Below are 72,089 nucleotides of genomic sequence, written 5' to 3'. Positions count from 1 at the left end.
AGAGTTTTTCAAACTTTTTTTTTAACTTACCTCTTTATACTGTGAACACAATTTCAGTTCTTTATACACAGGTCGCTTCTTTTGAGTCCCATGGTTCTACCTGATCTGAAATCTCCTCTTTCTGAAACAGTTACATTGCTATAATGTTAGTATGCTTTGTTCATGCCAAATACCTTTACTGTTATTTTAAAATTTAGAAGACTTTAGAGACATGATTTCCCTAGCATCTGTCTTTTATAAAACTGTCATAGAAAGTTTAGACAAATGTCTTATGCTCTCTATAAATTACTTTAGCAAGATGGCTCATCCAAATCCATTCCATAGACCTTAGTGGTGCATCCATGAGAGTGAGATCAATAAAGGTTTATTACTGTTGATCATGATGATTTAGACTTTCTCTACCTGAAAAGCATTAAAAAAATAAGAGCCAATACAACATGTTTTACTTTTATTCTCTCATACAGCTTTAATCATGGATACAGGTGCTTAGGAAGGAAATGAAATTTGTTGTGGAAGGAAATATTTAGCATGGATCAGTTTTTTAATTTAGTTGGCACTGTTACTGAAAAGTGATGCATTGTTCATAGCCATCCAAGTACTACTTAGTTTTCTGGAAATTCATAAAAATAATGATAAACTCATTAACCTGGAATTTTAAAATGATGAATTAGATTTTCTTTAAGTTATTAAGATATTAGAATAGATAAATATTTATTGACATGAAAATACACTTGTGATGCACATTTAAAGGAATAAAGCAAGCTATTTTTGGTTTCAAGCAATATTTTGAGCCTATGTTTACTTTTCTTCCCTCCTGACATTACATTGAATTTACCAAAGAAACATGAAAACAGTGAATGATGCTTTTAGAGGTAAGTTTAAGTAATTTCTGAAGAATTAATGGTGTTGACATCAACTGTTTAAAATTTCAATAAAAGGAAAGTGTTATCACTATCATACAGTAGACAAAATTCTGTAATGAAACCAACAGAGCAGCAGGAACTTGCTTCTAGTCTTTAGTTTGGGCAAAAGAAAGACTTCAGATATGAGTTCAGGATGCTGCATAAGGAGTGGGTAGTATTCTCCAGTTTGCATGTGCGCAGATTGGTGGTGTTTACTTCCTTCCCTAAGATGGTGGGCATGTGACTCAGAGATACTGTGTGGCAATCCAGACAATTTTCATGTCAGGTTTACACACACACACACACACACACACACACACACACGTGTATATACATATACAAAAGATAACTGGAAGATATTTTCTCTATATGGTAGCTACTTCATGTTTCTAAAGAATATTAGAACTCTGGTCAAATACAAATTTGTGGAGTTCAGAAGCAAAGTTTCATGTGGAATAGTCAGCAAAGAGTAAATCTCAATCCCAAGAAGATTTTGGGAAATTCAGTCAAAGGTGTTTACACGTGAACTGCTCAAAAGTAACTGCACAGCAAAATAATGAAATTATTTCCATGATAAAAAGTCAAATTTTTAGTTGACTAAGACTGCAACTTGGAATGTGTATACCCACCTAATTTCTTATAAAATTTATCTTTGATTTAAAGGATGATCACAGAGAAAAAGATAAATGAAAACTGTAAATATTTCACTATGCACAAATAAATATTATTTTATGAAAAAGCAAAAGAAATATCTTTAAAAAGATCAAACTTATCCCCAGCACCACAAAAATCTCTATTAGCCTTAAAATGAACAACATAGTTATTCTACCTGTGGAAAGGACTCAATCAGAAATCCAAAATGATTATTATTTTTAAATGTATTTTTTAGTTGTAGGTGGACACAATTTTTTTTTATTTTATTTTTATGTGGTGCTGAGGATCAAACCCAGGGCCTTGTGTGTTCTAGGCGAGCATGCTACCACTGAGCCACAACCCCAGCCCCCAGAATGATTATTTTTAAGTAAGTGAAAAAGCTAAAATCATACTGAGAGATTTTAACATATTTATTTTAGCTTTTAAAAATCAGTAGACAGACTGATCAAATTTAAAAACTCAATAGAGACAGTAAAAAACAAACTCAATTTTGCAGAAATTCATAGAATTCACTTAGACAATTAACCCAAGATGTTTTCTCAGAAGTCTGAGGAAAAATTTAATGAAGTGAAGGTGATAAGTGAAAAGATAAGAGACCTAGAGGACAGATCCAGGAAGTCCATTAATACAATAAGAATTGTAAAGAAAGAACAGAGCAAACCGAAGGAAAACAAAAAGTGAAAAAAATATTTCCTGAGCCTAAGAGATAATTGAACATCAAATGAAAGACACCTGGGAACAGAAAAACATTATAATAGCCATGACTTATTGAGTTCTTATTTAAGATAAAACAATCCTTTGCTTTAAGCAAACAATTTTGTAGTGATTTGTTGTAGCAAAATAGGGAACGAGTACAGAAATAGAGGAAAAAATTGAGAAAAATCACAATCATGGTAGAGTATTTAAAACACCAGTGTTTAAAAAAAGTCAAATAATAAGGAAATAAATAACATAATAAATAGCTTATACATATGTTCAGTTACAAAATCACAATATAGTATTCAGAAAGAAGATACTTAAAAATATCAGTTTTACAATAACCTAATCAATAAATGGGCTACAAAACTGAACAGACACTTCACAGAAGAAGAAATACAATAGATCAACAAATATATGAAAAAACATTCATCATCTCTAGCAATTAGAGAAATGCAAATCAAAACTACTCTAAGATTTCATCTCCCTCTAGTTAGAATATCAATTATCATGAATATAAGGAATAATAAGTGTTAATGAGGATGTGGGGAAAATGTACACTCATACATTGCTGCTGAGACTACAAATTGGTGCAACCACTGTGGAAAGCAGTATGGAGATTTCTCAGAAAACTTGGAATGGAACCACCATTTGACCCAGCTTTCCCAGTCCTTGGTTTACACCCAAAGGACTTAGAATCAGCATACTACAGTGACACAGTCACATCAATGTTTATAGCAGTTCAATTCACAATAGCTAAACTATGGAACCAACCTAGAAGTCCTTCAACAGATGAGTGGAAAAAGAAAATGTGGTACATATGCAAAATAGAATATTACTCAACCTTGAAGAAGAATGAAAATTATGATATTTGCAGGTAAATGTATGGAACTAGAAAATATCATGCTAAATGAAATAACCAAACCCCAAAAATCAAAGACTGAATGTTTTCTCTGATAAGTGAATGCTGATCCATAGTGGGGGGTAGGTAGTAAGAAGGAAGAAACTTTGGATTGTGCAGAGGGGAGTGAGGGGAGGTGTGGGGCAGTGGGGATAGGAAGGACAGTAGAATGAGACAGACATTATTACCCTATAAACATGTATGATTACACTACTGGTGTAATTTAGCACCATGTACAGCCAGAGGAATGAGTAGTTATGCTCCATTTGTGTACCATGTGTCAAAATGCATTCTACTGTCATTTTAACTAATTAGAACAATTTAAAAAATGAAAACAAAACAAAACAATGAAAAAATAGAATCGAGGGTCGCACTAGAATCATGGCAACCAGAGGTCAACAATCATATTTCTGAAATAGACTGCCATTGTTGGATGTTAAAAAACTTATATTAGTTTTATATATAGTAACCTCTCATTTCCATGTAGCAAATATATGAGAAATTTGAATATTCAAGTGAGGTTTTATTTTCAAGGCATTTGTTGATGCTGTGCTTTTGCTCCAATGTGCTCCATTAGAGGAACAGATATGGGCAACACCATAGGGGAGATTTTGTGAATTTACTTTAAGGAGTCTTCTGGCAAGAAAAACTCAGCAGAAATATGGGATAGGAGAATGAGAAGGGTATTAAGTTGTCAAGTATATAGAAGTATTCCCCAATTTCAAGGGAATTTCTGTTAAAAGGGAATTCCCTCAGAGGCAAACCACAGAAAGTATGATAAAAAGTTAGACTTAGGTGTTTCTCAAAGGAAACCAGTGACATACAGATACCAACCAGTAGAAGCATTTTAGACCTCTTCTATTCCAGTTCCCCCTCTTATTGCCAGAGGAGCTGGACATAGCCTGGAAATGAAATAGGAGAACTAGTATGCTGGAGGAATGTAGGCATAGAATATAAGTGGCAACAATAATCTGAGTTTTGATACCTGGGCAATTTTGTAGAGTAAAAATCACTCTGTGCTTTATACTGTATACCATTTTCCAAAGGACAAAACAATTAAATACACAAAATGAAACAAAAAAGCAAAACTAACTTGACACACACTTGGGAAAATTCTTTTACAACCAGAAATTGGGGAAGATCTTTCTTTTTTGGTCAAATTTCAGAAATCACATATAAAGGACTGATAATTCTACTGCAAGTCATTTAAAAATATGTATAGCAAAAAGGTCACAAGCAAAGTCAAAGGATAAATAAGATTGTGAAAAAAGATTTGCAACTCATATTACAAATAAAGATATGCTCCCTAATGTCTGGATACCACCCCTCCAAATGGTTAATGAACATAAACAGATGGCTCTAGAAAAGGAAATGCAAGTGGTTATCAAATATAAAGAAACAAATCCTAATTTAATGTTAAAAGGAGATACAAATTAAGGTACAGTAAGAAAATATTTTTACTTACTGGTTTGTAGAAGTTTATGAAAGTTTGAAAATATATAGTGCTGACAATGCTATAGGGAAACATGCATGACCATTTCTGATGGTAATTATAATGTATATGGCCCTCGAGTATCATTAAACAGTATCTATCATAATTATACTCTATGATCCAACAATTTTACTTTCTGGAATTTATCCTACATATGTACTATGTGACAATAACATGTGAAGTCTTTATTCATTCATTGTTCATAATAATGGTAAACAAAAAACACTAGAATATCTACTAATAGAATATTGATTAAATTTACTATAGTAAATCCCTAAGTAAAATAAAGCTAGACAAAAGAACAAAGAAGATGGTTTTATATTGATATAGAAATATCTCCAAAAAATAATAATTTGAAGATCAAACTAAAAAACAATGTATGGAGATTCTGTTTTTAGAAAAAGAAGGATAATAAATCTTTATATTTGCTATCTTTGGTAGGACACAGAACTGTTAAAAGTAATTAAACAAGGAGAAGGAAGCTTGTTGAAACACGATAAGGAAGAGGTATATTTTTCACTGTACAACATTTTCTATATTAAAAATTTAGTTTTGGCTCATGTAAAAATTGTTCATTACAAAGTCTAAAAAATAGGTTAAAATATAAATTACTATGAAGGCTAATATAATGTTTTTAAAAGTAAAAAAATATGATAATTTTAAAATAAATTGGAAAAGGAAATCAGAACTTAGAATTTTAAAAGATCAATAAATTACACAAAACTCTTTTAATGTTAATCTACAGTTAAGAACTAAAACTAAAGTACCTGATGAAATTATGAGTAAGAAAAATACATAACCAAATGTTTGGGCTGTCATAGCAAAATATCTTAGTCTGGGTAATTTATAAACAACAGAAATCTATTTCTTAGTTATGAGATGCCAGGAAGTCTGAGATCAAGGTGCCTGCTGATTCAATGTCTAGTAAAGGCCAGCTCTCTGTTTCCAAGATTGTGCCTTATTGCTGTGTCATCTCATGTAAGGGGGCAGGGCCAAACAGATGAACTTTTTCCCTCAAGCCCTTTTATAAGGACTCTAATTCCATTCATGAGGATGTAGCCCTCATGGCCTAATCACCTCATAAATCCCACCATTTGATACCATTACCTTGGGGTATAAGTTCCAACTTATGAATTTTGGAGGAACACATACATTCTAACCATAGTACCACTTATGCAGAAAAATGTAAATACTATACAAAAACAAAAAGCAATTGAATTGCAGTAAATGTGAATCCCTCTTGCTAGCAATGAAATTTTTTTTAGAAAAACATAAATTAACAAAACTGAAGAACAGTCCAGAATTCAGAAAAAAATTAAAAATTTCAAAAGAAATTCAATTAGATTTCAAATAATTACCTACATAGAAAAGCATCTAAATAGATTTCAAGGGTGAATTCTCCCCAGCATTTAAAGGTATCTAACTCAAGTGGCATCTAACAGTCTCACAGCAGAAAAAAAGGAAGGAAGGAAGGAAGGAAGGAAGGAAGGAAAGAAGGAAGGAAGGAAGGTGTTCTAATTTGTTTTCTACAACTAATACCATATCAAGAAATATGTACAATTAATATGTATTAAGAACAACAACGACAAAAATGAGGTACCTTCCCAGTGAGCATGTTGAATCAGTACAAGTGGCAAATATGTTTATCTCTATGCCTTTTACTGGCAATGATTTTATCAGTTATATTCTTACACTGAATAAACATACATTTACATGTTTTACACCATTGTGATTTCTTTCATGACTATTGTGTTTATGATAGCATCTTTACAAAATATTTCTTTTTGCAGTAGGTAACTGTCCTCAAAAATACATTAGTAGATGAATTCTAAGGAGCACAGGCTTTATTCAGGCATCTTATATTCTCAATTAAAATGACTTTTTTGCAGAACATACAGAATAACAATGAAATTATCCTCTCCTTCCTTCCATGAAAGTCTTGAGTTTCATTTGGGGTATAGATTTTTATTCTGTAATTATAAAGTGGAATAACTATGACATCTCTTTTTAATTAATCTAAATGAACAAAAGCTGCAAAACAAAGTTTCGTGATATAATCATTGAGATATATTAGTATTAAATTTATTTGTTTATTTTTTTTCTCTCCAGGTTTACCTAAAAAACATTGATTCCAAATGTATGACTATAAAATCTGAAATAAAATCATATATATCTTTCATTTCATTAAGATTCAATAATGGACATTAAAGGGAAAATAATGCATCAAAGAGTGAATTTATATATACTAGAAATACTTACAGTTTAGCTGTGTTACACAAATTAAGTTATGCACATTTCCAAAGTGTCTGCCAAATTCTAGACAGGCAATTTCTTGATGATGTTAAATAAATGTACAGCATACATGGTGGAAAGAGACAAAATTCTGTTCATAATTAGTTTGAGCTTTGCTACTTGGCACTATATAATTTGTAATATGGTGGATGATTGTAGACTCCCTTTTGCAAGTCAAGAGTTGCAGAAGATTTTCATGCATTGCATTTCAAAGAAATAATTTATGTCAACAGTCACCAATATTTTGCAGTTTTTAAAAAATTCCGAAACAGCAGAGAAAGACTAAGAGGAGACTTTGTAAGATTTAGCTAATCCTCTGAGCTATCTAAATCTCATTCTTGTTCAGTGTTCATTATTTTTTCTACTTTCATCATGTTTTCTTTTTCTTGTGAACTTATAGTTCCTGTAATTCTTACTCTCCACAGTCTGGTCCAATTTGCAAATGTAATCTCCTGCATTTAATGCAAATTTTTCTTCAGGCAAAAATGCCTTATGTTATTGCACCAAGATATACTGCACGTATTCTCTATCATTGTTTTGGTAATTCCTTATACATATTTTTTTCACATGAACTTCAAAATCTTACCAATGCTGGCAGTGATAATATTTTGCTAACTCTGTGATGTATCCTTAAGAGCTGAACTTTCTGATTTTCCACTTGTATATACAGTATATACTTTATATTTTAATATATGCATAAACTTAATCATGTATTTTATATGGTATTATTTTGCCCTCTAAACTACTTACAAATTTTACATCTGTCTCTTGAAAACAGCAGAAGCTCATTGAAAGCAGTATCCTTTGCAAATGAATGTGTATATGTCATCATATTACCTAACATATTAGTTCTCAAAGTGTGGTTTCTGTAAATAGGGCCGAAGCGTCACTCTTTGTTCACATTTTGTTATTCAAAATCCATATATTGAAGCCCTAACCTCCAATGTGACTATATTTGTAGGTAGGACCTTTACAGAGGTAATTAAGGATAAATGAGGTCATAAATATGGAGCTATAATCTAACAGACTCGGGATCCTTGTAATACAAAGAACAAACACCAGAGAGATCCCTTTTTATGCATGCACAAAGAAGAGGTCATGTGAACACATAGGAAGATGGCAAATGCCTACAACCAAGAGACCTCAGAATGAAACCTACCATGCAGGTATCTTGACTTTGGACTTCCCAGCCTCTATAATTTTGAGAAATAAATTTGTGATGTTTAAGCCACTCAATCTGTGATAATTTGCTATGGCAGCCTGAGCAGACTAATATGCCTGGGAATTGGTTAGATACCAAGTATTGGATCCCACCACAGTCCTACGAAATCAGAAGCTGTAGAGTTAAAGATCAACCATCTGTTGCATAAGAAGCCCACTAGGGGACCTGAATACAATCAAAAGTTTGAGAACCACCAGCCTGACACATTGTTGATTACACTAGTATTTAATGAAAAATTTGAGGTATGTATTTGATTCATCAATTAGAAATGTGAGTTCTCAATGTAGGTGTGAATTATGATGACTTTGATATTATAAATTCTTAAGACAGTTTAACAGGCCAGTCAATTACACTTAACAATGACACACAAGATAACTAGCTTTGAATACTCCTGAATTTTACCAATAAATCCTCATTTGGACATCTAAAACTATCTCCCTCAAACCAGGCTTCAGTTTCGTCACTGTTCATTTGTCCCTTCCATTGTTATTCTTCATTTCTTCTCTACAATTTTATAGTGTGGAAATGGCTGCAAGAGATTAGGATAATTCATTCCCCAAGTAAATAGCTTCTGGCTTTAGTCTTCACATCCAATATTTAAAAAGCTTGAAGACTTTTTAGAGAGTCCATGTAAGTATGAAGAAAAGGTTTCAATGGAAATCAAAATGAGTTAGAGAGAAAATATGCACCCTATTGATAGGGGCACTTTTGTTCTGAGGGCTTGGTAATATGAGAAATTGAAGAATGCCATTAGAGTTACTGGCTTGAAACATATCCAACATTACTTTGTTAAAGTGTTCTGTATAGCAGAAAGAATATATATTTTTTTAATAACCAGACACTTTGCCATCTTTCCCACATAAATATGACTTTAAATATTATGGGAAAGACAATATATAAACATGTATCATTATGAACAGTTTAAAAGAAAGAATTTGCCATTTGGCCTTTTTTAGCAATATCTTCTCCTAATTATAGAATACAAAAGTCGTATTTTCATAATTTGTTATTGTGTGAAAGGAACTCTAGTAAAATGCAATCCTCCTAAACACGTAAAGATTTGTAATTAAAGAACTGTCTGCTGAACAATTGAGTTTATTCACTGTGCAAGTCATTCACCTTCAAATGCCTTTTACCATGATAGTTTGGTGGGGAAAAGTAAGAATCAAGTATTTTTTTGCAATTCTTATAACAAAATACACTAAATACTTACACCAATTCAAAATCTGAAAACCAGTGAATAACTGTTCAAAAAAAATTGTGACACAATGTTCATGAAACCCAAAAGATTTCCAAACATGAATTATTTTTATACTTTAAAACATTCTTGAAACATTTCCTAGTGCAGTGTGACCTCAATATCAATTATGGGTAACTCACAAGATTTCAATAGATTGTGACTCATTGTTGGCAGCACCCATAACTTGGTTTTCTTTGTTTTCCCTTGACAGGTACCACAGAACTTGGCACAAAGCTATTTATAAATACTTACTGAATGAGTTTGATTTAATAGAGACAAAAGTCCAGTACACAATCTCCACAATTTGGTTGAGTAATGCTTGTTTCTTAGACTTGCCTAAACTAACTTTACTGAGAAGGAGCACATAAATAAATCAAAACAATGAATTTCAGATGAGTATCATTACAAAACAAACTTGACAGGATTTTTGGAATTCTCAAAAGTCACTATACTCCTCATTAATGCTATCAATGGTGAATCAAAATCTCAAAGCTACCTGCTATTGTGTATATGTGTGTGTATGTGTATACATGTATGGAGGTATTTTTTTTCCAAGTAGGTCATTATGTTTACTTTGCCTTATGAGTTGAAAGGTAGGAATCAATCTGAATAATTCTGCTGATGGTTTTCCTGCAGATTATAATGTGTTTGAAGCTAATTTTTGGATTTAATTTTGTAAAAATCTGTTTTAAGGAAGACTTTCTTTACTGATTTTGGATATGAATATTTCCCTTCTTTAGAAAGATTTTCATTTAGATCTTTTAAGTCTTAATTTGTATCCATTATAGACACATGTTAAAATATCATATTTTCTTTTATGATTTTTATTTGGAACTTTGAATTGTTTTGTAATACTTGAATTAAAATTTTTCAAGTTTTCTTATAAATAATAAATTTACCAACAATGAAAAAAATTGCTGACGTAGCATCAGAATTTTAAAACAAAATCTTCTGTGAAACAAATCAATTAAAAAGGGGGTCCCAAGGCTGGGGTATGGCCATGTGTAGGGGTTGTAAGAATACACAAACCTCTTCAGACCATCTCTATTACTCATGTGTGCTCTTCTAGAAAAGGCAAACTATTCGAAATCATAATGGATTATTCGAGTATGCAGAATATCCAAGGCATATGCAGAAGAGTTATAACACGAAGTTTGAAGACAGACAAAGTTATTATTATCAAGTAAACTACAATACACTAATCCCATTTGATACTGAACCTTTTTAGTCTTCACTATCTTTCCTTACCAGTTATCAAGACTCTCAGAGATTTATAAAGCCACCAGTCCCTTTCACAGTCAGTATTATCTTCATCCCTCCTGTCCACCTTTCTACTGTACCTCCAAGTTATCATATTTGAGAAAATATAATTTTTTCCCTGAAAAGTTTGGAGATTGATATTATAGTGGAAGAGATTGTTATAAAACAAGGTCTCCAAATATATTAAAAGAAAAAACCCTACAATTTTATGGTATATTATTTAATTGGTAAGCTTTATGCAAAAAAAAGGAGAATGAAAAAAGTATGTGTTTGTGTGGGATTAAAATTGAGATCAACCAAATTTAAGAAATCCTAGATTAAAATAAATTGAAGAGATTGTACAACAATGTATTTTTAGTGCTAAACTACATTGAGAAACCTCAGTAGAAGGGTAAAGCATTCTTTATGAGATATGGATTTGTTTCTTTCAGTGTGTTTTTGTGTGTGTATTTTTTTGTTCCTATTCCCATTATACGATATCTCTTAATGTGCAAATTGTTCAAAAGTAAAACACATCAGAAACATCTGGTATAGTGCAAAATATTGCAAAATCTACCTTCAAATCTATCGCAGCATTATTGCTTAAAGAAAAGAGCATAGACTTTGAAGTTATATTTAGGTTTGAAGCTGATATTTTTCAGATGATAATCTTATATCATTTTGGATATAAATCCAAATAGTTGCTTAATCTCCCAGCAGGATAAGAAAATCACCTTACCAACTTTGAAATGTTTTGAGGTGATGTGCTCTATATGCCAATTTGGAATTTGGTAATGATCTTTACCAAATTTTTTTCTTTGTTTATTCTATTGGTTACAGAGAGGTGTGTTAAAGTGTTTTATTGTTACTATAGATTTGTCTGTTTCTTCTTTTTTCTCTGCTAGTTTTTTAGTGCATGTATTTTTTATTTTTTTACTCTCAAATTTTACATGTCCTTATATTTAAGGTGTGCTTACTATAAGCAGTATATCATTGCATTTTGGTTTTTTTATCCAATGTGAAATTTTTTGTCTTGAAATATTAGGCCTATTTACAATTAATGTAGTACCCACATATTTGGGTTTATTTCAACATGAGCAGATATTTTTTCCAGCTCTCTAAGATTATTGTTCTGTTGTTAGTTTCTGGTTGTTCAATTCTTTTGAAGACAGATGTCAGTCTTATTATTTCCCGAAATTACATGGGTTTTTTTTTAAATCTTGATGTTTAATATTTCCATGTTCTCTTTCATTTTCAGCATCTTTTCTATAAACATTATTGTGTCCCATTCTCTTTCTCCTCTTATATTTTATCCTGTCCAATATGCCTCATTTTTTCCAGATTTACATAAGAGTTTACATGTTTTCTTTGGCATTGTTTATTCTATAGTTTAACCTATTTATTAAATTTTCTCTTTTGGTTATGCTATACTTCAATTCTAGAATCAATTCTTGGTTACTTTATGTGTACATGTATATACATATAGAAATACATACATATTTATATATGTATAACATATGTTAATATATTATTATATAATATTTTATTAATATATTATATCTTGATATATATTAGTGCTTTAGTGAGCTCATCTATAATTTTTTTCAATTTTATTAGATACAATAGTCATCGTTATTTTAAAATCTCTTTGAAACCTATTGGGTCTGTTTCATCATAATATTTTTCTTGATTTTTGGTCATTTTTGTCTTATTTTCTGAAGTGAGTTACAATTTTGGGTGAAATGTCAGACAAGAATTTAATGTTTTTCAACTTACAACCAGAATGCAGGTAACCACAATCTCATCTTATCTTGATATGATTCAAGCCTACATTTAATCTTAGAAAAATTAGACCTAGATTTGTTTACCTTATTCCTGGATTACAATCATTCAAGAGTCTCTACCTTGGCAGACACTGAACTCCAATGTTTGCCTCTCTAGCACTGTGAGTCTGATCAAATATCTACCTGGCATATAGCCTCTCAGCAGCTGTTTTTTTTCTTGGTTTCTTGGCCTCTCACTCCATTAATTTCTCAAGGGAAAGTTGAGTGCAGATGTTGGGTTCTTTGATATTCTCAAATTCTTAAGGTCTTGGCATCTGAAGTATTGGCTTCCTTTATAGCTCTGAATGCCAGTGTTTGCCTTTCCATCCTAGTAAGACTGTTGTAAGCTTTAGGTTACTGCTTTTGGTGGGCCCTCCAATGGGGACAAGCAAAACCCTCTAGAGGAAAAATGTCAACAAATGCATGTCCAGTCTCATTTCATATCCCTTCTTTTTTGGACCTTGGTTCTTGTTGATTTGTATGCCTTGGGTTGTCCTATGATGCTTTCGTAACATTATTGTCTGTATGTTGTTTAGATTGTACAGTTTGTCTTTGTATAAGGCTTATTCTGATAAAAGTTACATTTTTCACAACCATTAGAAATCCTTATAACTATAATATTTTAAAGTGATATGTACTATAGAACTGATATACTTTCCTCAAATCATTAAGTTAGCACTACGTTTCCCCAACGAAGATTGTGCTTTTTTAAAAAGAGTTTCCTACACTGATGAATTTCTCAGTTATTCACTAGGCCTTCCTTTTATATTATCAATACTAGAAAACATATTCCAACATTTCCCATTCTTCTCCCCTAATTCCTGATAACCAGATGTATGGGTTTACTCTTTGTCATCTCAAACATCTTCCACATTATAAGTATTTATTTCACATTCCAGGTATCAAAAAAACTGAGGAAAGGTGAAGGGAACTTTTGTATGCTACCCACGACTCTTACTTTTTATCAGGAAATAATTTCCTAGAACCACCACTCAGTAATTTCTGCTTTTATCCTGTTGTCTGGTTGGCTGCACATATGACAAGACCACATACAGCAAAGCAAAAAAAAAAAAAAAAAAAAAAGGAAGCAAGCAAGCCTGGGAATGCATTTCATTCTTTAAGGAACACAGGGGTAACCTGTAATTAATTACAGGCTTCCTACACTCAAAGCAAGTGCTCTACCATTGCAAGGGCTCTACACCCCACAAAATCTTTTTTTTCCAAACCCAGGGTCTGAGTAGGTCCTTAGAGTCACTCAAATTTTGCCATAAATTGTCAGTGTTACACCTCAAAATTCACAGGAAACAATTGGCTTTAGTAATAGTATTCCATTAGCCTTTTAGCAGCATTCTTCTTCCTTTTCATGAAACTTCTAGCCACTGTTAAAGGTCATGATGAATGACTGAACTGGTATTGGTGGGTGAATTTAAGAACAGGAGAGAAAATTGAACCCAGACAAGAATATGTACTTTATGTGTCATTGTAACTTCAAATAATAATGGAGATAAAGAGCATCTATGAAAAGCCCACAGCTAGCATCACACTAATCATAAGACTGAATGCCCTCAGATTGAGATCAGATACAAGAAAAGGATACCTGCTCTCACCACTTGTATTACACATTATTCTAGAAATTCTAGCTATTGCAATATGAAAAAAAGTAAAGCTACTAGGTTAAAAAGGAAAAATTAAAGCTATATTTATTCTCTAGAAAAACCAAAGAAATTAACAAAAACTTCTAGAATGAAGATGGGGCATCTACATTAAGATGGTGGAGTAGAAGAGGTTGCTTTCCAAGCTGCTCCATGGCATGAAACCAGGAAAGCAGATAAACAATTTCTCAGTGAGGTGGGTGAAAGAGGGATTTTTCTGGTATTTACTTCTGGACTCAGAACAGCTAGGGGACTCAGAAGTTTGGATATAATTGTTGCCGCCTGCAGCAACGAGACCTCAGGAAAGAATTGGAGGCGGACTGGGAATGAACAACTTCTTTATTTTTCTCTGAAGTGCTTGCTCTCAGAGGTGCTTCTTCTCAGAGGTGCTTCTTCTCAGGGGTGCTTCTTCTCAGAGGTGCTTCTTCTCAGATGTGCTTCTTCTCAGAGGTGCTTTTTTTCCCCAGAGGAAGAAAATGTCTTATATACACTAAGGCAGCCAATCAGCCTAGGATTAAGTAGCATGATTGGAGCATGGCGCCACAGTACCAATTAAGAAAGAATGAGGAACATGTGTTGACCACGAGCACGGAAGAGACATCAACCAATCAGGAAAAAGGTCATGAGAGATCACGCCATGTTAACACTAATTATGCGTCACCTCTTGGCCCAACGCCAGCCGCCATCTTAGTTTCTCAAACAGCTGTAAACATGTCTCTACATATAATAAAATAAAAGAAAAATAACCCATTGCCATGGGAGATAATGCACTATGGGAAAACTGGGGAGGGGGACTAAGAAAGCCCACATTTCAGGAGGCACCATGACATGTCTTGGTACAGAGAAATCAAAGATCAAGAACACTGTAGAACTGACCCGGAGGGTGAGCTACACTACATCCTCATGTGGGAAGATACCCAGCATCTCCCAGTTGTCAGCCAAGAGCCAAGGCAGAAGCCATAATCCCACTGTGCTTCACAGTTGCAGTTGTGGGATCAATCCTACAAGTCCATACCTGTATAATCTGAGCTGGGCCTGAAAACCAGACCAGGCAGAAGCCTGCCACATTTCTCAGAGTGTGTCTAGGAAACTAGGAGAAATGTGCATGCAAAGAGTGTTTTACCCAGGGGTATATGGGTCATTGAGACCCAAAAGATCCTGGGTCCCTCTTATCCTCTGCATATGGTGACCTGCAAGACCAGCTGGGCAGGCCAGGAATTCAACTGGTAGGTGAGAATGACTGTGTGCTCTGGGACTGAGCCCAGGAATCTGGGAAGGATGGGATCAGAGGGTGGCAGAAGGAGTGAAGGATTGGCTCCTCTGCCACATGAGTGGAACCCAGGGGAGAGTCCTGGGGTACAGACTCTCAATGTAGATCAGCAGCTGCTAGGTTCTGGAGGTGTGCTGATTTTAACTCTTCAGATCAATCACATTCAATGAAATACCTGGGGCCTAACTAGACCTAAACCCCACCCACAGGAGCTCCATTTACAGGAACTCCTTTCACAGATTTCTACAGCAACCCTATCCTGAGAGTGGAGCATACAACACTCTCCAACCTACCCTACCTCTCACTGCCAAGAACAGAAGCCAAGAATTTTTTAACTCCAACTGCAAATGCACAAACAACACAAGAAGTGGAAAGTCTTAACAGCCTGTGGCTACAACTCTTTTACCCAGTGCGTACCTCATGAAAAAATGGAAAGACAGACAGTTGAGAACAGGCAAAGAACATATATTCTCATTGACAATTTTTGACCACTGCAATGAAAAAAATTCCTTAATTAATTAATTTATTTATTTTTATGTTTCTGGAAATTTATCAATGTCTTTGGTAGTTTCTATTTTGTTGGAATACAGATTTTCAAAGTAGCTTCTCATTATGTTATGTGTCACAGTGGTGTCTGTCGTGATATTTCCTTTTTCATCACAAATTTTAGTAATAGAGTTTTCTCTCTCCTTCTCTTTGTTAGTGTGGCTAAGGGTTTGTCTATTTTGTTTACTTTCTCAAAGAACCAACTTTTTGTTTTGTCAATTTTTTGAATTGTTTCTTTTGTTTCAATTTCATTGATTTCAGCTCTGATTTTAATTACTTCTTGTTTTCTACTCTTTTTGCTGTTATTGTGTTGTTCTTTTTCTAGGGATTTGAGCTGTAATGTTAGGTCATTTAGTTGTTGACTTTTCATTCTTTTCTGGAATGCACTCCATGCAATGAATTTTCCTCTTAGTACTGCTTTCATAGTGTCCCAGAGATTTTGATATGTTGTATTGTCGTTCTCATTGACCTCTAATAATTTTTTTATCTCCTCCCTGATGTTTTCTGTTATCCATGTTTCATTCAATAGCATATTATTTGGTCTCCAGGTGTTGGAATAATTTGTTTTTTATTTTGTCATTGATTTCTACTCTCAGTCCATTATGATCTGATAGAACACAAGGCAGTATCTCTATTTTTTTGCATTTCCTAAGGGCTGGTTTGTGGCATAACATATGGTCTATTTTCGAGAAGGTTCCATGTGCTCCTGAGAAGAAAGTGAATCCTCTCGTTAATGGATGGGATATTCTATATATGTCTATTAAGTCTAGGTTATTGATTGTGTTATTGAGTTCTATGGTTTCTTTGGTTGGTTTTTGTTTGGAAGATCTATCTAGTGGTGACAGTGGTGTGTTAGAGTCACCCAGAATTATTGTGTTGTGGTCTATGTGATTCCTGAAATTGAGAAGGATTTGTTTGATGTACAGGGATGTACCATTGTTTGGGGCATAATATTTACTATTGTTATGTCTTCCTGATTTATGGTTCCCTTAAGCAGTATGAAATGTCCTTCTTTATTCCTTCTAACTTTGGCTTGAAGTCCACTTTATCTGATATAAGGATGGAATCGCCCACTTTTTTACTGGGTCCATGTGCACGGTAGGTTTTTTACCATCCTTTCAACTTTAGTCTGTGGATGTCTTTTTCTATGAGATGAGTCTCTTGCAGGCAGCATATTGTTGGGTCTTTCTTTTTAATCCATTCTGCCAGTCTATGTCTTTTGATTGATGAGTTTAGGCTATTAATGTTCAGGGTTATTATTATGTTTTCTGTTATCCATGTTATTATTATTATTATTATTATATTATTATTATTATATTATTATTATGATTTGTACTCCCAGTCATTTGGGCTTATTTTTGGTTTTTAAGTTGGTTTGGATTCTCCTTTGAGTGTTTTTTCTCTAAGGTAGTTCCTCCCTTTACTGACCTACATTGTTGTTTTTCATTTCCTCCTCATGGAATATTTTGTTGAGAACATTCTGTAGTGCAGGCTTTCTATTTGTAAATTCTTTTAATTTTTGTTCTCATGGAAGGATTTGATTTCATCTTCAAATCTGAAGGTTAGTTTTGCTGGGTATAGGATTCTTTGTTGGCAACCATGTTCTTTCAGAGCTTGAAATATGTTGGTCCAGGCACTTCTAGCTTTTAGAGTCTGGGTTGAGAAGTCGGCTGCTATCTGTATTGGTCTCCCCTTATATGTAATCTGATGCTTTTCTCTCACGGCCTTCAAAATCCTATCTTTATTTTGAATGTTAGGCATTTTCATTATAATGTGCCTTGGTGTGGATCTGTTGTGATTTTGTGCATTTGGTGTACTGTAAGACTCTTGTACTTGATTTTCCATTTCATTGGTTTGGGAAATTTTCTGATACTATTTCATTGAATAAGTCATTCATTCCTTTGGTTTGTATCTCTGTGCCTTCCTCAATCCCAATAATTCTTAAATTTGGTCTTTTCATGATGTCCCATAGTTCTTGGAGATTCTGTTCATGATTTCTTACCATCTTCTCTGTTTGGGCAACTTTATTTTCAAGATTAAATATTTTGTCTTCATTGTCTGAGGTTCTGTCTTCCAAGCGGTCAAGTCTTTTGGTGATGCTTTCCATTGAGTTTTTTATTTGGTTTATTGTTTCCTTCATTTCAAGGATTTTCATTTGTTTTTTTTGTTTTTTTTTTTTTTGAGAATCTCTATCTCTTTGTTGAAATGAGCTTTTGCTTCCTGCAGTTGCTCTTTCAACTGTTTATTGGTATTATCATTTATTGCCTGCATTTGCTCTCTTATCTCATCCTTTGCTTCATGAATCATCTTAATCATGTATAATCTAAAGTCCTTTTCTGACATTTCTTCTAACATACTGTCACTGAATTCTATTAATATAGAATCTAGATTTGTTTGGATCATTTTCTTCCCTTGTTTTTTCATGTTGTTCATGTATCTTCCCCTCTAGCAGTGCAGATCTGGGGTTTGCAGATTTCCCCCTATAGGCTTATAGTGGCCCTATAGGTTTCTAAAACCTTTTCTGACAAAGAGCTTCAAGTTTCCAGCAGGCATCTCAGGATGGGATTTGCCCCACCTAAAGATTGGAGCTACGGCTTCCAGGATTATCCAAGAAGGCTGCTCTGGCTTCCAAATGTGTTGGCAAATGAGGAGCTGCAGCTTGGGGTGTGGACGTGGTCGGCTGGAGGTCCTGGAGGTGGGGTGCAGTTGGTCAGGCAGGGTTCCTGGAGGTCAGGTGTGTTTGGTGTGGTTGTGGGATCCTGGAGGCCGGGTGCAATCAGTCGGTTGGGGGTCCTGTTGATAGGATGCAGTCAGTTGGTCTGGGGGTCCTGGTGGCAGGGAGCAGTCAGTCAATGTGAGCACCGGGAGACAAGGAGTGATCAGTCGGGCTGAGGGATCCTGGAGATGGGGCTCAGTCAGTCCGGCCAGGGGTCCTAAGGGGCCTGGCTATTGTCTTCAAATGGCGGCAGCCACGAGTAACCAAACCTGCAGGTACTGTGGCAGAGAGCTTTCAGGCAACAGCAGGCAGCTGGCACTCCACTTGCAGTCTGTGGTCAGTCTTCTGGCAGCTGTCAGACGATCGGGAGGTGAACCTCGGGTGGTGGGTAATGGGTAGGTGAAAGGCAGGCGATGGACAGGCAAGAGGCAGGCAAATGGCGGATGATGGGCGCCTGACAGTGAGTAATGTGCACTCAAAAAAGGCGTCAATATGCTGGCAGACTGCAGGTGATCACAGTAGAAAAATGGGGTAAACAGCAGGGCATCGATAAGCAGCAAAAACTGCCTCACCAAGAAACAGATATCCTCTGTTTGAAATCGGAGTTACAGAGCAACAAGGAACAGAGCCTCACTCTAGTCTGCCATCTTGGATCTCTCTCCTTTCTCATTTCTAACATTTTTCAAGGTAGTTATTTTTTATGACCCTGTCTTTTGAGGGCTAGGGTTTTTGACTAGCGTATATTGGTTTTGGTGTTGTATTGTTTTTAACTTCACTATCTTTCTTGAAACTCTTTCTCTCTTTTCTTTTGCTAATAGCCAAATTCTGTTCTCTTTTTCACTCTTCCTTTAATGTTTTACTTGTACTTTCTATCCTCCTCCTTCATAATCATCACATCCTACATCTCTCCTGCATTCTCCCTGCTCACCTTTTGAAATAGCAAAGTCCTTTTGCAAACTTATTGTTTTAACTGTTGGCAGCTGTTTATCATATTATTTGTTTGTTTAGCCCCTTAATATTGTAGATGTCATAATAGGGTCTAAGTATATAATGCTGTATATTGTTTGCATTGGATGTTGTTATTACTTGTCTCCTCCTAAACTGTGACATACTAGAAACCTTCAGGGATAGTATAAGTTCATAGGGTAGAAGCTCTGCTGCCTCAGATTCAAACTGATAAATGGGTAGACACACAAACAATATGAAAACAAAGGAAACAAACTATCCCAAACAAACTAAAATATCTCAGAAACAGAATCCATTGACACCACAGTAGAGGAAAAAGAGAAGAAATTTAAAATATTCATAGTTGAACTGATCCAACAAGTAAAAGATGATATAAGGAGTGAAATCAGACAGATAATACAGGAAGTGAAACATCACTTCAATAAAGAGAGATTCTGAAAAAGAACCAAATAGAAATCCTTAAAATGAAGAAATCAATAAACCAAATTAAAAATTCAATGCAAAGCAACATCAGTAGACTAGGCCACTTGGAAGAGAGAATTTCAGGCAATGAAGACAAATTATATAATCTTGAAAATAAAGTTGACCATGGAGAAAGGATGTTAAGAGATCATGAATAGAACTTTCAAGAAATATGGGATAACGCTAGAAAAAATAGGGATAGTGGGAACATGCCTTAACATTGTAAAGGCCATCTATGCTAAGCCCATGACCAATATCATTCTAAATGGTGAAAAACTGAAAGCATTCACCCTAAAACTTGGAACAAGGAAGGGATGCCCTCTTTCACCACTTCTATTCAACATTGTCCTCAAAACTCTAGCCAGAGCCATTAGATCAAAGAAATTAAAAGGATACGAATTGGAAAAGAAGAACTCAAACTATCCCTGTTCACTGATGACATGATTATATATTTAGAGGAACCAGGAAATTCCACCAGAAAACTTTTAGAACTCATAAGTGAATTCAGTAAAGTAACAGGTTACAAGATCATGCTCATAAATCCAATGCATTTTTATACATAAGTGATGAATCTTCAGAAAGAGAAATTAGGAAAACTACCCCATTCACAATAGCCTTGAAAAAAATAAAATACTTGGAAATCAATCTCACAAAAGAGGTGAAAGACCTCTAAAATGAGAACTACAGAACTCTAAAGAAAGAAATTATAGAAAACCTTAGAAGATGGAAAGATCTCCCATATTCTTGGATAGGCAGAATTAATATTGTCAAAATGGCCATACTACCTAAAGTGCTATACAGATTCAATGCAATTCCAATTAAAATTCCAATGATGTACCTTGTAGAAATAGAGCAAGCAATTATGAAATTCATCTGGAAGAATAAAAAACCCAGAATAGCTAAAGCAATCCACAGTAGAAAGAGTGAAGCAGGGGCTATCGCAATACCAGATCTTCAACTCTATTACAAAGCAATAGTAACAAAAACAGCATGGTATTGGTACCAAAATAGACAGGTAGATCAATGGTACAGAATAGAGGACATGGACACAAACCCAAATAAATACAATTTTCTCATACTAGACAAAGGTTCCAACAATATGCAATGGAGAAAAGATAGCCTCTTCAACAAATGGTGCTGGGAAAACTGGAAATCCATATGCAACAGAATGAAACTAAACCCCTATCTCTCACTCTGCACAAAAATCAACTCACAATGGATCAAGGACCTTGGAATAAGACCAAAGACCCTGCATCTTATAGAAGAAAAAGTAGGTCCAAATCTTCAACACGTCGGCTTAGGACCAGACTTCCTTAACAGGACCCCCATAGCACAAGAAATAAAAGCAAGAATCAACAACTGGGATAGATTCAAACTTAAAAGCTTTCTCTCAGCAAAGGAAACTATCAGTAATGTGAAGAGAGAGCCTACAGAGTGGGAGAAAATCTTTGCCACTCATACTTCAGATAGAGCACTAATTTCCAGAATATATAAAGAACTCAAAAAAATCTACACCAAGAATACAAATAATCCAATCAACAAATGGACTAAGGAAATGAACAGACACTTCACAGAAGATCTACAAATAATCAACACATATATGAAAAATTGTTCAACATCTTTAGTAATAAGAGAAATGCAAATCAAAACTACCCTAAGATTCCATCTCACCCCAATTAGAATGGCGATTATCAAGAATACAAGCAACAACAGGTGTTGGCGAGGATGTGGAGAAAAAGGTACACTCAAACATTGGTGGTGGGGCTGCAAATTAGTGCAGCCACTCTGGAAAGCAGTGTGGAGATTCCTTAGAAAACTTGGTATGGAACCACTATTTGACCCAGCTATCCCACTCCTCGGCCTACAACTGAAGGATTTAAAATCAGCATACTACATAGATACAGCCACAACAATGTTCATAGCTGCTCAATTCACACTAGCCAGATTGTGGTACCAATCTGATGCCCTTCAATTGATGAATGGATAAAGAAACTGTGGTATATGTATACAATGGAATATTACTCAGCTATAAAGAATAACAAAATTATGGCATTTGCAGGCAAATGGATGAAATTGGAGAAAATCAGGCTAAGTGAGACAAGCGAATCTCAAAAAACCAAAGGACGAATGATCTCGCTGATAAGTGGATGATGACACGTAATGGGGGGTGGGAGCAGGGCAAGAATGGAGGAAAGATGGACTGTATAGAAGGATAAGAGGGGTGGGAGGGATAGGGGGGAAGAAAAAATTAACAGAATGAATCAAAAACTATTACCCTAGGTAAATGTATGATTACACAAATGGTATGCCTCTACTTCATGTACAGAGAAACAAGATGTATCCCATTTGTTTACAATAAAAATTAATTTAAAAAAAAGTATTCTGTTAAGGTTTGAAAAGAAAATTCTACAGTCTACAAAGATGAAAATAAAACTATGTGTAAGTTTTAAAGCTGGGGATAGTGTCACTGTCTACCATGTCTGATCCTTCATTTATTGATTTATTAATCATTTATCAGACAACTATTATATTTTGAGAAACCTGAATGCCAAGCTGAATATTGCATGGCTTATGTTATGAAATTAATAAATTTTAAAGGCAAAAAAAAAGAAGTATGGGATATCATGAAAAATGCCCAATTTAAGATTTGTCAGAATAGATGAAGGCTCTGAAATACAAACTAAAGGAAGTACAATATTTCCAATAAAATATTATCTGGAAATTTCCCAAATCTTAAGAATGAAATGGAAAATAAATACAGGAGGAAAACAGGACTCCAAACATACAAAATTATAACAGACCCACACCAACACACATTATTATAAAAATGCCTAACATACGGAATAAGGATAGAATTTTTAAAAATGCTAGAAAATAATGATGGCCACATTTAGGGGGAAACCAATCTGGATTTCAACTGATTTCTTGACCCAGACCCTAAAAGCTAGGAGGTCTTGGAAAAATATACACCAAGACCTAAAAGAAATGAATGCCAACCAAGAATACTATACCTGACAAATTATGAAATTAAAACCTTCTGTGATAAACAAAAGTTAAAAGAATTCACAACTAAAAAGACTGCACTACAAAACACACTCAATAAAACATTTCATGAAGAAGAAAAGAAAAATAAATCTGAAAACCAGCAGAGGGAGGAAATACATTAGAATAGTCAATCAAAGAAGAATCTAATTCAAATTTAAAACTAGAAATAAATCGAAATGACAGGGAATGAAAATCATCTCTCAATAACAACATCAAATGTAAATGGCCTATTTCATCAATCAGAAGATATAGGCTGGTAGATTGGATTAAAAATAAGACCAAACAATATGTGGTCTCCAGGAGACTCACCTCATAGGCAAAGATATCCAAGACTGAAGGTGAAAGAATGGGAAAAACATGTCATTCACATGGATCTCATGAACAAGCAGGGGTTTCTATCCTTATATTCCTTGAAGTCCTTTACTTTACTTCAGTCCTTTAATGGACTTCAAGCCAAAGTTAATCAGAAGAGACAAAGAAGGTCATTTCATGTTGCTTAAAGGAATAATCCAACAAGAAATAACAATCATAAATATTTATGCCCCAAACAGTGGAGCACCTATATACATTAAACCCTTCTCCATTTCAAGAATCAAATAGACCATAACACAATAAAACTGGGTGACTTCTTTTAAACTTTATTTTTTTTATGTGGCACTGAAGATCAAACCCAGTGTCTTATACATGCTAGGTAAGAGCTCTACAACAGAACAACATCTCAGCCCCTACTGTTTTAGGAGAAGCAAATGAATTATGAGTCTTTGAACTGCTCAAAGACAGAGGCTGACACCTCCATTGGGAATATATTGGTGCAAAGATACCAAGAAAACCACCCATTTGTATGATGATACCCTGTTCATAGGGAAATTCCATGGTTGCAATGGAATTTATCAGTTCATGACCCAAGGTTCAGGTGCCAGCTACCCAGGAGTGTTGAATTGTGAGCACAAGCTGATGACTGTAATTGGGCTGTTCAAACTTTTAACCTCAGTTCTCTTTTAAAGTAACTTTCTCATAATGAATACCTTTGATGTAAAAACCTATGCAGTAAATGTACAGAGCCTGCTCATTGTCAGTCCTCCATCAGAGTTGGCTGAACCACTGGGTCCCACTTTTCTTTATTTTTGTGTTTGTCTTTTTCCAATCCTCTCATCAGCCTGGTTCAGGGAAACTGAGTAAACACTGTGCTGATCACACTACTGGGTGACTTTAATATGCCTCTTACATTACTGGAAAGATCTTCCAAACAAAACATAAATAAAGAAACTATAGAACTAAAAAATACAATTAATAATTTAAGGTAGTTACAGACTTAACAGACATCTATGGGATATTTCATCCATCAATGACTGAATACACTTTCTTCTCAGTAGAACATGGATCATTTTGTAAATTAGACCAAATCTTAGACCACAAAGAAACTCTTAACAAATACAGAAAAATACACAGAATACCTAGGATTCTATCAGATCATAATGCAATGAAATTAGAAATCAATGGTGTGATAAAAAATAGAAGTTACTCTAACACCTGGAGAGTAAATAACATGCTATTGAATGATGAATGGATAGCAGAGGAAATCAGGGGTGAAATATGAAAATATTTAGAGGTAAATGAGAATAGGTAATGAGAGAGGTAAATGATATAACATATCAAAATCTCTGGGATACGATAAAGGCAATGCTAAGAGGAATGTTCATAGCATTGACAAGCTCATTCATTGAAGGAATACAAATACACCAAATAAATAATCTAAAATTATATCTCAAGGTCCTAGAAAGAACAAGTCAATGCCAAAATCAACAGAAGGCAGAAATAATTAAAATCAGAGTCAAAATCAATGAAATTGAAATTAAAAAAAACAATTCGACAAATCAATGAAACAAAAGTTGGTTATTTGAAAAAATAAACAAAACTGATAAACCCTTAGCCTAGCGAAACAAAAGGAAGAAGGGGAAAAACTCAAATCATTAAAATTTATGATGAAAAAGAAAATATCACCACAGATACTACAAAAATTCAGAGGATCATCAGAAACTATTTTGAAAATTTATACTCCAATAAATAAGAAAATCTTGAAGATATTGACAAATTTCTAGAAACATATGACCTCCCCATATTGAACCAAGAGGACATAGGAAATTTAAACAGATAACTGCAAGTCATGAAATTGAAGATGCCATCAAAAGCCTACCAACAAAGAAAAGCCCAGAACTGCATGTGTTCTCGGCCAAGTTTTACCAAACCTTTAAAGAAGAACTAACACTAATCTTCCTCAAATTATTCCATTAAATAGAAAAGGAGGGAATCCTTCCAAACCCATTCTCTGAAGTTAGTAGCACTCTGATACCAAAACCAGACAAAAACACATCAAGGAAAGAAAACTTCAGACCTATATCCCTAATGAACATAGATGCAAAAATTATTAATAAAATACTGGCAAATCGTATACAAAAACACATTAAAAAGATAGTGCATCATAATCAAGAGGATTTCATCCCAGGGATGCAAGGTTGGTTCAACAGAAATCAATAAATGTAATTCACCACATAAATAGACTTAAAGACAAAAATCACATTAGTATCTCAATAGATATAGAAAAAGCATTTGACAAAATACAGCATCAATTTATGTTTAATACACTATAAAAACTAGGGATAGTAGGAACATACCTCAACATTATAAAATCTATATTCAACAAACCCAAGGTTAACATCATTTTAAACAGAGAAAATCTGAAAGCATTTCCTTTAAGACCTGGAACAAGACAGGGATGCCATCTTCTATTCAACATAGTTCTGGAAACTCTAGCCAGAGCAATTAGGCAAAAGAAAAAAATTAAAAGAATACAAATTGGAAAAGTAAAGCTCAAACTATCTATTTGCTGAAGACCCCAAAACTCCACCAGAAAACTCTAGAACTCATAAATGAATTCAGCAAAGTAGCAGGATATAAAATTATCACCCATAAATCGATTGCATTCCTATACACCAATGATGAATCAGCTGAAAGAGAAATTACAAAAATGATACCATTCACAATTGCTTAAAAAAAACAAACTTGGGTATCAGTTACAAAAGACATGAAAGATCTCAACAATGAAAACCATAGTATACTTCTTTTAGTCAGCTTTTTCACTGCCTGACTAAAAGGACCCAACCAGAACAACTGTAGAGGAGGCAAAGTTTATTTGAGGGCTCACGGTTTCAGAGGTCTTAATCCATAGAAGGACAGAGAGAGAGAGAGAGAGACTCCACTAACTAGATACAAAATATATACCCCCAAAGCCACGCCCCAATTCCCACCTCTACCAGTCACATCCTACCATTTCAGTTACCAAACCATTCCTATAGGGGGATTAAATCACTGATTGGGTTAAGACTCTCATTGGATCCAATCATTTCTCCTCTGAACCTTCTTACATTGTCTCACAAGTGAGTTTTTGGGGAACACTTTACATCCAAACCATAATGACATTAAAGAAAGAAATTGAAGAAGACCTTAGAAGATTGCCGGGGTCCAGCCCCAGCAGCAGTTGGGTGTCCAAGGTGGATGAGAGACATTGGCGTAGTAGAGAAACAGCACACAGAGACACCAAGTGTTCTGAGGCTGAGTCTGAATCTTTATTGTTCACAGAGTATTTTTATATGTTTTTTTCTTCTTTGGTATCAATTACATCATTTTATGGTTAATACAAGGAAATGTTAAGTAAAAAATCTTCAAGAGTATAATTAATGATCTTATTCAAGAAACATGTTTTTTACTGTATGATAGCTTAAATAAAAAGAAAAACAGTTCCCAGCAAGGTAGAGGGTACTATGTTCCGTTTAGTTTTAATTTCCCTGAAAGAATACGTCATTAAGTTTCCATAGAAGTTACCCCTTTCAAGAATGCTAATGTTAGTTATTAACAGTGGAATGTTTCTGTTATTACTAACGAGAATAGAGGAATCAGGTTATAGTTAATATTTATTCTATTTCATGTACTCAATGATGGACTCAAACTCTAACTAGACATAGGAAGAATACAAATTGTACCTATGATTAACCTATTTATTAAGTGGGAAAAATATCCTTAAACTTAATCATAAACACTAAGAAAGCAATGAAGATCAAATACCACATTAAAGCTCAGAGGAATATACTCTCATATATGACTTTTAGAGAATTTTCATACTAAAAGAAATCTCACAGGATCCTTACAAATTTGAGCAAATCATAATTGCTTATTTATGATTTCACCTAAGTATTAATATTAAACTTTATTGTATGCTATTTTGTGTCCCAACACCATGAAATCTCCCCAGTATTCTCTATAATCTGAATCTAAGGATATATTGATTATTAGTACTAAAAGCAACTGCACATGGAGACATGCCATGTCTATGGCCCCCAAGAGGGAGGATGATCTTTCAACAGAACCGTGTCAAGTGTTGAATCCTGTACTCCAACAGAACTGTGTCAAGTGTCAGAGTGGTAGGAAATAGATGAGGCAGAAGATAGAAAGATCTTACATGTTCTTGGATAGGCAGAATTATTTTTTTCAAAATGGTCATATTACCAAAAGCACTATACAGATTTAATGCAATTCCTATCAAAATTCCAATGACATTCTTCATAGAAATAGAAAAAGCAGTCATGAAATTCATTTGGAAAAACAAATAGCCAAAGCAATCCTTAGCGAGAAAAGTGAAGCAGGAGGCCTCACAATAACAGTCCTTAAACTATACTAGAGAGCTATAGTAACAAAACAGCATGGTATTGGCACCAAAACAAGCAGAAAGACCAATGGAACAAAATAGAAGGCACAGAGACAAACCCATATAAAGACAATTATCTCATACTGGACAAAGGTGCCAAAAACCTACACTGGAAAAAAAGATAGCCTCTTCAAAAAATGGTGCTTGGAAAACTACAAATCCATATGTAGTAGAATAAAATTTAACCCCTATCTCTCACCCTGCACAAAACTCAACACAAAGCGCATCAAATACCTAGAAATTAGACCAGAAACTCTGCACCTACTAGATGAAAATGTAGGGCCCAACACTCCAACATGTTGACTTAGGAACTGACTTCCTCAGCAAGACTCTTAAAGTGCAAGAAGTAAAATCAAAAACAATAAATAGATGGTATCAACTTAAAAACTTTCTTCACAGCAAAGGAAACAATCAAGAATGTGAAGAGAGAGCCTACATAATGGAAAAGAATTTTTGCCACAGGCACCTCAGATAAGGCATTAATTTCCAGGATACACAAAGGACTCAAAAAACTTAATGCCAAAAAAACCCCAAATAACTCAATCAATAAATTGGCAAAGGAACTAAATAGACATTTCTCAAAAGAAAAAAATATAAATGGTCAACAAATACATGAAAATAATGTCAACATTTCTAGAAATTAGAGAAATGCAAATTAAAACTACACTCAGTCTAGTCAGAATGGCAATTATCAAGAATACATGTAACAATAAATGTTGGTGAGGATTAGGGAAAAGGGTATACTCATTCATTGCTAGTGGGACTTCAAATTGTTGCAACCACTCTGGAAAGCAGTATGGAAATTTCTCAAAAAACTAGGAATGACAGCATCATTTGATCCAGATATTCCATTCTTTGGTATATATCCAAAGGATTTAAAGTCAGCATAGTACAGGGAGGCAGCCCCATCAATGTTTATAGCAGCACAATTCCAAATAGCTAAGCTACAGAACCAACCTAGATGCCCATCAACAGATGAATGGATGAAGAAATTGTGGTTTATATGCACAATGAAATATTACTCAGCCATAAAAAAAGGACTTTTGCTGGTAATGGATGTATCTGGATACTATCATGCTAAATGAAATAAGTCAATCCCAAAAAACCAAAAGTTGAATGTTGTCTCTGATATGTGAATGCTAACACACAACAAGGTGGTGTGGGCGGTGGAGAAAAAAGTTCAGTGGATTAGACAGAGAGGAATGAAGCAAAGGCAGGGGAACAGGAATAAGAAAGACAGTAGAATGAATCTAACAAGTTTCCTATGTACAGATATGAAAATACCACAGTGAATCTCCATATCAGGTACAACCACAAGACTGGGATCCTAATTAGAATAACATATACTCCATGTTTGTATAAGCATATCAAAATAGAGTCTACTGTCATGTATTACTAAAAAGAACAAATAAAATATTTAAAAACAAGATGACAAGAATATCAAGGGTCCAGGGCACAAGATCAAATAAAAATATCAATTGTATTTATATATACTAGCCACAAATGATCCAAAATTGAAATTAAGAAACACTTCTAACACAACAGCATCAAAATGAAGAAAATACTCAAGTTACAGGACTCAAACTTCCTGATTTCATTCATACTACAAAGTTACAATTATCAAGACTGCACAATGCTACTATAAAGATAAGACTATGTATAGACCACAGGAATACAACTGAAAGTCCAGAAATCAACTCTCATATTTATGGCCAATTCATTTTTTACAAAGATATGAATACTACTCAGGGAAAGTATAACTATTTCAACAAACTGTACTGGTATAATTGAGCATTCATATGAAAAAAAACGAATTTACACCCTAACCTCACATCATGCTTAAGATTGATTTCACAATAAATCATTGACTAAGTTTTAATAGCTAGAACTACTAAGTTTCTATGAGAAAACAGGAGAAAATTTCTGTGGCCTTTAATTTGGCAGCCCTCACATATAGCACACCAAAAGCATGATGTGTAAAAGACACATTTGATAAGCTGGACTTCATAAAACTCAAAACTTTTGGGCTAAAAAAGACACCACTTTTTTTTTTTTTTTTTTGGTGGTGCTGGGGATCGAACCCAGGGCCTTGTGCTTGCAAGGCAAGCACTTTACCAACTGAGCCATATGATTCTAAATGGTGAAAAACTGAAAGCGTTCCCCCTAAAAACTGGAACAAGGCAGGGATGCCCTCTTTCACCACTTCTATTCAACATCGTCCTTGAGACTCTAGCCAGAGCAATCAGACAAACCAAAGAAATTAAAGGGATACGAATAGGAAAAGAAGAACTCAAACTATCGCTGTTCGCTGATGACATGATTATATATTTAGAGGAACCTGGAAATTCCACCAGAAAACTTTTAGAACTCATAAGTGGATTCAGTAAAGTAGCAGGTTACAAGATCAATGCTCATAAATCCAATGCATTTTTATACATAAGTGATGAATCTTCAGAAAGAGAAATTAGGAAAACTACCCCATTCACAATAGCATCGAAAAAAATAAAATACTTGGGAATCAATCTCACAAAAGAGGTGAAAGACCTCTACAATGAGAACTACAGAACACTAAAGAAAGAAATTAAAGAAAACCTTAGAAGATGGAAAGATCTCCCATGTTCCTGGATAGGCAGAGTTAATATCGTCAAAATGGCTATACTACCTAAAGTGCTATACAGATTCAATGCAATTCCAATTAAAATCCCAATGATGTACCTTGCATAAATAGAGCAAGCAGTTATGAAATTCATCTGGAAGAATAAAAAACCTAGAATAGCTAAAGCAATCCTCAGTAGCAAGAGCGAAGCAGGGGGTATTGCAATACCAGATCTTCAACTCTACTACAAAGCAATAGTAACAAAAACGGCATGGTATTGGTACCAAAATAGACAGGTAGATCAATGGTACAGAATAGAGGACATGGACACAAACCCAAATAAATACAATTTTCTCATACTAGACAAAGGTTCCAACAATATGCAATGGAGAAAAGATAGCCTCTTCAACAAATGGTGCTGGGAAAACTGGAAAACCATATGCAATAGAATGAAATTAAACCCCTATCTCTCACCCTACACAAAACTCAACTCAAAATGGATCAAGGACCTCGGAATCAGACCAGAGACCTTGCATCTTATAGAAGAAAAAGTAGGTCCAAATCTTCAACTTGTTGGCTCAGGATCAGATTTCCTTAACAGGACTCCCATAGCACAAGAAATAAAAGCAAGAATCAACAACTGGGATAGATTCAAACTTAAAAGCTTTCTCTCAGCAAAGGAAATTATCAGAAATGTGAAGAGAGAGCCTACAGAGTGGGAGAATATCTTTGCCAACCATACCTCAGATAGAGCGCTAATTTCCAGAATCTATAAAGAACTCAAAAAACTCTACACAAAGAATACAAATAATCCAATAAACAAATGGGCTAAGGAAATGAACAGACACTTCACAGAAGAAGATGTACAAGTAATCACCAGATATATGAAAAAATGTTCAACATCCCTAGTAATAAGGGAAATGCAAATCAAAACTACCCTAAGATTTCATCTCACCCCAATTAGAATGGCTATTATCAAGAATACAAGCAACAATAGGTGTTGGCGAGGATGTGGTGAAAAAGGAACACTCATACATTGCTGGTGGGGTTGCAAATTAGTGCAGCCACTCTGGAAAGCAGTGTGGAGATTCCTCAGAAAGCTTGGAATGGAAACACCATTTGACCCAGCTATCCTACTCCTTGGCCTATACCCAAAGGATTTAAAATCAGCATACTACAGAGATACAGCCACATCAATGTTCATTGCTGCTCAATTCACCATAGCCAGATTGTGGAACCAACCTAGATGCCCTTCAGTTGATGAATGGATAAAGAAACTGTGGCATATTTATACAATGGAATATTACTCTGCAATGAAGAATGATAAAATTATGGCATTTGTAGGCAAATGGACAAAATTGGAGAATATCATGCTAAGTGAGATAAGCCAATCTCAAAAAACTAAAGGACGAATGATCTCACTGATAAGCGGATGAGGACATATAATGGGGGGGAGGGGTTAGCATTAGGTTTAGGGTTAGGTTTAGAGTTAGGCTAAGGAGAGCGGTAAGAATGAAGGAAAGAAGGACTGTATAAAGGGAAAAGGGTGGGAGGGGTGGGGGGGAAGGGACAAAAAATAAACATCATTACCCTATGTAAACGTAAAAAAAAAAAAAAAAAAAAAAAAAAGACACCACTGAGAAAATGAAAAGACAAGTTCCAGGTTGTGAGAATATTTGAAGGTCATATATTTAATAAAGGACTTGTAGTCAGATATCTACTTTCACAATTCAGCAATAAGAAAAACAACCCTAATTAAAAGAATGGACAAAAACTGTATAGACATTTCATCAAAAAACATGAATAGCTAACAGGAATAGGAATAGGTGCTTATTATTAGTCATTAGGGAGATAAAAATTAAATTCACAGTGAGAAATCACTGCACACCTAGTAGAATAAATATTGGAAAAGAAGAAAATCCTAAGCATTTTCAAGGATATAAGGACTCTCCTGCATTGCTTGTTTCCAGTTTCAGAAAGAAGTTTATCATTGTCTTACAAAGTTGTATATAAATATCATACATTCCAACAATTTTACTCCTAAGACTCTACCAATGAGAAATGAAAACATGCCCACACAAAGACATGTAAGCAAATGTTCATACAAGCATTATTCATAATAGAAAAACCCAGAAATTATACAATGTTCATGGACTGGTGAATGGAAAAACAAAATGATGTATACTCATATAATGGAATACTATGCATTAAAAAGGAACAAACTATTTATGTACATACAACATGAATGAACCTCAATCACATCTACTGACTGAAAGAAAGTAGATGCAAAGAAACTGTATCTGATTCCATTTATATAAAATATTTTAAAGGGCAAATTTATACAGACAGCAGATCAGTGGTTACCTAAGGCTGCAGGAGCGAGTCAGTATTAAATGTAAATGGGGGAATGATGGAAATGTTCTATTAGATTATGGAGATAGTTGCATAGTACTGCTAATTTTCATTAATACATGAATAACTGAATTTTATAGTGTATATATTATACCTCAATAACAGTTTTTGCCAGTTTTATATTAGATAACTATGGATTTTTAAGACCACTAGTTTGCATAGCTTTAAAAATAAAGGCCAAAACTCTTGAGAATGTTGTAAAGAGAGTTTGAAGTTTTAGTCAACTCATATTTGCATAGAATTTAGATTCTTGAATGACAAGTCCAATTAGGGAATAATAATCATAGCCTGTATTATATCCTCAATCATTTTGGGATACAAAATCTTTTATCCATTTAATGTACTTTCTATAAGCCCTTGTCCAGAGAGGTCTCATAACTTTTGTGAGAATTGAAACTAATGAATAGAGTTACACCTTATGCTCCCTCCCTTCAGAGATAAATCTTCTTTGAGAAACTATATGTTTCCTTACAAATGTCCTTATTAATTCCTAGATGGCTTTTACAGTTATTTCAAAATTTGGGTTGCTTCCTACATTTTAAGAATTAAGGTTATCCTGATTTCAACATAGAAACTGCAAGGAATTGCCTGATGATTTTAGCTCAGTAATATGTTAGTAAAACATTTTTAATGATGCACTTATAATATCCATAAAATATGTAAAGTTTACTATGAAGTAAAAAATACCCTTGAAATAGGCAGGTAGAAAGTATTCTACTTCAAGGACTGCTGTAATTAGACGCGCATTAAGCTTGGTTAAAGTGGTCAAGTCTTTCACCTTAAAAAAAGGGAAAAAAATACGTCACCCGTGTTTCTTTCTCCCTAAAATGTTTATTCTACAATTTTTCCAGATTTAGAAATATCTTTAAAATATCAATGATTTCACAAGCAATAATGAACAATGTATAGAAAGCTGACTGAATAGAATTCACTGTCACTTTCTTGGCTATCTGGATAGTTTCCTACAAACAAATTTCCTGTTATTTATAAATTTTGTATAAGGTTAAAATTAGATTTTAGTTGTGAACTTTAAATTGTCATTAAGGATAGACTGCCATTACATATCATTGTTAGATTCTAGAATTTTACTTTTAAAAGTGCCAAATAAATCTGTGTAGTACCTCTTTATAAAAGAGAAGGTTGGTTGTTTTAACAAATCAAGAGCAAATACCAGCCATTTAATTGTACTTACGGGATAATGAAATACTAGTCCAATTTAAATGGATAAACATCCAAAAAGTCTCTCTTTCACTCACAGAATATTTATTAAAGTTGAAAAGACAGAGGGTAAGTGCAAAAGATGTATTTATTTATTCAACAATCATTCATGTGACTATTATCCATTTGATTATAAGATTGGGTGAGAAAGAATTTTGGATGTCACTATTTTTTATATGGTAGGAGGAAATGTCTTTCTAATGTGATAACATTTGAGCATCAAAATTAAGAGGAAGAAAAAGCTATATAGTTCTCCCAACCCAGGGAATAATGTTTGCAAAGTCTTTGAGGTGGGAATGTACTGCAGATCATTGTAACAAGAGAAAGAAAAGCTGGGAGGAGAGCAGATGAGTAGATAATGTGAATCACATATTTTCCCTAATATACGGGGAAATTTCTTTTGTTGATATTCTTTGCTTTCTCCCCAAGCCCCTCCACTTTTGCAACTCACTGCATTAAATCATTGCATTTTTATCTCTAACAATTGAGTGCCTGAGTAACTCATCGTTTAAAAAGGCTTAAGTAAAAAATTAGTAGCACATGGATGATCTAGGCTAAGAGTTTGTCTTCCCTAACTAGTTTGCATTTCATTTTTAAATGTTGCATTCCAAAAGTAGACCATAAAGCATTTTAAAGCTACAACTGTATTTTTAGTTTAAATTAGTAAAAGAATATCTCATCACAGCTGGGCGTGGTGGCGCATGCCTGTAATCCCAGTGACTTGGGAGGCTGAGCAAGGAGGATTGCAAGTTCAAACCCAGACTCATCAACTTAGTGAGGCCCAAAGCAACTCAGTGAAATCCTGTCTCTAAATAAAATATAAAGAATGACTGGGGATGTGGCTCATTGGTTAAGCACACCTGAGTTCAATCTGCGGTAACAACAACAACCAAAAGAATACATCATCACATAATCTCCCTCAATATTCAAAGAAATAAAGCAAACATACAAACAAAAACTTAAGAAAACAAAAAGTTACAAGTAGTACCACATAAAAGGTAAGGGGTCTAAATATAAAATATACCAAGGAAATTACTTAGTTTGTCACAATAGTGAGAAAATTGATTAGAGAGGAACTTCTCAACAAAGTTAGAGAAACCGTGAGATTTTACAAAACAAGTTATTGAGGAAGGGTGGGTCTTATCCTGGAATATTAGAGTGTAGGTTCATCCTGCGGAGGAAAAACTTCTGGGAACACAAGGGGGTTGGGTGGTTCCTTAATCATTGGTTTCCAGGAGCACAGAGATCAGGAAATGCTCAACATTGTCAGGGGTGCAATCCAAGAGTGAAGGCCAAAGAAGGAAAAATAGAGTTCTGGGTAAGTGCTGAGGGGCCTGTTACTTCATCACCCACCTGAGTTCCAAAAAACTGTACTGTTTGGTAAATTGAAATATATTTTGGGAATTTTCAGCAAAATCCCAAATTTGGAAATAAGGAAAGAAAGTATTCTTTTTTAAAATTTGTTCTTTTTAGATATACATGACAGTAGAGTGTATTTTGACATATTATACATACTTGGAGTATAACTTATTCTAATGAGGATCCCACTCTTGTTGTTGAACATGATGTGGAGTTTCACTAGTGGTGTATTCATATGTATACATAGCAAAGTGTGAAAGTGAATAGTCTTGTTTTTTCTCTCCTGATTGTGGATCTAGGAAAAAAGACTTCCTGGGGAAAAAGTAAAACACAGAACTGACCCTTTTAATGGAAGTGATGATTCTAGGACTCACCAAATAGAGGCAAATTAGAATTCTGAGGTTTGAAAACAGCAAAAATTCTCAGCAGGAACATTTCATCCTATAACAGCCTAAGGTCATGACTCTAGTACAATCTAGAACCTTTTCAAATTCCTGTCTGGAAAAGCTCAGGGTTGTCAAAAGAACTTGTTTGTTCTAGGCAAGATGGGCCCCTGACTTCCCTTTCTTAGTGAAGCAAGAATTAAAGACAGGCAGTCACTGTAGATAGGCAATTGGGTCGGATCTCGAAAACAGAGGCTGGTTGGGCTCCAAGAAGTTGGAGACCACCCCTGGGGGATTGGAAGGTTAATGCCTTCAGAGCCCTTTGATTACCAAGATTACCTGCCTAGACTGTCCCTCCCAGAAGGTTGTTAATGAAGCACCCCCTGAACAGACAGGGAGCTGCTAATTAATGCCCCCTGGACTGCCACTCCCTTCCTGCCCCATCACTCCATGTTGGCCCTTCCAGCCCACCAGCTTCTCACCTTTTGGTCATTCCACCAGCATCTCCTGGGTCTAGTCATGCATACAGGAAGGAGAGACATAGGGGGAAGAGGGCAGGAGAACAAAGAAAACCTAAAATGTACAAAAGGGGCAAGACACTCTCACTTCTTAGAATACCAGGACACCAACTATGGGCCACTTCTCCTTCCTGGGAGGTTTGTGTTAATATTTTTTAAATAAAACTTGCTTTCTATGCTTGCCTCGACTGCTTCTCTAATGTTCAAACTGCAACATTTGAGGAAGCAGGACCCGTCACTGATAACTGGTGGTATTATTAGCTCATTTACTAAAAAAGGACTTAAAATTGTGAATCCTTCCTCTGTTCCTTTGAGATGTATGTGTGTCTTCTACAACTCAGAGATGTTTTTCTCAAGGACCTGAAAGCCTTTCTTTTGAAATGAAAGTAGGACCCTCTCTCTTCCACTCTATGAAAGGATAGAATCCAAACTACCATAATTGACACCAAACTGATACAGACCTAATCTAATTTTTAAACTTTTTGTCATTAAGGATTCTTTTTTTTTCTTCTTTTTGTTCTTTTTAGTTATACATGACAGTAGAATGTATTTTGACATATCATACATACATGGAATAGAACTTCCCATTCTTGTGGTTGGTTGTGCATGACGTGGAGTTACACTACTTGTGTATTCATTAATTATTATTTTTAATAGTGCATTATAGTTATATTAGGGTTCATTTTGATATAATTATGCAAGTGTGCAATGTAATTTTCTTTAGTTCTCTTTCTCTTCCCTTCTCCCTCCTCATTTCCTTTCCTCTACTTCACTGACCTTTCTATTTACTCATAGTGCTTTATACATATACATAAAGGTGAAATTCACTGTGGCATATTCATATATGAACACAGCATAGTTTGGTAAAAATTTCATTCCACCCATTGTTCCTCTCTTTTCCCATCCTTCCCTGTTCCCCCTCAATCCCCTTCCTCTGCTCTACTGATCTCCCTTCTATTTTCATAGGATTCCCCATTATTTTAGTCTAGCTTCTGCATATAAGTGAAAACATTTGACCCTTGGCTTTCTGAGTCTGGCTTATTTCCCTTAGTATGATGTTCTCTACTTCTATCCATTTATAGCAAATGCCATAATTTCATTCTTTATGACTGAGTAAAACTCCATTGTGTGTGTGTGTGTGTGTGTGTGTGTGTGTATACACACACATTTTCTCTATCCATTCATCTGTTCACCAGCACTTGGGCTGGTTCCACATCTTGGCTATCATGAATTGTGCTGCTATAAACACTGATGTGCCTGTATCACTATAGAATGCTTATTTTAGTTCTTTTGGATAAACACCAATGAGTTTGATAACTGGGTCATATCATGGTTCCACTCCTAGTTTTTTGAGGAATTTCCACACTGCTTTCCAAAGTGGCTTTACTAATATGCATTCCTTCCAGAAACGTATGAATGTACCTTTATCCCCACATTGTCAGCAGCATTTATTATTATCTGTATTCCTTATAATTTCCATTCTGACTGGAGTAAAATGAAATCCCAATGTAGTTTTCATTTGCATTTCCCTAATTGTTAGAGATGTTGAACTTTTTTTTTTCATTATTAGTCATCCATTTATATTTCTTCTTTTTGAGAAATGCTTGTTTAGTTCTTTTGCCTATTTATTAATTGGGGGTCTTTTTTGGTGGTAAGTTTTGGAGTTCTTTACATATTCTGGATATTAATTCCCTGTGAAGGAGAAGCAGGTGGCAAAGATTTTCTTCCATTCTGTATGCTCTTTCATCACCCTCTTGCTTCCTTTTTGTGTAAAAACATTTTTATTTAATGCTGTTCCACTTATTAATTCTTGATTTTACTTCTTGTGCTTTAGGAGTCTTGTTAAGGAAGTCAGCACCTGTGCCAATATGTTGGAGTTTTGAGTCTATGTTTTCTTCTAGCAGTTTCAGTGTTTCTGGTCTAATTATTAGGTCTTTGGTGCACTTTGAGTTGACTTGTGCAGGGCAAAGATAGGGATCTATTTTCATTCTTCTATATATGTATATCCAGTTTTTCCTGCATTGTTTGTTAAAAAGGCCATCTTTTCCTCTAATGTATGTTGTGGAAATTTTGTTGAGTATCACATGATTCTATCTATATGGATTTGCCTCTATGTCTTCTATTCTGTTCCATTTGCCTTCGTGTCTATTTTGGTGCCAATAACATGCTGTTTGGTTACTATTGCTCTGTAGTATAATTTGAGGACTGCTATTGTGATGCCTTCAGCATCACTCTTCTTCCTCAGGATTATTTTTACTATCTGGGCCTTTTATTTTTTCATATAATTTTTGGGACTGTTTTTTCTAGGTCTGTGAAGAACATCATGGATATTTTGATGGGGATTGCACTGAATCTATATAATGCATTTGGCAGTATGGGCATTTTGAAAATATTTATTCTGTCTAAGAACTTGGGATGTCTTTACATATTCTGGGGTCTTCTTCAATTTCTTTTTTCAAACAAATTAGAGATAAAAAAGAAGATATCACCACAGACACCTCTGATGATCATCATTAACTATTTTGAAAATTTATACTCCAATAAACTGGAAAATCCAGAATACTGACAAATTTCTAGGCACATATGACCTAAACAAGTTGAACCATGAGGATATAGAAAATCTGAACAGACCAATATCAAGTCATGAGAGAAGCAGCAGTTAAAAACCTTCCAACAAAGAAAAGCCCAGGACCAGATGGATTCTCAACTGAGTTCTACCAAACTATTAAAGAAGAACTAATGCCAATCATTCTCAAATTATTCCATGAAATAGAAGGGGAGAAAACACTGCCAAATTTATTCTATGAAGCCAGTATTGCTCTGATATCAAAATCTAGACAAAGACACATCAATGAAAGAAAGCTTCAGATCAATACCCCTGATTAACATAGATACAAAAATCCTTAATAAAATATTGGCAGATTGGACTTAAAAACACATTAAGATAGTGAACCATGATCAAGTAGGTTTAGTCCCAGGGAGGCAAAGTTGTTCCAACGTACACAAATCAATAAATTTAATTCGCCACATAGAGTTAAGGACGAGAATCACATGCTCATCTCAATAGATGCAGAAGAAGAATTTGATCCCAGTACCCATTGGTTTTAAAAATACTGAAGAAACTAGGGATGGAAGGAACTTACCTCAGCAACTTAAAGGCTATCTGTGACAAACCCAAGGCAAACATCTTACTGAGTGTAGAAAAATTGAAAGCATTTCCTCCAATTGCATTTAAAATGGCCTACCCTTTATAATTTTCTACTTCTTAGACTCTCTTTTAGCATCTCCAATTTGTACTCTCTCCTGATATTCCCTTGTTCTCCCTTTAAAACATCCATTCACCTTTGTGCAAATTGAAATGGAGTTCAGCTCTTTTCCCTACTGTCAGTAGTTACTGAATAAAATCTATTTTTATGACTATAATGATCTGCTTCCTTTATCTTTGGTATGCTTATTCTTCTATGGCAATGGTATACACTACTCTTCACATAGGAGGAACAAACACTTGTCATTTAGCAAACTCTCAGAAGAGTGAGCTTAGTCTAAGGAATTTTAACAAGATATCACTGCCTGAACTGTAGTTTCTCTCCCATTGTATGAACTCAAATTGTAAAAGCAGAAGGGAGTGAGGGATGGGGTGGAGTGGGAAGAGGGTATACAACCTCTTTCAAACTTAAGTGAAGCAAAATCTTAAACTTCAAGTGACATGAACATGTATTTTGTATTGTGGGAAATGAATTAAAAACTTATCTATATAATATCAGGGTGAAAAAGATATAAAGAGAGGTGCTGAGATGCCATCAAGATGAAAGGAAACAGCATGATGACTACGAAAAAGGAAAGAAAATGAAGAAAGACAGGAAGAGCCGAGGGTTTTGCAAAAGAGAAATTACCAATCTGAGAATAAAATATAGCTCAAAGAAGCAAATTTCCCACTCATCCTTTCCATTATAAAACAATATATGAATTCAATACAACTAGAGCTTAAAATGAAATGATTAATCTAATCAGATAAAAATAAATATTATAGATCATAAGAAATAATGCATTGAGGATCAAACAGCATTCAGAACAAATAAATTTACAATAGATATTCTAAAGTGGACAGAATCAAAAAGACTAAAAACTGAATTACTAACATGGAGAGATGATTGTTACAACCATACTGAATGCAGATAAAAATATTAAATAAAGGTAATAAAATAATTAGAGAAAAACTAAGATACAGGGGGTTGACAGTTATGATTTAAAATAAAGCAAAATGTGTACCTGAAGTAGAGAATCTAACAATGTCTTAAACATATAAAAATTCCCTGAAATGAAAGACCAATCTAAAGTTGGAAAAAGCACTATATTCCAGGAAGCACTGAGACATATCCTGGGTAAATTATTTAAATTGAAGGATAAAAAATTCTTTAGTCATACAGACATAAAAGTTAAATTGCTTAATGAGGAAAAATCCAGACCAATGGTCACTGAAGGAAATTCTAACTGAAAAAATATATTACCAGATAAGGCATCATTGCAGTATGAAGACTGTAACCATTTTCAGTATAGAAGAACTAAGGAAGTAGAATACCCATAAGCCCTTTTTGTTACTTTTTGTGATTGGGGATAAATGATATATATCATACTACATTTTTGAAGTCCAGAAAATTAAAAAAATTAAAATGAAGATCCCTATACAGGAATGGATAAAATAAATTAAATGATGAAATCACTTTCTAATAAAAATTAATACTGAATAATTGTGGGAGCTAAGGTTGATGAATAGAATATAAGCTGCAAATATTGGTAGTATAAAGTTAGTATAGAGATTAAGAGTTAAGTATGAAAAAGTGAGTAGTACTAAGATCCTCAACTTTCATAGTGAAGAATTGATCAATATTGTCTTAACTGATATAGGAATGAAATTTGTAATAATCCTATTTAATAATTTTTCATGATCTATTACATTTAGAGGGCTCTTTTTGATATAATATCTTCTGCAGAAAAGACCCTTTTGTTTGATGAGAAATGGGTTTTTTGTTTGTTTTCAGTTGACTTTTCCTTTAATTTCAAATAAAATAAAATTTAATTTAAAAATAAAAATAGAAAAGACATTTGATCATGTTAATATAATTAGGACAATGCCCAACTGTTGTTCTTGATCATTTTCACTGATCTAGTCTTTCCCTGATCATATTTTTTCCAATATTCATTTTGGTTTTAAACAGGGATGACTAGTAAAACTGAACAAGGAATTCCGGTACATATTTTAAGAATCAATAATAAATACTGTTAAACCAAGTATACATTAATATATAAGGATGAATATGCTTGAGGAATTTAAAAGATACTTGAAAACAAACAAAAAATATAAAAGGAACTCTACTACTAAAATACAAGTGTTTGATATGAAATATATGTTATTCATGGTACATGTCACTTTGAAATTTAATATATAAACACAAATATGTTTTACTTCATATTTACTTGCTCTTGAAAAGTCAACTCCATTATATTTTAAATGGAAAGTTTGCCCTCTTTTATTACCAAAAGTAATAGAGGTCATCTCAGAACTCAGTAATAATTCAGGTACAGTTGAATGAAGTATAAGTTAACTGAATGACTCCTAACAAGTTTATTTGACAGCCACACTCCAGCTTATTTGATTAAGAAATACATAAGAACTTTGAAGATAAATGCAAAAAAAATAATTCTTACAGACTGCTATCGTTTGACTATATCCTCCCTATTTCATGTGTTGGAAACTTAATCCCCAATACAACAGTGTTGATAAATGGAAACTTCAAAAGGTGATCAGGTCAAGAGTGTTCTGCCCTCATGAATGGATTAATGCTATTATTGCAGGAGTGGATATGTTTTTGCAGGAATGGGTTTCTTATAAAAGGATGCATTTGACTGTTTTTCCTTTCTCTCTCACCCACGTGACACCTTCTGCCATGTTATGTGTTATGACACACTGAGAAGAAACTCAGTCTTGAACTTCTCAGCTTCCAGAAGCTTGAGCCAAATAAATATCTGTTCATTATAAGTTACATAGTCTGTGGCATTCTTTTATGGTCTATCTCTTTCTGTCTTCTGTCTCTCTCTTCGCATGCTTTTGTTTGATGAGAGCACAAAAATGATATGATTTCTGTTTTCTAGCAATAGGAAAAAGAATTTTTAATAGTTTCAGTGTTATGATGTTTACTTAAATCCAGCAAATAAATTACATATTTACTACATGCTCTGGGCAGATGCATGTATTAAGTAGGAGATGAGTATGACCATCCTGATCTACAATAGCATAGTGTGATTTTTGTGCAAAGCTAAAACAAGGTTGTTTAAGCCTTTCTTCAAAATTGTTTAATAATACTTTGCTTTTATGTAGACCTTTGCTCTGTAAATAACATTTAAAAATATTATCCCATTTATTATCATAATCACCCAATTCCAGTCTATAGGTAATCACAGGCTTTTCCTTATTTTAATAATTCATAGTATGAAACATAGAAACACACATTTAAAAATAATCAGTGCATTTTTCTACTACACAAAGTTGCTTTTCTATATCATGGTCTAATTTCTAAATTTATTCTGGTGCCTGCTTTCTCCTAATTACTACCACCATCTCAAGGCCAATATAACTCCTATTTTAGAAAAGAAAGAAAGAACTCAATAGCTTACCTTAGATTACATAGCTCAGGCTATAAGGAACCCTGAATATAAGACAATCCCCCATTTCTCCAGTAAGATGGTGTTATAAATGTTTGTAAAAATATGAATGCATCAGCTTGTAGTTGAAATTATCAAGTTTCTATTTGATATGTTAAAAATATTTATATTTAAATGTTATGTAAATATTATTTACTTGAATATGTGGTTTTATTTTATTATTCACATTGCATGCAGCAAGTTTATTTCAACTCTTTGCATCTTTGACATAGTATCAGTGGCAGACTATTACAATTTGTGGCTCCCAATGAAACATGTCATCTACAGTTGTGTAGTCTCCTTCCCCCTAGTCCTGGCCTTGCAGTTTGCTTTTACCAATGGAACTTCAGAAAGTGTGACACAAGCAAAGAACTGATAATCACTTACATATTCGAGTTTATTCTATTGGACTTATCACTCTTGGAAACCATACCATGTTGAAATAAAATTTAGGCAAACCCACTAAATGATAAAGATAAGAGGCTTCTTTGGACACAAATTCTGACCAAACTTCCAGATGCTTGGTGACTCTAGGTAATGCCCTGTAGAACAGAGATAAACTATCTCCAACAAGTCTGGTACAAATTGCAGAATCCTGAACAAATAAAAATTTATAGAGTAGAATGGTGGTAATAAGGAGTGAGAATAGTTGGGAGATACTGGTTAAAGATAAAAATTAAAATTTTTCAGTTAGGAAAAATAAGTTCAAGAGATGTATGACAGACTTAAATAGTTAATAAAAATTTGTTGCATTCTTGAAAATTGCTGGAAGAGTAGATTTTAAGTGTTCTTAACACAAAAAAGATAATTATATGAGGTAATGTATGTTAATTAGCTTACTTTCTTTTTTTTAAACCTTTATTTTATTTATTTATTTATATTTGGTGCTAAGGATTGAACCCAGGGCCTCTACTACTGAGCTACAACCCCAGACCAAATTAGCTTACTTTCATTCCACAATGTAAACAGATTTGAAAGCATCATGTTGTATATGATAAACATAGAATTTTTATTTGTCAATTTAAAAAAGTTGTGTTTCAAGCTGCTAAATTTTGAAATGGTTTGTTTTTGTTTTTTTGATAACTTTAATGGGTATCTACAACTTTGGCCACTTTTTGAGTCATTTAACAGTTTTCCATTTCCTATCATCTTTGCTTATTTCCAAACTTCTGAATCTGAGTTTTATATTTTCACCAGATTTTTTTCTGTTTTGAGTAATCATTGCCACAATTTATATTATAACTGTATATTTATTATTGGCAAAACATAAGCATTTATTGTGTGGCTTTTAAAACTCAGTAATACAATGTTTATTTACAAAGCCTATACCATAATAATTCCCATATTTTTAAATTTTTAGAAACATCTCAAAGGTATTGTGACCAAAGTACTTGCTGACTAATTTGTCTTTCTGAAACATGACTTTGCTGTATAAAGGGACATTATTGAGAGAAAAGTCAATAATATGAATGACTTTCTAAAGTCCAGATTTGCTAATCAAAGTGTAGTCATATGAAACAGCAGGGTCCTGCATCAGCTCAGAGCAGATATTTGGACTTCATCTCAGAATTACTGAGTAAGAATCTGCATTGTATATTACAGTTTGAGAAGCAAGGCATCTAAAAAAGGGATAGGTAAAGTATTGACCCAAGGGTCAAAATTGACTCACCCACCATCTCTGTGTTTTTTTTTTTTAAGAGTTTATTCATGTCTTTTATTTGTTTTGAACTCTCCTTTTGGTTTGTAATTCTGGTTAAATGAACTACCATTTTTAAGCATATAATCCTTTGTAATTGATTATTTTTAGTTGTACATGACAATAGGATTCATTTTGACATAATTATAAAAGCATGAAATATAACTTGTTCGAATTCAGTCCCAAGTACGTCCCCTTCCCTTCCCCTCCTCCCTCCAGTTGTTCCCTTCCCTCTACTCTACTTATCTTTCTGCCATATTTCTTACATATTTTGTAAAATTAGTGTCTTGTAGATGTACATGATGCTGAGATTCACTGTGGTATATTCACATATGTACATAGAAATGTTAGGTTGGATTCATTGCACTGAGTTTCCCTATCCCTTCCTCCTCTCTTCCCTTCATTCCCCTTTGTCTACTCCACTGATCTTCATTATATTCTTTTTTAATCCACCCTCTAATTTTGAATTAGCTTCAGCATATCAGAGAAAAATTTGACCTTTGACTTTTTGGAATTGGCTTATTTCACTTAGCATGATAGTCGCCAGTTCCATCCATTTACTGGTAAATGCTATAAAGTCCTTTTTTTTTTTGAACCAGGATTGAACCCAGAGGCACTTAACCACTGAGTCACTTCCCCAGCCCTTTTTTATATTTTATTTAGAGACAGGGTCTTGCTGAGTTGCTAAGTGCCTTGCTAATCTACTGAGGCTGGCTTTGAACTCATGATCTTCTACCTCAACCTCCTGAATTGCTGGGGTTACAGGTGTGTGCCACTGTGCCGGCCCATAAAGTCATTCTTTTTTTTTTTTTCCTTTTATTCTTTTTTTAAATTTATTTTTATTGTAAACAAATGGGATACATGTTGTTTCTGTTTGTACATGAAGTAACAGCATACCATTTGCGTAATCAAACATTCACAAAGGGTAATGAGGTTTGATTCATTTTGTTATTTTTCCCTTCTCCGCCACCCCTCCCACCCCTCTTTTCCCTCTATACAGTCCCTCCTTCCTCCATTCTTGCCCCCCTCCAACCCCCCATTATGTGTCATCATCCACTTATCAGCGAGATCATTTGTCTTTTGGACTGTTGAGATTGGCTTATCTCACTTAGCATGATATTCTCCAATTTCATCCATTTGCCTGCAAATGCCATCATTTTATTATTCTTATTAGCTGAGTAATATTCCATTGTATATATATATATATATATATATATATATATATATATATATATATATATATCACAGTTTCTTTATCCATTCATCAATTGTTGGTTCCACAATCTGGCTAGTGTGAATTGAGTAGCTATGAACATTGATGTGGCTGTATCTCTATAGTATGCTGATTTTAAGTCCTTTGGGTATAGGCTGAGGAGTGGGATAGCTGGGTCAAATGGTGGGTCCATACCAAGTTTTCTAAGGAATCTCCACACTGCTTTCCAGAGTGGCTGCACTGATTTGCAGCCCAACCAGCAATGTATGAGTGTACCTTTTTCCCCACATCCTCTCCAACACCTATTGTTGCTTGTATTCTTGGTAATCGCCATTCTAATTGGGGTAAGATGGAATCTTAGTGTAGTTTTGATTTGCATTTCTCTTATTACTAAAGATGGTGAACATTTTTTCATATGTTTGTTGATTGCTTGTAGATCTTCTTTTGTGAAGTGTCTGTTCATATCCTTAGCCTGTTTGTTGATTGGGTTATTTGTATTCTTTGTGTAGAGTTTTTTGAGTTCTTTATATATTCTGGAAATTAGTGCTCTACCTGAAGTATGGGTGGCAAAGATATTCTCCCACGCTGTAGGCTATCTCTTCACATTGCTGATAGTTTCCTTTGCTGAGAGAAAGCTATTTAGTTTGAATATATCCCACTTATTGATTCTTGCTTTTATTTCTTGTGCAATGGGAATCCTGTTAAGGAAGTCTGATCCCAAGCCAACAAGTTGAAGATTTGGACTTACTTTTTCTTCTATAAGAAGCAGGGTGTCTGGTCTGATTTCAAGGTCCTTGATTCATTGTGAGTTGATTTTTGTGCAGGGTGAGAGATAGGGGTTTAGTTTCATTCTGTTGCATATGAATTTCCAGTTTTCCCAGCACCATTTGTTGAAAGGCTATCTTTTCTCCATTGCATATTTTTGGCACCTTTGTGTAGTATGAGAAAATTGTATTTATTTGGGTTTGTGTCTGTGTCCTCTATTCTGTACCATTGATCTACCTGTCTATTTTGGTGCCCATACCATGCCGTTTTTGTTACTATTGCTTTGTAGTATAGTTGAAGTTCTGTTATTGTGATACCCCCTGTTTCTTTCTTCTTGCTAAGGATTGCTTTAGCTATTCTGGGTTTCTTATTCTTCCAGATGAATTTCATGATTGCTTGCTCTATTTCTGTAAGGTACATCATTGGTATTTTAAGTGTATAGCACTTTTGGTAGTATGGCCATTTTGACAATATTAATTCTGCCAATCCAAGAACATGGGAGATCTTTCCATCTTCTAAGGTCTTCCTCAATTTCTTTCTTCAATGTTTTGTAGTTTTTATTGTAGAGATCTTTTACCTCTTTGGTTAGATTGATTCCCAAATATTTTATTTTATTTTTTTTAAGGCTATTGCAAATGGAGTTGTTTTCCTCATCTCCCTTTCAGCTGTTTCGTCGCTTACGTATAAAAATGCTTTAGATTTATGCGTGTTGATTTTATAGCCTGCTATTTTGCTGAATTCATTGATGAGGTCTAGAAGTTTTCTAGAGGAGATTTTTGGATCCTCTAAATATAGAATCATGTCATCAGCAAATACTGACAGCTTGAGTTCCTCTTTTCCTATTTGTATCCCTTTAATTTCTTTGGTCTGTCTAATTGCTCTGGCTAGAGTTTCGAGGACAATGTTGAATAGAGGTGGTGAAAGAGGACATCCCTGTCTTGTTCCCGTTTTTAAAGGGAATAGTTTCAGTTTTTCTCCATTAAGAATGATGTTGGCCATGGGCTTAGCATAAATAGCCTTTACAATGTTAAGGAATGTTCCTACTATCCCTATTTTTTCTAGTGTTTTGAGCATGAAGGGGTGTTGTATTTTGTCGAATGCTTTTTCTGCATCTATTGAAATAACCATATGATTCTCATCCTTAAGTCTATTGACATGATGGATTATGTTTATTGATTTATGAATGTTAAACCATCCTTGCATTCCAGGGATGAAACTCACATGATCGTGGCACACAATTTTTTTTTTTTTATTGTAAACAAATGGCATACATGTTGTTTCTCTGTTTGTACATGGAGTAAAAGCATACTATTTGTGTAATCACACATTTACATAGGATAATGGTGTTTGATTCATTCTGTTATTTTTTCCCTTCACTCCACCCCTCCCACCCCTCTTTTCCCTCTATACAGTCCTTCCTCCATTCTTGCCCCTCTCCCTAACCCTAACTCTAACCCTAACACTAACCCCTCCCACCCCCCATTATGTGTCATCATCCACTTATTAGCGAGATCATTCGTCCTTTGGTTTTTTGAGATTCGCTTGTCTCACTTAGCATGATATTCTCCAATTTCATCCGTTTGCCTGCAAATGCCATAATTTTATCATTCTTTATGGCTGAGTAATATTCCATTGTATATATATACCACAGTTTCTTTATCCATTCATCAATTGAAGGGCATCTAGGTTGGTTCCACAGTCTGGCTATTGTGAATTGAGCAGCTATGAACATTCATGTGGCTGTATCTATGTAGTATGCTGATTTTAAATCCTTTGGGTATAGGTCAAGGAGTGGGATAGCTGGGTCAAATGGTGGTTCCATTCCAAGTTTTCTAAGGAATCTCCACACTGCTTTCCAGAGTGGCTGCACTAATTTGGAGCCCAACCAGCAATGTATAAGTGTACTTTCTCCCACATCCTCGCCAACACCTGTTGTTGCTTGTATTCTTGATAATTGCCATTCTAATTGGGGTGAGATGGAATCTTAGGGAGGTTTTGATTTGCATTTCTCTTATTACTAAAGATGTTGAACATTTTTCCATATGTTTGTTGATTGCTTGTAGATCTTCTTCTGTGAAGCGTCTGTTCATTTCCTTAGCCCATTTGTCAATTGGGTTATTTGCATTCTTGGTGTAGAGTTTTTAGAGTTCTTTATAGATTCTGGAAATTAGTGCTCTATCTGAAGTATGATTGGCAAAGATTTTCTCCCACTCTGTAGGTTCTTTCTTCGCATTGCTGATAGTTTCCTTTGCTGAGAGAAAGCTTTTTAGTTTGAATCTATCCCAGTTATTGATTCTTGCTTTTATTTCTTGTGTTATGGGAGACCTGTTGAGGAAGTCTGGTCCTAAGCCGACATGTTGAAGTTCTGGACCTACTTTTTCTTCTATAAGATGCAGGGTTTCTGGTCTGATTCCGAGATCCTTAATCCATTTTGAGTTTAGTTTCGTGCATGGTGAGAGATATGGGTTTAGTTTCATTCTGTTGCATATGGATTTCCAATTCTCCAAGTACCATTTGTTGAAGAGGCGATCTTTACTCCATTGCATATTTTTGGCACCTTTGTCTAGTATGAGAAAATTGTATTTATTTGGGTTTGTGTCCATGTCCTCTATTCTGTACCATTGATCTACCTGTCTATTTTGGTACCAATAGCATGCCATTTTTATTACTCTTGCTTTGTAGTAGAGTTGAAGATCTGGTATTGCGATACCCCTGCTTCGCTCTTTCTGCTAAGGGTTGCTTTAGCTCTTCTGGGTTTCTTATTCTTCCAGATGAATTTCATAATTGCTTGCTCCATTTCTGTAAGGTACAACATTGGGATTTTAATTGGAATTGCATTGAATCTGTATAGCACTTTTGGTAGTATGGCCATTTTGACAATATTAATTCTGCCTATCCAAGAACATGGGAGATCTTTCCATCTTCTAAGGTTTTCTTTAATTTCTTTCTTTAGTGTTCTGTAGTTCTCATTTTAGAGGTCTTTCAACTCTTTTGTGAGATTGATTCCCAAGTATTTCATTTTTTTCGTGGCTATTGTGAATGAGGTAGTTTTCCTAACTTCTCTTTCTGAAGATTCATCACTTATGTATAAAAATGCATTGGATTTATGAGCATTATTGATCTTGTAACCTGTTACCTTACTGAATTCACTTATGAGTTCTAAAAGTTTTCTGGTGGAATTTCCTGGTTCCTCTATGTACATAATCATATCATCAGCAAATAGGGATAGTTTGAGTTCTTCTTTTCCAATTCGTATCCCTTTAATTTCTTTGGTCTATCTAATTGCTCTGGCTAGAGTTTCAAGGATGATATTGAATAGAAGTGGTGAAAGAGGACATCCCTGCCTTGTTCCAGTTTTTAGGGGGAATGCTTTCAGTTTTTCACCATTTAGAATGATATTAGCTATGGGCTTAGCATAGATGGCCTTTACAATGTTAAGGAATGTTCCCACTATTCCTATTTTTTCTAGTGTTTTGAACATGAAGGGGTGCTGTATTTTATCAAATGCTTTTTCTGCATCTATTGAAATAATCATGTGATTCTTGACTTTAAGTCTATTGATATGGTGAATGACATTTATTGATTTCCTGATGTTGAACCAACCTTGTATTCCTGGGATGAAACCCACTTGATCATGGTGCACTATCTTTTTAATATGTTTTCTATGCGATTTGCTAAAATTTTGTTGAGAATTTTTGCATCGATGTTCATTAAGGTTATTGGTCTGAAATTTTCTTTCCTCGACGTGTCTCTGTCTGGTTTAGGTATCAGTGTAATACTGGCTTCATAGGATGAGTTTGGGAGGGTTCCCTCCTCTTCTATTTTATGGAATACTTTGAGAAGTATTGGAATGAGTTCTTCTTTAAAAGTTTTGTAGAACTCGGCTTAAAACCCATCTGGTCCTGGACTTTTCTTTGTTGGTAGGTTTTCGATGACTTCTTCTATTTCATTGCCTGAAATTGGTCTATTTAAATTGTGTATGCCCTTCTCGCTCAGTTTAGGCAATTCATATGTCTCTAGAAACCTGTTGATGTCTTGGAAATTTTCTATTTGTTGGAGTATAGCTTTTCTAAATAGCTTCTAATTATGTTTTGTATTTCAATTGTATCTATTGTGATATTTCCTTGTTCATTCTGAATTTTAGTGATTTGGGTTTTCTCTCGTCTTCTCTTTGTTAGTGTGGCTAAAGGTTTATCAATTTTGTTTATTTTTTCGAAGAACCAACTATTTATTTCGTCAATTTTTTGTATTGTTTCTTTTGTTTCAATTTCACTGATTTCAGCTCTGAGTTTAACTATTTCCTGTCTTCTACTACTTTTGGTGTTGCTCTATTCTTCTTTTTCTAGGGCTTTGAGCTCTAGTGTTAGGTTGTTTATTTGTTGAGTTTTACTTCTTTTATTGAATGCGCTCCATGAAATAAATTTTCCTCTAAGTACTGCTTTCATAGTGTCCCAGAGATTTTGATATGATGTTTCTTTCTTCTCATTTACCTCTAAGAATTTTTTAATTTCCTTCCTAATATCTTCTGTTATCCATTCATTATATAATAGCATATTGTTTAATCTCCAGGTGTTGGAGTAGTTTCTGTTTTTTACTCTTTCATTTATTTCTAATTTCATTCCATTATGATCTGATAGAATACAAGGTAGTGTCTCTATCTTCTTGTATTTGCTAACATTAGCTTTGTGGCATAAAATATGGTCTATTTTAGAGACGGATCCATGTGCTGCTGAGAAGAAAGTGTATTCACTCTTGGTTGGATGGTATATTCTATAAATATCTGTTAAGTCTAAATTATTGATTGTGTTTTTGAGATCTATGGTTTCTTTGTTCAATTTTTGTTTGGAAGATCTGTCCAGTGGTGAGAGAGGTGTGTTAAAATCACGTAGTATTATTGTGTTACGGTCTATTTGGTTTCTGAAATTGAGAAGGATTTACTTGACATACACATATGGATGAGCTACTGTTTGGGGCATAGATGTTTAAGACTGTTATGTCTTACTGATTTATGCTTCCCTTAAGCAGTATGAAATGTCCTTCTTTATCCCTTCTGACTAACTTTGGCCTGAAGTCCACATTATCTGAAATGAGGATGGATCCCCAGCTTTTTTGCTGAGTCCATATGCATGGTATGTTTTTCCCCATCCTTTCACCTTTAGTCTATGGGTATCTCTTTCTATGAGGTGAGTCTCTTGCAGGCAACATATTGTTGGATCTTTCTTTTTAATCCAATATGCCAGTCTGTGTCTTTTGATTGATGAGTTCAGGCCGTTAACATTCAGGGTTATTATTGAGATATGATTTGTATTCCTGGTCATTTGGTTCATTTTTAAAATTTTATTTATTTATTTATTTTGACACGACTTAGTTCCTCCTTTATTTAACATTTCCTTTAGGATAATTCCTCCCTTTGCTGATTTGCTTCTTTGTTTTTTATCTCTTCCTCATGGAATATTTTGCTGAGAATATTCTATAATGCTGGCTTTCTTTTTGTAAATTCTTTTAGCTTTTGTTTATCATGGAAGTATTTTATTTCATTGGCAAATCTGAAGGTAAGTTTTGCTGGGTACAAGATTCTTGGTTGGCATCCATTTTCTTTCAGGGCTTGAAAAATGTTGTTCCAGGACCTTCTAGCTTTTAGTGTCTGGATTGAAAAATCTGCTGATATCTGTATTGGTTTCCCCCTGAATGTAATTTGGTTCTTTTCTCTCACAGCCTTTAAAATTCTGTCTTTATTTTGTATGTTAGGTATTTTCATTATAATGTGCCTTGGTGAGGGTCTGTTGTAATTTTGTGTATTTGGAGTCCTATAAGCCTCTTGTACTTGATTTTCCATTTCATTCTTCAGATTTGGGAAATTTTCTGATATTATTTCATTGAATAATTCATTCATTCCTTTGGTTTGTTTCTCTAAACCTTCCTCAATCCCAATAATTCTCAAATTCGGCCTTTTCATGATATCCCATAGTTCTTGCAGATTCTGTTCATGATTTCTTACCATCTTCTCTGTTTGGTCAACTTTGTTTTCAAGGTTAAATATTTTGTCCTCAATATCTGAGGTTCTGTCTTCCAGGTGTTCTATCCTATTGGTTGTGCTTTCTATGGAGTTCTTAATTTGGTGTATTGTTTCCTTCATTTCAAGGATTTCTGTTTGTTTTTTTTCCATATCTCTCTTTATTGAAATGATCTTTTGTTTCCTGTATTTGCTCTTTTAACTGTCGATTGGTATGATCATTCAATGCCTGCATTTGCTCTTTCTTCTCATCATTCGATGCCTGCATTTGCTCTTTCATCTCATCATTTGCTTCCCTGATCATTTTAATTATGTACATTCTGAACTCCCTTTCTGTCATTTCTTCTGTCATGCTGTCATTGGATTTTATTGATGTAACATCTAGATTTGTTTGGGGCATTTTCTTCCCTTGTTTTCTCATATTGTTCGGGTATCAGTGGACTGCTGAGATATTGCAGATTTCCTCTGTTGACTTACAATGTCCCTGAAGATTTCTAATATATCCCCTCTTATCCTTCAGTAGCCTGAAGTCTTGGAGGAAGTTGATAATGTGGTGCTCCACATGGAAACTGCCTCTTTATGGGTGGTGGCCTTCAGGTGGGGTATATTCCCTGCTAGTGGGCAAAGGTGCCTTCACTTGTTGACCAATGGACATCCAAAGGGGAACTAGGCTGCGGGCTGAGGCAAGGCCTGATTGGGCCTGTGTCTCTGGTTTTACCATCCGTGTGGGAAATCCTCACCCAGCAGGAAAGACTCACCCAGTGGGGAGGTCTTGCTGGTCAGTTTCTGTCCTAGAGGTTCCCCTCAATCTACACCTACCACCTGGGCTGGGTTGCCTTCCTCTGCAACATTCCCAGGGCCCCGGACCTACCTCCTGGGTCTGGGAGCCTCACCCTTTGCAGATGAGTCTCCTTAGGCTGCCTCTCCTCAGAGAATCTGCCCACAGTCCTGGAAACTTCGCTCCACCCCTGAGCTTGTCTCTGTGTGGCTCTTCCACCAAGAAGCCGCCTAGGTCCTGGGACCCTGCTCTGCACCTAATCGCCTGGCTATGCAGCCCCTCCTCTGAGCAGCCACCTGGAGCCCCGTACAGTCACTCTGAGTCCCAGCGACCCGCTGCACTCCTCTTCCTCTGGGCAGTCACCCGGTGTTCCATTGCAGTCTCTAGGAGTCCAAGCAACTCACTGCATACCTCCTCTTCCTGACAACCACCCGTAGCCCTGGTACAGTCACTCTGAGTCCACGTGACCCCCCGCGCTCCTCCTCCTCCTCCGGGCAGTCCCCCTCCCCCTGGTGTTCAGGAGTGGTTGCTCTGAGTCCAAACAACTCACCACACGCCTCCTCCTCTGGGCAGCCGCCAGAGCCCCGGTGGGTTGCTCCAAGTCCCAGCTTTGTGCTGGGCGGCCTCCTCTACAATGCTCCCAGTTGTCCATGTTCATTGCTCCAGCAGGGGGAGGGGTGTCTCATTGGGCAACTCTACTTCACAAAGTTCCCTGCGTTCTGGGGCTACCACCCCATCCGGGACGCCTCCCCAATGGGAGAGACTCACCCGCTGGCTTTGAGTTGGTCCCAAGTCTCTCAATATCTCCTCTTCTTGAATCCTGAGTCCTGGAGCAATATGAAATGCAGCCGCCCTCTAGTCCACCATCTTGAAACCCCCAATTTTCTTAATATGTTTTTGGATACAGTTTGCCAATATTTTGTTAAGGATCTTTGCATCTATATTCATGAAGGATATTGGTCTAAAATTTTCTTTTCTTGATGTGTCTTTGCCTGGTTGGGTATGAGGGTGATATTACCTTCATAGAATGAGTTTGGTAGGGTACCATTCTTTTCTATTTCCTGGGATACATTGAGAAGTATTGGAATGAGTTCTTCTTTGAAGGTCTTGTAGAACTCGGCTGAGAATCTGTCTGGTCCTGGGCTTTTCTTGGATGGTAGGTTTTTAATGGCTTCTTCTATTTCATTGCTTGATATTGATCTGTTTAAATTGTGTATGTCCTCCTGGTTCAGTTTGGGAGGAGCATATGTCTCTAGAAATTTGTCAATGTCTTCAGTAGTTTCTATTTTGTTGGAATACAGATTTTCAAAGTAGCTTCTCATTATGTTCTGTATATCAGTGGTGTCTGTCGTGATATTTCCTTTTTCATCATGCATTTTAGTAATTTGAGTTTTCTCTCTCCTTCTCTTTGTTAGTGTGGCTAAGGGTTTGTCTATTTTGTTTACTTTCTCAAAGAACCTACTTTTTGTTTTGTCAATTTTTTGAATTGTTTCTTCCATTGAGTTTTTTATTTGGTTTATTGTTTCCTTCATTTCAAGGATTTCTGTTTGGTTTTTTTTTGAGAATCTCTATCTCTTTGTGAAATGATCTTTTGCTTCCTGCACTTGCTCTTTCAACTGCTTAATGGTATTATCATTCATTGCCTGCATTTGCTCTCTTATCTCATCCTTTGCTTCACGAATCATCTTAATCATGTATAATCTAAAGTCCTTTTCTGATGTTTCTTCTAACATACTGTCATTGGATTCTGTTAATATAGAACCTAGATTTGTTTGGATCATTTTCTTCCCTTGTTTTTCATGTTGTTCATGTATCTTCCCCTCTAGCAGTGCAGATCTGGGGTATTGCAGATTTTCCCCCTTAGGTTTATAGTGGCCCTATAGGTTTCCAAAACCCTTTCTTTAAGGGGAGATCAATATTAGCAGTGCCCAATTCAGACACTATGCAATCCTAGACCAAATAGCCCCTATGAGGAGAATAACAAAATTGTCATAATAAAGAGAATGAGTTCAAATATTATCTTCAGTAAAACAAACATATTTGCAATAAGGTCTGCAGTTTCAAATGGAGGACAAAGAGGATGCAGAGGGATGTAGAATGTGGCTGTTAATGGGGTGAGAAAATAATATACAGAAGTTCTAGATAATAGAAAGGGTGAGAGTGTAATCAAAAGAAATTGGATGTTAGCATGCAAAGAAGGGAGAAAGAGACTCTGAGGGAACAGGTAAACAAAAGGAAAAGAGAGCAAGAAAAGTAAAGAAATAAAAACTTAAATTTTTTCAATAAGGAAAAAAAAGAAAATCTACAGTATAACAGTCATATAGTAATGAAACCTCCCAGAGTTCAGTAGCCTGATGCATGAGAGGTACCTGACAATGAGCTTCAAGCCTCCAGCAGGCGTCTCAGGATGGGATTTGCCCCACCTAAAGATCAAAGCTATGACTTCCAGGACTATCCAAGATGGCCATTGTGGCTTTGAAACGTGTTGGCAAATGGGGAGCTGCAGCTCAGGGTGTGGCCGTGGTCAGCAGGAGGGCCTGGAGGCGGGATGCGGTTGGTCAGGCAGGGGTCCTGGAGGTCGGGTGTGTTTGGTGTGGTTGTGGGATCCTGGAGGCCAGTTGCAATCAGTCAGTCTGGGGTCCTGGTGATAGGGTGTAGTCAGTTGGTCTGGGGGTCCTGGCGGCAGGGAGCAGTCAGTCGATGTGAGGGCCCCAGAGGCAGGGAGTGATCAGTTGTGCTGAGGGATCTTGGAGATGGGGCTCAGTCAGTCCAGTCAGGGGTCCTACAGGGCCTGGCTGTCTCAAAATGGCGGCAGCCACGTGTAATCAAACCTGCAGGGACACAGCCAGCTTCTCCAGGTTCTCGGAACGGAACTGGCCCGCTAGTGAGAGCCTGTCTGAACAGAGCAGGCTCCGAGTCCCAGAGCCGCTGCAGTGCAGTGTACTCCTGCAAAGAACCAGCGGAGAGTCTCGATCTGCAATCAGCCTCAGGGATAAGGGCAGGGCAGCCAGAGACCTCTTCAGGCGGCTCTGCCCACTCCGGCTGCGGGCTCTCTCCACGGGGCGATCCAAGATGGCGGCCTAGAGGGAGACTGCACCCCCAGTCGCTCCAGAACCCAGGAGTTAAGAAGGGGAGGCACTGAGAGACTCGGACTGAAGTGGAGCCACGGGTGAGTCTGCCCACTGGGTAAAGCTCAGCCCGGGTGGCAGGCCCAGATAGAGGTGGCTTAGCAGAGCCAGGCAGGGCAGCTTGAGTCTTCCCAAGGTAGTCTTCCACACTCCGGCAGTGGGCTCTTCCCACACGGCCAGCTGCACGGTGCAGGCCCACAGTGAGAGCATTTCCGCACAGAGCCAGTTCCAAAACGTGGAACCAGTAGGGGGCTAGGGGCAGTATTCTTCGAATGAGCTGCTTTATCAGATTCCTCCAAGACATCAGGCTACTGAAGGCTGGGAGGTGATACACTGGAAATCTACTGGGACACTATAAGCCAATAGTGGAAAACTGCAATATCTCAGGGTCCCACTGACAACTGACCATTATGAGAAAACAAGGGAAGAAAATGTCCCAAACAAACCTAGATACTACATCAATAAAACCCAATGACAGCACAGCAGAAGAAATGTCAGAAAGGGAGTTCAGAATGTACGTAATTAAAACGATCAGGGAAGCTAATGAGGAGATGAAAGAGCAAATGCAGGCATTGAAGGAGGAGATGAAAGAGCAAATGCAGGCATTAAATGATCGCACCAATCAACAGTTAAAAGACCAAATACGGGAAGCAAGAGATCATTTCAATAAAGAGTTAGAGATACTGAAAAAAAACCAAACTGAAATCCTTGAAATGAAGGAAACAATAAACCAAGTTAAAAACTCCATAGAAAGCATAACCAATAGGATAGAACACCTGGAAGACAGAACCTCAGACATTGAAGACAAAATATTTAACCTTGAAAACAAAGTGGAACAAACAGAGAAGATGGTAAGAAATCATGAACAGAATCTCCAAGAACTATGGGATATCATGAAAAGGCCAAATTTGAGAATTATTGGGATTGAGGAAGGCTTAGAGAAACAAACCAAAGGAATGAACAATCTATTCAATGAAATAATAACAGAAAATTTCCCAAATCTGAAGAACGAAATGGAAAACCAAGTACAAGAGGCTTATAGAACTCCAAACATACAAAATTACAACAGACCCACACCAAGGCACATTATTATGAAAATACCTAACATACAAAATAAAGACAGAATTTTAAAGGCCGCGAGAGAAAAGAATCAAATTACATTCAGAGGGAAACCAATAAGAATATCAGCAGATTTTTCAATCCAGACCCTAAAAGCTAGAAGGGCCTGGAACAACATATACCAAGCCCTGAAAGAAAATGGATGCCAACCAAGAATCTTATACCCAGCAAAACTTACCTTCAAATTTGACGATGAAATAAGATCCTTCCATGATAAACAAAAGCTAAAGGAATTTACAAAAAGAAAGCCAGCATTACAGAACATTCTCAGCAAAATATTCCATGAGGAAGAGATGAAAAACAACGATGCAAATCAGCAACAGGAGGCGCTAGCCTAAAGGAATAGCCAAATAAAGGAGAAACCAAATCATGTCAAAAACAAATATGAGTCAATTGACTGGGAATACAAATCATATCACAATAATAACCCTGAATGTTAATGGCCTGAATTCATCAATCAAAAGACACAGACTGGCAGATTGGATTAAAAAGAAAAATCCAACAATATGCTGCCTGCAAGAGACTCATCTCATAGAAAGAGACACCCATAGACTAAAGGTGAAAGGATGGGGAAAAACATACCATGCACACGGACACAGCAAAAAAGCTGGAGTATCCATCCTCATCTCAGATAATGTGGACTTCAAACCAAAACTAGTCAGAAGGGATAAAGAAGGACATTACATGCTGCTTAAGGGAAGCATAAATCAGCAAGACATAACAATTATAAATATCTATGCCCCGAACATTGGCTCATCCACGTACGTCAAACAAATCCTTCTCAATTCCAGAAATCAAATAGACCACAACACAATAATACTAGGCGATTTTAACACACCTCTCTCACCACTGGATAGATCGTCCAAACAAAAATTGAATAAAGAAACTATAGATCTCAACAACACAATCAGCAATTTAGACTTAACGGACATATATAGAATATACCATCCAACAAAGAATGAATACACTTTCTTCTCAGCAGCACATGGATCCTTCTCTAAAATAGACCATATTTTATGCCACAAAGCTACTGTTAGTAAATACAAGAAGATAGAGATACTACCTTGTACTCTATCAGATCATAATGGATTGAAACTAGAAATAAATGACAGAATAAAAAACAGAAACTTCTCCAATACCTGGAGACTAAATAATACACTATTATATGATGAATGGATAACAGAAGACATCAGGAGGGAAATAAAAAAATTCTTAGAAGTAAACGAGAACAAAGACACATCATATCAAAATCTCTGGGACACTATGAAAGCAGTACTTAGAGGAAGATTTATTTCATGGGGTGCATTCAAAAAAAGAAGTAGAAATCAACAAATAAACGAGTTAACACTACAGCTCAAAGCACTAGAAAAAGAAGAGCAGACCAATACCAAAAGTAGTAGAAGACAGGAAATAGTTAAAATCAGAGCCGAAATCAACGAAATCGAAACAAAAGAAACAATCGGAAAAATTAATAAAATAAATAGTTGGTTCTTTGAAAAAATAAATAAAATTGATAAACCCTTAGCCACACTAACAAAGAGAAAGAGGGAGAAAACTCAAATTACTAAAATTCGGAATGAACAAGGAAACATCACAACAGACACGAGTGAAATACAAAACATAATTAGAAGCTATTTCGAAAATCTATACTCCAACAAAACAGAAAACCTTGAAGACATCAACAAATTTCTAGAGACATATGAACTACCTAAACTGAACGAGGAGGACATACACAACTTAAATAAACCAATTTCAAGCAATGAAATAGAAGAGGTCATCAAAAGCCTACCAACAAAGAAAAGTCCAGGACCAGATGGGTTCTCAGCCGAGTTCTACAAAACCTTTAAAGAAGAGCTCATTCCAATACTCCTCAAACTATTCCATGAAATAGAAGAGGAGGGAACCCTACCAAACTCGTTCTATGAAGCCAATATCACCCTGATACCTAAACCAGACAGAGACACATCGAGGAAAGAAAATTTCAGACCAATATCCTTAATGAACATCGATGCAAAAATTCTCAACAAAATTTTAGCAAATCGCATACAAATATATATTAAAAAGATAGTGCACCACGATCAAGTGGGTTTTATCCCAGGGATGCAAGGTTGGTTCAACATTCGGAAATCAATAAATGTCATTCACCATATCAACAGACTTAAAGTTAAGAATCACATGATTATTTCAATAGATGCAGAAAAAGCATTTGATAAAATACAGCATCCCTTCATGCTCAAAACACTAGAAAAAATTGGGGTAATGGGAACATTCCTAAACATTATAAAGGCCATCTACATGAAGCCCATGGCTAATATCATTCTAAATGGTGAAAAACTGAAAGCGTTCCCCCTAAAAACTGGAACAAGGCAGGGATGCCCTCTTTCACCGCTTCTATTCAACATCGTCCTTGAGACTCTAGCCAGAGCAATCAGATAAACCAAAGAAATTAAAGGGATACGAATAGGAAAAGAAGAACTCAAATTATCCCTGTTCGCTGATGACATGATTATATATTTAGAGGAGCCTGGAAAGTCCACCAGAAAACTTTTAGAACTCATAAGTGAATTCAGTAAAGTAGCAGGATACAAGATCAATGCTCATAAATCCAATGCATTTTTATACATAAGTGATGAATCTTCAGAAAGAGAAATTAGGAAAACTACCCCATTCACAATAGCATCGAAAAAAATAAAATACTTGGGAATCAATCTCACAAAAGAGGTGAAAGACCTCTACAATGAGAACTACAGAACACTAAAGAAAGAAATTCAAGAAAACCTTAGAAGATGGAAAGATCTCCCATGTTCCTGGATAGGCAGAATTAATATCGTCAAAATGGCTATACTACCTAAAGTGCTATACAGATTCAATGCAATTCCAATTAAAATCCCAATGATGTACCTCGCAGAAATAGAGCAAGCAATTATGAAATTCATCTGGAAGAATAAAAAACCTAGAATAGCTAAAGCAATCCTCAGTAGCAAGAGCGAAGCAGGGGGTATTGCAATACCAGATCTTCAACTCTACTACAAAGCAATAGTAACAAAAACGGCATGGTATTGGTACCAAAATAGACAGGTAGATCAATGGTACAGAATAGAGGACATGGACACAAACCCAAATAAATACAATTTTCTCATACTAGACAAAGGTTCCAACAATATGCAATGGAGAAAAGATAGCCTCTTCAACAAATGGTGCTGGGAAAACTGGAAAACTATATGCAATAGAATGAAACTAAACCCCTATCTCTCACCCTACACAAAACTCAACTCAAAATGGATCAAGGACCTCGGAATCAGACCAGAGACCCTGCATCTTATAGAAGAAAAAGTAGGTCCAAATCTTCAACTTGTTGGCTCAGGATCAGATTTCCTTAACAGGACTCCCATAGCACAAGAAATAAAAGCAAGAATAAACAACTGGGATAGATTCAAACTAAAAAGCTTTCTCTCAGCAAAGGAAACTATCAGAAATGTGAAGAGAGAGCCTACAGAGTGGGAGAATATCTTTGCCAACCATACCTCAGATAGAGCGCTAATTTCCAGAATCTATAAAGAACTCAAAAAACTCTACACAAAGAATACAAATAATCCAATCAACAAATGGGCTAAGGAAATGAACAGACACTTCACAGAAGAGGATGTACAAGTAATCACCAGATATATGAAAAAATGTTCAACATCCCTAGTAATAAGGGAAATGCAAATCAAAACTACCCTAAGATTTCATCTCACCCCAATTAGAATGGCGATTATCAAGAATACAAGCAACAATAGGTGTTGGCGAGGATGTGGTGAAAAAGGAACACTCATACATTGCTGGTGGGGTTGCAAATTAGTGCAACCACTCTGGAAAGCAGTGTGGAGATTCCTCAGAAAGCTTGGAATGGAAACACCATTTGACCCAGCTATCCCACTCCTTGGCCTATACCCAAAGGACTTAAAATCAGCATACTACAGAGATACAGCCACATCAATGTTCATTGCTGCTCAATTCACCATAGCCAGATTGTGGAACCAACCTAGATGCCCTTCAGTTGATGAATGGATAAAGAAACTGTGGCATATTTATACAATGGAATATTACTCCGCAATGAAGAATGATAAAATTATGGCATTTGTAGGCAAATGGTCGAAATTGGAGAATATCATGCTAAGTGAGATAAGCCAATCTCAAAAAACTAAAGGAGGAATGATCTCGCTGATAAGCGGATGAGGACATATAATGGGGGGTGGGACGGGCTAGCATTAGGTTTAGGGTTAGGTTTAGAGTTAGGCTATGGAGAGCAGTAAGAATGAAGGAAAGAAGGACTGTGTAGAGGGAAAAGAGGGGTGGGAGGGGTGGGAGGGGTGGGGGGGAGGGGAAAAAATATAATAAACATCATTACCCTATGTAAACGTAAAAAAAAATAAATAAATAAAATAAAATAAAAAAAAAAAAAGAAAAAAAAACCTGCAGGTACTGTAACAGTGAACTTCCAGGCAACAGCAGGCAGCTGGTGCTCCACTGGCAGCCGGCGATCAGTTTGCTGACTGTTGTTGGACTATCGGGAGGTGAACCTCATGCATTGGGTGATGAATAGGAGTAAGGCAGGCTATGGACAGGTGAGAGGCAGGCAAATGGTGGATGCTGGGTGCCTGACAGTGAGCAATCTGCACTCAAAAAATGCATTGATATGCTGGCAGACTGCAGGTCATCACAGCAGACAAATTGGGTAAACAGCAGGGGATTGATAAGCAGCAAAAACTGCCTTACCAAGAAACATATCCTCTGCTTGAAACCAGAGTTACAGAGCGACAAGGAACGCAGCCTCCCTCTAGTTCACCATGTTGGATCCCTCCATAAAGTCATTCTTAATGGTTGAATAATATTCTATTGTACTACTTGGCTTTGTAAATAAAGTTTTATTGGTGCACAGTCTAGTTCATTAACTTACATGACTACTTTCCCACAATAATGGCAGAGATGAATATCTGCAATGGGGAATGTTATGATCTACAAAGCTCTGATATTTACCATCTAGTCCTTTATTTAAAAGTTGGATGATATCTGATCTAGAATATGACTATCCCATATTATTGAGAGGTAATTTTGAGGAAATCATCATATTTGCAAAAAAAGCATTAACTGTGACATTGTACTTTCACCTATAGTGTCTGAGCATTTGTTTTCCTCATTTGTAGATTGATGAAAACAATGTCCATCAGGTTTAAGGGTCCACGTGTTTTTATAAAATCAGATATACAATTATATATTTGGATTCCAAATCCAGTACTTTTGACTACTGTTATTCATAATGTGAATATGAAAAAGCATATATAGAGTCTAGTTTGAAAACATAAGACTTGTCTTACTACCACTTACTAGTATGTAACCATTTATGGAAAGGGAAGTCTGCAATAAGAAGAAAAGTGCATTAATCTAGTGAATCTATACATACTTGATTTTGAACTCTCTTAAAAGTAAACATGCTTAAATTTAATAGGTATGACTCTATTAATTTGCTGCTTTGAGAGGCTATTTGTCCTCAATTTCACACTTGTAAATTGTTACTATGATCAAATCATTCTGGAAAAAGTAAAATCAATGACTGTATAATGTTAAAGCTGGTAATTCAATGAAAATATGTGGGACTCTGAGGATGTAGGACATTGCAGACTGAAATCAAGAAGTAAAGCCTGATAAAAAGAATTTACTGCTTAGAACACAAGTGGGCAGCATGCCAAAAGTTCAGAATGTAGTAACATTATTCCAAACATTGTGCTGTTGGGCTATAAGAAATATGGCAAAAAGCAAGATAAAGATAACTTTTATGATGCAATATATTTCTTAGCTATCTCTTTTAGGAAAATGGCAAGTGAACTTGTATTTAATAATTAGCCAATAGGACAAAAAAACAGAGGCAGCTACTCTATGCATATTCTATATACTTAGAACCACAAATGAATATATGATCTGTGGATATTTTAAAGGTTAAAGTTTGTGAGTGGCTCTTGTTGGAATTTACATAAAAACAATTAAATAATGCTTATAATTAGGAATAGGGATGCAACTACTAAGACAGTTCTGTAATCAAGTAAATTATATTCAAAATCTAACTAGTCAGCAAAACCTCAAGAGTAAATCCAACTGCTAATTTCTAACAGCTTTTTAGAGTTAAATAGATTTGGAAGTCCAGACAATAGACAATCACTAATTAAGCTGTCTAATATGAGGGGTTCTCAGATTTGAAGGTGCACCCTAATTATTTGGTGGACTGGTTAAAACACAGATTGATAGGACTTCACAAGGAGAGTTTCTGATTCAATAGGTCTGAGATGAGGTCTGAGGATTTCCATTTCTAACCAGTTTGCAAGAAGTGCTGATGCTGCTGTCTGGGGACCAACTTTAAAAAATCACTGACTGAGATCACACTTTCCTGGGAAGAACTGAGGGACTCTGGCTCCACATTTCTCCTTATAGATATTTTAAATTCTTAGAGGAAGATCAGAAAGCCTACAATCAGTTAAAAATCAAGTAAGAAGTTGTAAACACCCTTTGGTCCAGGCATACTATAAATCAATTTTTACAATAGCATTTGGATCATGAGCTTAGCATTTCAAGTACTTAATGTGATCTTACTGTATAATCTTTTCATAATTACAATTCACGTTAGAAAAGAAATATTGAGCCAAATATTATCTTGTCCAAATGAAGTTTCGAAAAGAGAAAATAGGTTGAAGATTGCTTTTTATCAGAGTTGTCATCTAATTACTCAGGTTCAAATTATCAATGCATACTTTCATTTATAAATAACTTGACTTTAATTTTCAGTGTTTGTGAATACTTAGTATGAAAACATACTGTTTTTGTTTACTTACAAGGTGTTAATAGTAGGTAGGTGATATAATTATGCTTTAAAAACTGTACAATCATCTGTCATGCCACTAACGTTTGTCTGATAAACAACATATTTATACCTTGGTTACCAGATTTAGAAAATTAAATGTTTCTAAAATGTTGTGAAAATTGAGAAAAAAATCTTTCTCCCAAACCAAAGTTCTTCTTTGAAAGATCTGTCTGTAAACATTGTATATACATTCATAAGAAAAGCTGAAGGAATCATTGACACATGGCAAGTATGCAAATTTTGGTAATCCTTTAATTAAATTTATGGTAGGTTTGTGTTGCTAACTAGGATTTTGAAATGGAAAGTTTCCACACCAAAATGTGTGTCATCACTGAATAAGACCAAAATCTATAATAAATCCAATAAGATAATGTCAGCCAAGAAATCAAAATAAAATAAAAATTTGAAAAGCATTAAAGCTTTATATGCTCTTACTCAAAGGAGTTTCTCATTTTTCAAGATTTGCTAGGGGAATGATGAAGCATTGCAAAAATCTTATAGTGTTGCAGACACTAAAACAACAGAGGAATGAAGATAATATTGAAAGTGAACCTTGCACATGTTATTATGGAGCATAGAGAGGACAGGTTAAAGATAGGAAAGGGAGAAGGTAGTATCCATAGTAAGTGAAGAACGTTTTTCAATGTCATAGTATATTAATATACACTATTTACACAACAGAAAACTGAAGTATTAAAAGAAAGAATCAATTTTTTACCTCTGTAACCCTGTCTAGCTGGCCAAGCCACATTGGTATTTTTAGCTATGAAAGGGATAGAAGATGAGAGAAGTCAAGAAGTATGACAGGATAAATCTAGGAAGAAGAGTAAATTTCCTCAGCAACAAGTAATAAAACCTTGCATCAGGGGCTTAGTGGTACAGCACTTGGCTAGCATGTGTGGGGCTCTGGATTCAATCCTTAGCAGCACATAAAAATAAAATAAAGGTATTGTGTCCACATACAACTTAAATATATATATATATATATATTTAATATATATATATATATTTTTTAAACTTTCATCAAATGTAAGTAAAGGAAGACAATAAACAAATGTACCATCTCACACAACATAAAACCAATAGGTAGGGTAGATTGAAGAATGATAACCCAGGGTTTCAGATCAATGTCTGAGATTTTTGGGGGCTTGTTTCCTATAATTCCCTCAGTCTTTTTGTATACTCTTCACTCAGATTCTCCAAATATTAGTGTGTTCTCATTCTCTCTGCATTCATATTTCTTCCTGAACTGTTTGGGAGCAAGTTGAAGACAAGATATTTCGTTTTTTATTGGTGCATTATAATTATCCATAGTAGTGGGATTCATTATGGACATATTTCTTTTTTATGGTTTTACTAGTGCATTATAGTTATACATAATAGTTGGGTTCAGTTTGACATGATCATACATGTATTAAATTTAATTTGCTCCATTTCAGTTCCCAGTGCCTCCTGTTTCCCTCTATTTCTCCCTCCCCTTATTCCCCTTCCTCTATTTTACTAATCTTCCTACTATTCATTTATTTACTTATTTTAAATTGGTGCTGCACACACACATACAAAAGGTGGAAATCACTGTGGTATATTTATACATGCACATAGCATAATTTTTTAAACTTTTATTTTTGTATGTGTTACTGAGGATCAAACCCAGTGCCTCACACGTGCTAGGCAAGCACTCTACCACGTCACTGAGCCAAAACCCCAGCCCCACATAGTGTAATTTTGTAAAATTCATTCTGCATTCCTTGTCTTTTCCCATCCTTCGTCTCTCCCTCTGACTCCTTCTATTCCACTGCTCTTCCCTCTATCCTTATGGTATCCCACCCCACCTTTTTTCCCCTTACTTTGCTCTAGCTTCCACATATGAGAAAACATTTGACCCTTGGTTTTCCGAGTCTGGTTTATTTCACTTAGCATGATGCTTTCCAGTCCCATTCATTTACCATCAAATGCCGTAATTTCATTCTTCTTTATGGATGAGTAAAACTCCATTGTGTGTATCTACCACATTTTCTTCCATTCATTTATTGAAGGGCACTTGTGCTGGTTCCATAACTTAGCTATTGTGAGTTGTGCAGCTATAAACATTGATGTGACTGTATCACAATAGTTTTGGAGATGATATTTATTTACCCCTCAAAATGCTGAAGGATTTAGGGGTAAAGGACAGTTATAATTATAGTATAATCATACAAAATAAATTATTATTGATGTAATATTATTAGTTTATCTGAAGACCTCCTTTGAATTTCACCAATTGTTCCAATAATGTACATTATAGGAAAAGAACCCTCTGGACTGTGTTTTGCACAAACTCATAAAGGCTCCTCATTTCCTTTAGTCTGGAACTTTTTCCTCAGTATTCCCTTATTCATTATGACCCTGATCTTTTTTTTTTTTTTTTTTTTTTTTTTAGGTACTGGGACTGAGTCCAGGGGCAATCTACCACTGAGCTGTATCCTGACCCTAATTTTTTGATGAAACTTGGTCAGTTATTTTACAGAAAGTTCCTTAATTTGGATTTGTCATGTTTTATTTGTGATTAGATTCAGATTATGCATTTTACAGCAGGAATACCATAGGTGTGTGTTATGAATTGAATGTTTGTGTCCCCCTCTCCTCTGCGAAGTTCATATTTTGTGAACCTAATCTCAATGTGATAATGTTGGGCGGTGGGGCCTTTGGTAACATAATTAGGTCATGAGAGTGGAGCTCGTGAATGGAATTAGTGGCCTTACACAAGAGATTTCTCTCTGTTCCCTGCCACGTGAGGATTCAATGAAAAGGCAGAAAGAAATCTGTAAAACAGATAGTAGATTGCCAGTACCTTGATCTTGGACTTCCTAGTCTGCAGAGCCAGGAGAATAAGATTCTGTTGTTTAGGTTACTCAGTCTATTTTATTTTGTTATAACACTCTGAACACATTAAAACAATGCAATATTATTCTTTTTAAGTACATTGTGTTAGTATATCAAATCATGTGATGTTGATTTTCCCTATTCCTACTTTCATTTACTTTGGTCACTAGGTTAATTTCCTGGTTTCCTACTAATGCTGTAACAGATTATCAAACATTTGGTGTCTTAAAGTAGCAAAACATTTTATATGATATCTCTATAGGTCAGCAGTTAGAAACATCTCACTGAGTTTCTTTTTTTTGGCCAGGGTAGAGGGTTGGTACAAGGGATTGAACCCAGGGATGCTTAACCTCTGAGCCACATCCCCAGTCCTTTTTATATTTTATTTTGAGACAGGATCTTGCTAAGTTGCTGAAGGTCTCAGTAAATTGCTGAGGCTAGCTTTGAATTTGCAATTCTCCTGCCCCAGGCTCCCAAGTCACTGGGATTACATGCAGGCACCACTGTGCCCTGCTAGATCTCACTGAATTTCACTAGGCTAGATTTAAAATGTTGATTATACAGTTTTCCTTTTTGGGGGTTCTAAGGAAGAATGCTTCCTTTTTTTAGTTTCTGAAGGCTACCCACTTTCTTTGCTTGATGGCTCCCTCCTTATTCAGAGCCAGCAAATTGTGCATCTTGACCATTTTTCTCTAGTCACATCTCTCTCTGACCACAACTGGGAAAATTTATGCATTATTAAGGATTCCTGTGATTAGATTGGGACTACTTATATAATTGAGGAAATCTTATATCAAGGTATTTGACCTTAATCACATCTACAAAGTCACTTTTGCCATTTAAGGAGCAGTTACAAATTCTGGAGTTTAGAATGTTGGCATCCTTGGGGAAACCATTATTTTGTCTTCCATTGTTAAGGTGGTATTGGCCATGTTTTTCTTGTACAGTAAATTTTTTCCATTTTGCAACTGATAAATTTATTGTGGGAGATAATGAGAGACTCTCTTCTTACTCATAAATATCTTGCTAATCATCAAACTTTCACAAAATAGTTTTAGCATAGTATTTTTAGTAGTAGTAGTTCAGTGATTTTTGCTTTGCATATGAGACATTACCTTTCCCCTACATTGTTAAATCTTTCAAAGAATTAAAGGCTGCTCTTCAGATCATGTACCTTAGATGAAGTTGCCACAAAAGCAGATCCTAAGACAAGGATGTATGTAGGTGGAAATAATTTGGGATGTCATCCCAGGACATGCAGAAAAGAAATAGAGAAGAGAAATAAAGAAAATCAAGTGAGGGATGTGTTAATGAACTGAATACTTATGTGAGAAAGTGGTGCTTAAATTCCCTGAGCACCCTGTAAGTACAGAATACGTTCTAGAATTGTTCCATCAATTAGAAAAGATATTGAGGTATTTATGCTCCATCTCTGGTACTTATGCTCCATCTCTGGTATTTATGCTCCATCTCTGTATCTCTGAAGGCATTAACTCTACATCATTTCTAGTTTTCTGGTGCATGGATCAAGCATGCTCTTGTGACTACAAAAACTCTCCATCAGAGAGATCCAGGTGCTTGAGATGGGAAGCCCTACCCAGGTACAGGGTTGATTTGAGGAGATGTGAGTAGGGCACGGAGTGTGTTTTGTACTTGAATTCATTTGAAATTTGACTAAAATAAATCTTTAATAGATAATTTAATAGATAAATATTTAATAGATAATGTATACCATGTGTATAAATCATAAACATTGATATGATTATTTTATTAGCAGATGTGAAGTTCTGTTTCCTTTGTATGCCATTTCATTGCTTTTCTTTTTTTTTCTTGTTTTTCCTCTTGCTGTTCTCCTTAGACCTGTTTTCACTGCTTCTTTATATATACTTAGTTAATTTATTTAGATGATATTTTAACATGTATTTGATTACTTTTTAATATTTAAAAATTCTTAATTATTTAGTAAGTGTTTAGTAAATAATTTCCTAACAAAATGATAGATTGTCCAATTTAATGAGTGAATGTTTGAGTGTAATCATAACTGTAAATATGTCATTCATAGAACATTTTAATTAGCAATGGAATCTTCTAATGCGTAGTTAGTTACATATTAGATTTTTTTTTTCTTTTTTCTTTTCGTACTGGGGATTGAAACCAGGAGTGCCCTACCACTGAGATATACCTGAGCCCTTTTTAAAATTTTACTTGCAGTCCTCTTGCCTCACCATCCCCAGTTTCTGGGATTACAGATGAGTACCACAATACCTAGTCATGTTATATTATTTTTTTCAAAATAAATACCCAAATTTTTGTTTGATTACTCAAGGGAATTATAAGCTACCATATTGTCATGTGTTTTGCATGGTTGGTTAGAAGTGTCATAATGAAAATGTGGACTCCTGAATTTCTCATTAAAGTGTGTGTGTGTGTATGTGTGTGTGTGTGTAAGACAAAAATGCACTAAAAGAAACTTTGATGGACATATTTTTTATAAAAAGGAGAAAAATTTTTGTGGCAATCTTTTCTACTCTATAATCAGTGTATCTTTTCTGGATAGACATTAAAAATAAAAAGTTAATTCATCTTTTTCAAAAGAAATATTTCAGTTGTCTTTAGTCTTTTTATTTGAAAGGCCTGGGAAGTTGAAAGCATTTTTAGTTCCATAAGTTGGGCATTAAAAAAAAAATTTCCAGAAACAGGAGTCTGCAAAAGTAGGGTAATATTTTGTTTTTCATGTAATGATTTTAAGTGTCAAGTTGCCTTTTATACAGCAACTATGTGTTCTGCTGGTCTAGTGATTTTTTGGCAAGATTCGACAACATCATGATAACCCTGATCTTGTATAGCTATTGATAGATAATAAGCCTTCAAGAGTATAGGACATTATTTTCTCTAGATATATTTTATAGAATAATTGTTAATTATCTCAAAACTTTAGTGAGTAAAATATCAAAATTATACTTACAGAAAATATAAATAATAGTCATTTCCAAATAATCTATTTTACTTTTAGGTTAGGGCAGTGATTAAAATACAGACTTGGAATTCAAAGAACTGGACTTTTTTTTTTGCCTCTGAAAGCAAGAGTTTTCTCATCTATATTATGGAACTAATAACAGGACATACCTTATGAGATTGTTGAGAAGATTAAAAGAGATAATCCATGTAACAGGTTTAGTACATATATTTTCTTGATACATATTAACTGCTAATATTATGAATGTTGGAGCAATGCCACACAATTAATACAAATATTAGCAGATAATTTGGCAGTGGAAGGCAGGTGTACTTTAGGGCTGGGTAAAGCAGAATGAAAGTAGTTCACAAATTTTGCTGCTGTAAGGTAACTGAGAAAGTATCATAGGGTCAGAATTTTGATAGTATTCTAGATCGAATACTTCAGACTTAATTTCATTAAGATATAATTCAAATTATTCATTTACCTATGTAGTAAGTATACTGGGCCTGCTATGGTTTGAATATGGGCTTGACTCATAATCTCAGATGACACAATCATGAATGCCCTAATTTTGAATGTTGAAATTCAAAAGACTAAAAGTTCTAGTGTCTAGAATCATGAAAGGTAAAAATCCCAATAATTCTGGAAAAAATGATTTAAAGATTATTTAAAAGATTTATTTACTTCTATAAAAAGGGATTTATTTGAAAAACATATGAAAGAACTATAGAATAGTTCATAGGCCACTTTACATGATAAAATAGGCAATAGTAACACACACACACATGTATGAACACTCAGGTATAATAATGACAGTCACATGGGTATAACCATCATGGACAGGACTGTATTTATAAACAAATAGGTCAAAAAGTCAAATGTATAAATGCATATCACTATGGTTGGTAATTGTGCGCATCTTTATAACTGCAGTCATCTGAAATACTGTAGACAACTTTAAAACTTTTGATGAGATCAATCAAAAACTGGAATGTATCGCTACTGCACATGCAGTTGCCTAAGGAATCAAGATTTCTTTCACAAATCCAGTATATGAGGCTATGTGTGAAAAGGCAGAAGTAGTACATGATTGAGTAATTTGGTAACTATCGTGTATACAACTGAAAGTGCACTAATCTCTTCTCCAGTAATTCAGTTTTCCCCTCGTGTGTGTGTGTGTGTGTGTGTGCGTGTGTGTACACATACATACATACTTTTTATATAGTAATTGCAGTTTTCAGTATTTGCCTTTTAGGATTTCAATATTTGGGATTGTGCCTTTCAGGATTATCATCAGCACTGTCTGAATGTTTTGTTCTCTCAAAATTCAAATGTTATAATACTAACCCCCAAGGTGATGTTTTTAGGAGTTAGGCCCTTAGGAAAATCGAGCACTTATAAAGAAGATATTAATGTTTTCCATTTCTCTGCTTTAAAAATATAAAGATTCAATGAGAAGGCAGGCATGGACAAACTAAGAAGAAGGCTTACACTAGACACCAGATCTGCTGGTACATTGATTTTGGTCTTTACCTCCAAAGTATGGTCTTTGTCTCCGGAGTATGAGCAATAAATTTCTGTTGTTTATAAGGCACTTAGTCC

The sequence above is a fragment of the Sciurus carolinensis genome, chromosome X (assembly GCF_902686445.1).
Source record: "Sciurus carolinensis chromosome X, mSciCar1.2, whole genome shotgun sequence".
Classification (NCBI taxonomy): Eukaryota; Metazoa; Chordata; class Mammalia; order Rodentia; family Sciuridae; genus Sciurus; species Sciurus carolinensis.
This window is presented reverse-complemented; position numbering follows the sequence as displayed.